Source organism: Tamandua tetradactyla, chromosome X (genome assembly GCF_023851605.1).
Source record: "Tamandua tetradactyla isolate mTamTet1 chromosome X, mTamTet1.pri, whole genome shotgun sequence".
In the NCBI taxonomy this organism is placed as follows: Eukaryota; Metazoa; Chordata; class Mammalia; order Pilosa; family Myrmecophagidae; genus Tamandua; species Tamandua tetradactyla.
The window spans coordinates 99,488,939-99,561,027 of NC_135353.1; the positions used below are offsets into that span (position 1 = coordinate 99,488,939).

Here is a 72,089-nt window from a genome sequence, read left to right on the forward strand (position 1 = left end):
CAGCCAATTAACTTAAACATCATTCACTGCAGTAGGCACGCCTCCTAGCTGACTGCAGATGTGATCAGGAACAGATGAGGTTCACATGCCATTGGCTCATGTACACAGCAATGTAACTAGGCATCTTCACCTGGCCAAGTTGACAACTGAATCTAACTACCACACCAGATCATATGATAATTCTATACTTAGCTTTCTGAGGAACCACCAAACTGTCTTCCACAGTGTTTGCGTCCTTTTACATTGCCACCAGCAAAGAATGAGTATTCCTATTTCTTCACATCATCTCTAACACTTGTTATTTTCTGCTTTTTTTAGTAACAACTATTCTTATGAATGTGAAATAGTATCTCATTGTGGTTTTAACTTGCATTTACCTCATGGTTAATGACATTGAGCATCTTTTCATGTTCTTATTGATCATTTGTTTATCTTTGGAGATTGTCTATTCAGATCCTTTGCCCATTTTTTAATTGGGTTATTCAACTTTTTATTGAGTTGTAAGATTTCTTTATATATTCTAGATACAAGTTTCTTATTAGATATATAATTTATTAAATTTTTCTCCCATTCTATGGGTTGTCATTTCTCTTTCTTGATGATGTCCTTTAAAGCACAAAACCTTTTTACTTTTGATAAAGCTCAATTTATTTATTATTATTTTTGTTTGTGCTTTTAGTATCATAACTAAGAAACCACTGTCTAATCCTAGGTCATGAGATTTAAACCTATGCTTTTTTCTAAGAGTTTTATGGTTTTAGCTTTTACATTTAGGCCTTTTATCTATTTTGAGTTAATTTTTGGATATGGTGTGACTTTGGGGTCCAACTCCATTTTTTTTATACATGGATACTCCCTGCTTCTATTTCAAAGAGTGACACCCTAGTTGAGAACTTGGTCAAGGTAAAACTGTTACTCATATATAATTACAGATACCATAGATTAGATACTCACTAGCTACTTCTTTATTTTTTAAAACATTTTTTCTTGTGAAATATAATATACATGTATATATATATATAATGTATATATATATATACAAAAAGCAATTAATTTCAAAATACACTGTAACAAGTAGTTATAGAGCAGATTTCAAAGTTTGGTATGGGTTACTGTTCCATAATTTTAGGTTTTCCTTCTAGCTGTGCCAAGACACTGGAGACTTAAAGAAATATCAATATAATGATTCACAGAGAAAGGTTAGGGGTTCTCAAATTTTGCTGTATATTAAAGTCACCTGGGGAAGATTTACACCTTCCCATGCTCAGAGTGCAGCCTCTAACAATTAAATCAGAACCATTGCATGTAGACCCAGGTCAAAAGTTCCTCAGGGATTCAAATGTGAAGCCAAGGTTGATAACCAGTGCTCTAGATGGATATTTCTTAAATGCAAATATGTTCATGAATTACCTGAGGCTTTTGCTGAATGCAGATTCTCAAACACTAAGTCTGCAGAGGGGAACCTGTGATTCTGCATTTCTAACAAGCTCTCAAATGATGACACTGAAACATTTTGAGTAGTGAGAGTGGTGGAGAGAGTCAGGCATCACACACACTGGGGAAAAGTTGTGTTTGGGTGGAGAGGAAGGGTGAATGTGATAAATATTAAGGGTCTTTTCAACTCTAAAGATTCTGGGATTTTTTTTTCAACTACAAAATATGTCTTCTTCAAAGACGGTTTGAAATATAATTTTTTCTTTGAAGCTGAAACAAAATAAAATCTAAAACTCTTCGAAAAAAGTGGTTCAGCAGTCATATTCATTTGTTAAATCCTATCTTCTCTGTTATAACTCCTCCTTCTCTTTGGATTCTTCTCCCAATCTTTAGGGGTATTTGGGCTATGCCCATTCTAACTTTTTTATGTTTAAAAAGTGTGTCAATAGTATGGGGTGGGGGATAGAACTAGTTGATGTTCTTGGAGAGGCTGGCCTATCCAGGTTTCAGGACTTATCTGGCCTAATAACCCATCTGCAGGGTGTAGGTTTCTGGAAAGTAATAGTAGTATGTGAAAATTTTGTATAATCTCAGCTAGAGCTCTAGGTGTTCTTTAGGGTTGACAGGAATGGTTTGGTTGGGGGTTGGCAGACTGTAGCAATTAGCAATATCTAGCTGAAGTTTGCATACGAGTTGCCTCCAGAATAGCCCCTCGACTCTATTTGAATTCTTTTAGTCACTGATACGTTATTTTGTTCCATTTCTTTTTCCTCTTTTGGTCAGGAAGGCGTTGTTGATTCCACAGTGCCAGGGCCAGGCTCAACCTTGGGAATCATGCCCCACATTGCCAGGAAGATTCGCTACTTCTTTTTTTTTTAAGCATGGGCAGGCACTGGGAATCGAACCTGGGTCTCCAGCATGGCAGGCGAGAACTCTGCCTGCTGAGCCACTGTGACCCACCCTACTTCTTATTTTTACAGCAACTTTTCAGGCTAGTCTTTTGTACTATCCTCACTTTACAGATGTTCCTAGTGAGGCAGGTTAACTTCTTTCAATTTGTACAAAATGAGAGGCTGAGCTGGTTTGAAAGGATTTATGTACCCTAGAAAAGACATGTTTTAATCCTAATCCTACTTTGTAAAGATAGCTGTCTCTTCTAATTCCTATTCAGTACTGTATGTTGGAAACTTTAATTAGATTATCTCTATGGAGATGTGGCTCAAACAAATGTGGATGTTAAAGTTGATTAGGTGGAGACGTGTCTCAACCCATTCCAGGTGGGTCTTGATTACTTTACTGAAATCCTTGAAAAGAGGAAGCATTTTTGGAAAAGCCTGCAGATTCTGAGAGAGCAGAGAACCCCACAGAACCAGGAAGCAGAGAGTTCACCAACCAGCGATCTTCTGAGAACGAGGGTCAAGCTGCAGAACCACGACAGAAGGACGAGAGAACCACAGAGCCCACCAGTCAGAAAACTTTGGAAATGAAGAAGGAAAATGCCTCATGAGGAGCTTCATGAAGCAAGAGGCCTGGAGAGAAAGCTGCAGACGCTGCCACATTCACCATGTGACCTTCCAGCTGAGAGAGAAATGCTGAACGTCATCGGTCTTCTTGAATCAAGGAATCTTTCCTTGGATGCCTTAGATTGGACATTTCTTTAGACTTGTTTTAATCTGGACAATTTCACAGCCTTAGAACTGTAAACTAGCAATTTATTAAATTCCCCTTTTAAAAAGCCATTCCATTTCTGATATATTGCATTACAGCAGCTAGCAAACTAGAACAAATGCCAAGCCAGGATTTACACAAGACCCATCTGTTTCCAAGTCTAGAATCACAGTGCTGCACCAGGCTGCAGAAGTGGGCGTCATTTCTGTTCATTGCCTCCTTCCTTTCCCTTTGTCTCCCCTCCCCCCCATTGTCTGGCACATAATAAGTGCTTGAGACATATTTGCTGAATGACTAGATAAGCATAGGTTGTTGTTAACAATAGATGGTTTTATTGCATAAGATGTGATCCTAGGGTAGACTAAATGATGCCACGGCCAGGAGCAGCTTAACAGAAATGTGAACAGTAATGTTAACATCGAGTACTGAATGCACTAACAGCTTCTGCTCTGAGACTGAATAAAGTGTCTAGCCTGGAAACCTCTGTCTTTTAACTCCACTAGAGTGGGGTTAAGGACCTATGGTGGTTGATTGGGCCAAGGCATCTTTGTGGGCTTCATTAGGGTTCTCTAGAGAAACAGAACTGACAGGAGATATCTATAAATATTATGAGATTTTTATAAGAAATGTCTCACAAAGCTGTGGGATGGGCAAGTCCAAATTCCTTAGGGCAGGCTACAAGTTGGGGACTCCTTTGAAGGTTTTTGATGAATTCCCTAGGAGGGGCTGGCTGGTAGAAGTAGAGATGGAAATTCTTCCTTCTGACTGCTGAAATCATCCCTTCTTCTATTTTTTAATTTTTACATGGGTAGGCACCAGGAATCGAACCCGGGTCCTCTGGCATGGCAGGTGAGCATTCTTGCCTGCTGAGCCACTGTGGCCCGCCCCCTTCTCCTTTTAAAGCCTTCAACTGATTGAATGAGACTTCTCTCATTGCTGAAATCAATCTCCTCAGTTGATTGTAGATGTAATTGGCCATAGGTGCAACCAACTTACTAATGATTTACATCCACAAAATATCCTCATAGTAATAATCAGGCCAGTGCTTGTTTGCCAAACAACTGGGCACCATTATCTGGCCAAGTTGACACATGAACTTAACCATCACAGAGGCTTACCAAAGCACATGGTTCTGAGCAGAGTTCTGGCTTCAGATGAAGGCCCTGTGGCTAGCGTTAAGTATAAACCACCCAAAGGCAAGGCCTAGCATGGCAAAGAGGGATCTCACACCAGTTCAAGAGTCTCTTATAAAGGAGAACACTCTAATCAAAGCCTGAGAATGCATGGGTACTTGAGAATTGGCTATAAAGGAAAACCTAAAAGAAAAGTTTAAGAGATTTCTAAGTTTATTTTTTATTAATAATAATAGCTATCCAAATTTGGGCTTTTTATGTTCCAGGTACTCTTCTTAACATTTTTACATGTATTAACTCATTTAGTTCTCATAACAACTCCATGATGTAGATATTATCTGTATTCTACACGTGGTCATTTGCCCATGGTCACACAGAGAGTAAATGGCAAAGCTGGAATCTGAACCCAGGCCACCTGGCTCCAGAGTAGGATGTAAATAAGGTTGATGGGACAAATGAGTGTGGTCATCACCTTGAAAGTTATACAAAGATTTCAGAAATTTTCCACTATCCTCTTAGTGAGATGCCTAGAATACTTTGAAAAGTTTTTAAAGGTCTACAAATAAAAGGTGTTGCTGTGATTAGGACTGTGGTTTTAGTTACTGAAACAGTGAAGAGGGATCAGTTAGCCACCAAGTTTCCAATGTCACTTCATATAGACACATATTCTGGAAGGACAAATATTAGATAACATTTATAAAAGAAATCACTGTGTGCAAGGCATTGTTTTGAGCTTTCATGCAGACTTTGTATGTAATCATCACAACAAACAACCCTCAAGTAGGTGCTATTATTATCCCCTTTTTATGGATGACAAAAGTGAGGCATAACTTCTTCAAAGCCACACAGATTGTAAGTGGCAAACCGAGATTTGGACCTGGGCAGTCCTTCTCTTATCTGGGAAGCTATGCTAAATTGATCTTGCCAAAGACTATAAGGGAGGGTTTAACCACACCTGCTTCAAAAAGGAGCCAGACAATAACATTACCCCATTATCCTCAAACAGTGGACTAATGCCTTTCTTGTTTTTCATCTTGTTTTTAACCTAGTCTAACAAGACCTTTGTGCTGACATCAGCAGTTTTCACAAGCTCCAGCATATCTTGGTCCCAAGCCACCCCAACATCTTTCTCACACAGTTGTACCACTCTTTTCAACTGGTTTATCATACAGAATAAAAGAATTCCCTATGATTTTCCATGGGGAGAAGTTAATCTCCCCCTTTGTTTTCCTGTTCCTAGGTGTGTCTTTCACTCTCTATTGTACAGTGAAAAGACACAGGCTTTAGGATCTGACAGATCTGGACTCAAATCCTACTTCTCCCACTTCCAGGCTGTGAGGCCTTGGACAAGTCATCACCTCAGTTTGCTCATCAGTAAAGTGAGGATAATCATTTATCCTTCTGCCCAGCAGATTGCTAGGAGAAAAAAGTGATGATGTAATGAGAACTCACAGGATGTTAATTCCTTACCCTTCTCCCATCCTCTGCCTCCTCCAACGTCACACACATACTTGTATCCCAGGGAGAAAACAAAATGAATAAGAAGTCTCATGAGGCTGAAGCATCATGTAGGAGAAGAAGGTAAGGAGGGCTGAGAACAGAGCAAGAAGGTTTTGAATTCCTAGATAAAAGGGCTAAACTACAGCCTAGAGGCAAAGGGGAAACCTTTGAATGTCTTTGAACAAGGAAATGACACAATTGTGATGAAAATTTTTGAGACTTACTTCAGGTTAGGTACAGATCCTTACTAAATCCTTGCATCATGTCTATGAGATAGTCATACTTTTTTTCCTATTTTGCAGATTGGGACACAGAGACTCAGAAAAATTAGCTCACTTGCCCAGGATCACACACTTTATAAATTGCAGACCTGGAACTAAATTTATACAGCCAGACCCACCCCCTTAATCACAAGCGGGTGATTAAAACAGATTAAAATAATCTGTTATTTTTAGGCAAGTAAATCAAGCAGGGTTGCACCCAGCAGCCTGGAGAGGGAAAGCATAAAGCAGAGAGACCACGTAAGGAGGCCATTACAGTCATCTAAGCGACAAGGCTTAAAGGCAATGCACATAGTGGGACCAGGGAAACAGAGACAGGCGGTACAGACCCTGAGCAGGCAACCTTCCCAGAACTGGACATATGAGTTAATGTAGGATGTAGCCCCAAGATAAGGGGTTTTATTGACCGACCTATGTTCTTAAAATTAAAAAGAATTAGTTTCCAACATTAAAAAAAAATGGGAGAATTTACATCAATATCTGGGTTTCTGTGTTCTCTTTAAAAATCAGAAGATCTGTCGGCTTTGGGCCCACATTCCCATAGGGCACCAGTGGGCTGGGGCCCAGCAGCAGCTTCCCCACTGAGGTATGTTCCCAGCCCTCGGAAGCCTGCTCCTCTCCTTTACTTTACCTGGCAGACCAACAGCGTCCCTTGAGCCCTGCATTTTGTCAAGTTGCAAACCCAGATGTTAGAAGGAATGGTGATGTCATTAACCTTGGAAAGGAATTTCAGGGGGGAGGAGCTAGTTTGGTAGAGCTGAGAAGTGCTTTCTTTATAAATAAATAAATATCAAGGCTAAGAGAAGGAGGAGAGAAAGTAGCTAAGGGAGGGGGTTGAGATGGCAATTGGCATAACAAGAAGGGCTAAAGTTCAAGGGGGTAAAGGCATCTTGGAGTCCAAGCTTTATAGAGAAACAATTGAGGGCATTTACTGGGGGGAGGGGGGGAGAGAGAGAGAGAGAGAGAGAGAGAGAGAGAGAGAGAGAGGGTGGGGGTATTGGGGTGGGAGGAGGGCTAATGCAATGCCTAACATCCAAAGGTCCTGGCAAAGACTAAGAAGAAATATTATGGATATGCTGGGAAGCTGCAGGAGGAGAGAGGCTGTGCTCAGAACAGATAATTTAAGAGCCAGATAGCTTAACAAAATGTGTCCATAAGTGACAGGGAGAGTAAATAAAAGGAGTTCAGAAGGATAGGGAACTGAGTGGTCAGGGGGCTGCAGGCAGGTAGCTGGTCATGGTCTCAAAGTGGCCATTTCTCAATAATAATACTTGGTTATTAGTCCTGAATCTTCCTTGGAAAGACAAATGAGGGAGTGTCCTCTGGGCACAGATAGGCTGGTATCTGCCCCTCTAACCTTGGCAGCCAGGGAATGAGGCTGTCAGCTTTGGGCACAAAGGCACAGTGATTGTCCAGAATCTGGACACACAGAGATTGGACAATGGGGAAGAGAAGCTGGAGCTACTTTGGCTACCTCTTCTCTTTGGGGTCCTGCACATCTTTAAAACTGGCCAGTCCCTTGAGAAAATGGTTGATATTAGAAAGCCAAAAAGAGACAATTTTATGGGGGAGGCTTAAATCAGAAAAAGCCCTCATTCTCAATGGCACAATCTCATTACAATTTCAATTGAGGCCAGAGTTTCCCAGCCTGGCTAGTGTTCAGAATTCCACATGAAAGAAGGAGAAAGCAAGGCAGAGAGAGAAGGGAAGGGAAATGATCTTTCCCCAACAGTCATCACTTAGAAGGGGTCACTAATGTAGTTAAAAGACAACAATGTCACAATCTGCTTTTCTGCATTTTTGAACCCAACCTCTATGTTTCTAGAGACCAGATGAGGAGTTATTTTGTGCTCCTGACAATTTCTGGCAGAAGATCAGTTTTTATTTTTTTCCTATAAAAATTAAAATGAAATTAAAAAACTGTAGCTGTCTCAGTAGCAGAACAGGCCTTACATTCCCCCACAATCAGTTCCCAGGGATGAGATTATTTCTGCTGCTCCAAGGATCAGAATGTTTTACATGTAATTACTCCTATTTTCCCCTTCTGATTAATGCTTAGTTCTGGAGAACAGCTACTCTGCAAAACATCACCACTTATGTGACAAAGCCTCAAATTGCTTATTGGATTTATTTTTTAAATAAGTCTTGCATGGTAACCTCATTTTACTGTTTGGTATGCTTTCTTTCTCCATGAGCAAAATCTTGGGTTGTGGCCTAATTGAGTTATAGTAGTAGAGGTAATATGTGGGGAAGAATCCTCCTCAAAGAAAAATTTTCCCCACTGGACAAGTAAGAAAAGTAAAGAAGTGGACCGACAAGACTGGCTATGCGGGAAGCTTGGTAGATACTCTCCCAAGTGAAACAACGATATAATTTGTGAAAATTATTTAAAAAAAAACATTTAAAGTCTCTGGAAATTGTTCTAAGGGTACACAGGAAATGGAGAAACATTTATTCAAGAAAAATTATTAAATCTTGGTAAGAACACTAAAACAATGGCATTAGAAGCGTGACTACTGCAATTATCCCTCCCTCAGCTCCTCTCAGCTCCAAGGTATAGAAGCACTGCTCCAGGCAGGCAGGTGCAGCATAAAAAAAAAATGGAAGAATGAGTTCAGCTATGTACAGTTTCTGTATCCCAGTGAAATTAACTCTGTATTAACCTGAAGTAAATTCTCACAAGGTAAGATGCATAAGATAAGACCAAGGAAACACCTAACAAAACAATTAAAAATATATAGTTCAGGGTGGGCCACATGGCTTAGGAGGCAGAGTTCTCACCTGCCATGCCGGAGACCTGGTTCGATTCCCAGTGACTGCTCATGCAAAAAAAATATATATATAGTTTAAAAATCTATATTTTAAATTTATATTTAATTTAAATTAAATATTTAAATTAAGTTTAAATAAAAATTAAATATAAATTTATAAATTAAATTTATATTTATATTTAAAAGGGACTCCCAGTCAACAAAGATGGCAGCTTAAGGTGCTCCAGGATGCCATTGCCCCATAGAATCTTTGATGAACCAGCAACAACTGGAATAACTATCTTCCTCAAAACTCTGGAAAACTGTTAAAGTGTTACAGCAACAGGGTAGGGGCTGAATAAAGAAAATGCAGCTTTAAAAAATGGTCAGAATTTGCACACTGATGTTCAGAGCAACATTTCAAAAGCTGGAAACAATCCAAATGCTCACCAACAGATGAATGGATAAACAAACTGTGGTATATACAAACAATGGAATATTATGCAGCAGTAAGACAAAATGAGGTCCCAAAGCATACGACAACATGGATGAACCTTGAAGACATAATACTGAATGAAATAAGCCAGACACAAAAGAATAGATATTGTACAATTTCACTAATGTGAACTAACTAGAATATGTAGAATATATAAAATGTAGAATACAGGATACCTAGAAATAGACAGAAGTTAGAAAAGGGAGAGTGATAACCCAATATGTTCAGAATATATAATGAGATAGAACTTAAAATCTTTGGAAATAGATATGGGGTGAGTGTAGCTTGTTAGTGGGAATATAATGAATAGTGCTGTATTTTAGGTGATTTTGGTTGAAGGGAGTTGTTTAAAGTCATGTATGTCACTGATTAATACTACAAATTTAAATAAGTACTTGCATGAACTGTTACAAATGTATGACACTGGTACAAAGAGTTAATAATAGATTGGTATGTAGGGGGAAAATATCTATTCCAAACTATGGACTATAGTTAACAGTAATACCTTAAAATTCTTTCATCAACAGTAACTGATGTACCACACCAATACTAGGGGGTCGATAATAGGGGGAGATAAGGGATATGTTCAGGGTTTTCTTTTTCTGTGTCTGTCTGATAATTTTCATTTTGGAGTAATGAAAATGGTCTAAAAGTGAGTGTGATGATGATTGCACAACCAAGTGATGACACTGTGAGATACTGATTATATAAATTGGATGGAATATATGCTAAATGAATATATCTCAATAAAATCTGTAAAAAAAAAAATGGTCCGAGAAGCTCACAGCACATTTTCTGGCCCTTCTTCAACCCTTCCTGAGCAGAGTAGAGCTAGTCTGTTCTCCCATTGTGGATACCTGGTGCAGTTCTGAAGGGAGTGGAATAAGCCCTATGAGCATACTGGGGTGCCTATAGGTCTGAGCCAATCTATCAGGTGGCAGCCTGAAAGACTGAACCAAGAAACTCATCTGAGCTTGCCCTCCCAGAACTTGCCCTGTAGCAGAAGCAGCTTGCCCACAGCTAAAGCAGTATAAGAAAAAAATTCGTCCAAGCAGTTGGAGCAAAAGATTAATGCTTTAAGCATTGGGGACCACCAATTTAACAGGCTAAGCCCTCAATTTTGGGATTGCCCTTATGAAACTTATTCCTGCAAAGGAAAAGCTAAAACTACTAATAATTATGCCTAAGAGTCATGCCAAGAGAGCCTATTTGTTGCTAAGATGGGAGCAACTCTGCAGGTAAACTCACTGCACTGTCCCCAACATGGGGCATGACTCCCAGGGGTGTAAATCTTCCTGACAACATGGGGCATGACTCCTGGGGATGACCCTGGACCTGATATTGTGGGATTGAGACAGCTTTCTTGACCAAAGGGGGAAGAGAAATGAAACAAAGTTTCAGTGGCTGAGAAATATCAAAGTCGAGAGGTCATTCCAAAAGTCATTTTTATGCATCATATAGATATACCTTTTCAATTTTCAGTGTATTCAAATAGCTATAAGGAAATACCTGAAACTGTTGAATGTAATCCAATAGTCTTGATTTTTAAAGATGATTGTATGAATATATAGCTTTTATGGTGTGACCATGTGATTATGAAAACCTTGTAACGGACACTCCCTTTATCCAGATGAGTAAGACAAGATGAGTAGACAGATGAGCAAGAAAACAAAGACAAAAAGTATATAAATAATAGAGGGGATAAGGGGTATGGGTATGGGATGTTTTGAGTGTTTTTATTTTTATTCTCATTTTTATTTTTTTGGAGTAATGAAAATGTTCAAAAATTGATTGCGGTGATGAATGCACGACTGCAAGCCATTGATTGTATACTTTGGATCATTATATGGTGTGTGAATATATATTGATAAAATTGCATTTAAAAAGATTACCTGTTTTAAGTAGAACACCTGAGAGGAGAAAAAGTTTATTTCATGGGGAGTACAGGGAGTATTCGAATTCCTGTAAGGTGGGGGGGGCAGTTTTTAAGGTCACAAGCAAGCATGAGGCCAGGACAAGATGCAGGCTCAGAAAAGATGAAAAGATGGAGAGGATCCTGCACTGCACATTCACCTCAGGATGAAAAAAATATATATATTAGAGTAAATACAATTTATCTTTTTAAGAATGAAACAGGATGAATTTTATATAAAACACATAGTATTAAAAATCTCAAAACATAAGAATCATTTTTCATGCTGATCGGTGCTGATACTGTAAAAGACGTGCTTTTTAAAAAGCTATTGTTAGAGTAGTCTCTTGGAAAAAAATTAGGAAATGTAGAGTTAGGTGTGGAAATGGGTGAAACTTCCTGCTCTATTGCAGGATGCTGGATCTTGTCAAATGCCTTTTCTGTATCAATTGAGATGATTATGTGGCATTTTCCCTTTGTTTTCTTAATGTGGTGTATTACATTGATTTTCTTAGGTTGAACCACCCTTGAATACCTGGGATAAATCCCACCTAATCATGCTGTATAATTCTTGTAGTGTGCTGTTGGATTCAATTTGCTAGTATTTTGTTGAGGATTTTAGCATCTATATTCATAAGAAAAATTGGTCTGTAATTTTCTTTTCTTGGAGTATCATTATCTGGCTTTGGTATAAGGGTGATGTTGGAATCATAGAATGAGTTAGGGAGTGTTCCCTCCTTGTCAACTTTTTGCAAGAGTTTGAACAGGATTGACATTAATTTTTTTTGGAATGTTTGGTAGAATTTCCCTGTAAAACCATCTGGTCCTGGGCTTTTCTTTGTTGAGAGGTTTTTGAAGACTGATTCAATTTCTTTACTTGTAATTGGTCTGTTGAGGTCTTCTATTTCTTCTAAAGTCAGTGTAGGTTGTTCGTGGGTTTCTAGGAATTTCTCCATTTTATGCAGGTTATCTAATTTGTTGGCATACAACTGTTTATATTATCTCTTATGACCCTATTTATTTTTGTGTGGTCTGTAGTAATGTCCCCCCTCTCATTTCTGATTTTATTTATTTGCATCTTCTCTCTTTTTTTTTTCAGTCTAGATAATGGTTCGCCTATTTTATTGATCTTTTCAAAGAATCAACTTTTGGTTTTGTTAATACCATCCACTGTTTTTAAAAATATTTTTGTTGATAAAACAACATACAAACATACAAACATTCCTAACAAACAAACATTCCATACATGGTATACAATCAATGGCTCACAATATCATCACATAGTTGTGTATTCATCACCATGATCATTTTTTTGAACATTTGCATCTCTCCACAAAAGAGATAAAAAAGTAGAAGCTCATACATACCATGCCCCCATTCCTCCCTCATTGAACTCCAGTATTTCCATATACCCAATTTCTAACCTTTGTTCCCCAATTATTTATTTTTTATCCATATTTTTTACCCATCTGTCTATATCCTGGCTAAAAGGGGCACCAGAAACAAGGTTTTCAAAATCACACACTCACATCGAAAAGCTGTATCATTATACAATCATCTTCGAGAAACAAGGCTACTGGAACACAGCTCTACAGTTTCAGTTGCTTCCCTCCAGCCACTCCAATACACCATAAACTAAAAATGGGATATCTATATAATGCACAAGAATAACCTTCAGGATAACCTCTCAACACTGTCTGAAATCTCTCAGTCACTAAAACTTTGTTTTGTCTCATTTCTCCCTTCCCCCTTTTGGCCAAGAAGGTTTTCTCAAACCCTTGATGCTGAGTCCCGTCTAATCCTGGGATTTCTGTCCTACATTACCAGGGATGTTTACACCCCTGGGAGTCATGGTCCACGTAGACAGAGGGAGGGCAGTGAGTTCGCTAGCCCTGTAGGCTTAGAAAAAGACCACATCTGAGCATCAAACGAGGTTCTCTGGGGGTGACTCTTAGGCTTAATTTTAGGTGGGCTTACCCTATCCTTTGCAGGAATAAGTTTCATAGGGGCAAAATCCAAGATGGAGGGTGTAACCCATGATTTGGTTGTCCCAACTGCTTACTAGAATATCAGAAATTCTCCAAATGGGGATGTTGAAATTTGCTCCCTTTCTCTCCATTCCCCCAAGGGGACTTTGCAAATACTTCTTTATTCACTGTTCAAGTGACTTTGGGATTTACCGGGGCATCACACTGACCTGGGCAAATCAACAAAATCTCATACCTTATTCAAGAGTCCATGTACTTATGGTGTTAACTAAATTGACTATGCAAGTTAAATTATATCCACTTTTTTTTTTTAATTCACTATTTCATTTTTTTCCTGCTCTAATTTTTGTTATTCCTTTTCTTCTGTTTGCTTTGGGTTTAGTTTGCTGTTCTTTTTTGTAGTTCCTCCAGGTGTGCAGTTATGCCTTGGATTTTATCTCTTTCATTTTTTATAATGTAAGCATTTGGGGCTATAAATTTCCCTCCCAGTACTGCCTTCATTGCATGACACAAATTTTCTGGGTTTTTTGTTTTGTTTTGTTCTGTTTGTTTTGCATGGGCAGGCTGTGGGAATCAAACCTGGGTCTCCAGCATGGCCGGTGAGAATTCTGCCACTGAGCCACCGTTGCACTGCCTGCATGACACAAGTTTTGATATGCTGTGTTCTCATTTTCATTCATTTCAATGTATATGCTGTTTTCCTTGTAATTTCTGCTTTGACCCACTGATTGTTTATGAGTGTGTTATTTAACTTTCATATATTTGCTAACTTTCCAGTTCTGAGCCTGTTATTGATTTGCAGCTTCATTCCATTGTGGTCAGAGAAGATGTATAATTTTAATCTCTTTAAATTTATTAAGACTTGTTTTGTGGTCCACCACATAGTCTATCATCTAAAAAGGTCCATGTGTACTTGGGAAGAATGTATATCCTGCTCTTTTGGTGTGCAACATGCTGTATATGTTTGTTAGATCTAGTTCATTTACCATATTGCTCAAGTTCTCTGTTTGCTTGTTGAGTTTCTGTCTACATGTTCTTTCAACTGATGATAGTGATGTCCTAAGGTTTCCAGCTACTATTGTGGACATGTCTATTTCTTCCTTCAGTTGTGCCAGTGTTTACCTAATATATTTTGGAGCATTGTGATTAGTGCATAAATATTTATGATTGCTATTTCTTCTTGGTGGAGAGACCCTTTTATTAACATATAGTGTCTTCTTTGTCTCTTGAAATAGTTTTTTACTTAAAGACTATTGTTCTAGTTGCTAGCTGCCGGAATGCAATATACCAGAAATGGAATGAGTTTTAAAAAGGGGAAATTAATAAGTTGCTAGTTTACAGTTCTAAGGCTGAGAAAATGTCCCAATTAAACAAGTCTATAGAAATGTTTGATCTAAGGCATTCAGGGAAAGATACCTTGGTTCAAGAAGGCTGATGAAGTTCAGCGTTTCTCTCTCAAGTGAGAAGGCACATGGCGAACACAGTCACAGTTTCTCATCTGGAAAGGCACATGGTGAACACGGTCAGGGTTTCTCTCTCATCTAGAAGGGCACATGGCCAACAGGGCATCATCTGCTAGCTTCTTCTCTTGGCTTCCGGTTTCACGAAGCTCCCCAGGAGGCATTTTCTTTCTTCATCTCCAAAGGTCGCTGGCTCATGGACTCTGCTTCATGGTGCTGCAGCATTCTCTGCATCTACTCCTTTCTCCAAAATGTTTCCTCTTTTTATAGGACTCCAGAAACTTATGAAGACACACTCAAATGGGTGGAGACACGTCGTTACTTAATCCAGTTTAACAACCACTCTTGACTAAATCACATCATCCAGGGAAATGATCTGATTACAGTTGCAAATATACAGTATTGAATAGAGATTATTCTACCTTTATGAAATGGGATTTTGATTAAAACATGCTTTTCTAGAGTCCATACATCCTTTCAAAGCAGCACAACTATTTTGTCTGATATTAGAATAGCTACTCCAGCTCTTTTTTGTTACTATTTGCAAGGATCATCTATTTCTGTCCTTTCACTTTCAACCTATCTAGGTCTTTAGATCCAAGGGGAGTCTCTTGTAAACAACTTATAGTGGGATCGTGCTTTTTCAAAACCAATTCTGCCAATCTATGCCTTTTTTTTTTTTTAAGTACATGGTCTGGGAATCAAAGCTGGGTCTCCTGCATGGAAGGCGAGAATTCTACGACTGAACCACCTGCTTACTTTATGTCTTTTTTAAAATTTATTTATTTTATTTTGTTTGTTTATTTGTTTCTTATTTTGTTATATATGTCTTTTGAGTGGGGGATTAATTCATTAACAGTCAATGTTATTACTGTAAAAGCAGTACTTAATTCAGCCATTTTGTCCTTTGATTTTTTTGTATGTAATTTTTTTATGGTATAACATTTTAATGCATTCTTATTGGAAAATATAACATATATACAAAGCATAGAAGTAAAAAAGCAGTAATTTTCAAAGCACACTTCAACAAGCAGCTATAGAACAAGAGGCGGCCAACTCAACAGGAGTGTCCTTTGGTTTTTATGTCATTTTTTTTTTCTCTTTTCCCTTATTGCTACCTCTTTTTCTGTATAGTTGATCTTTTGTGATGTATCTGACTGACTCCTTTCTTGTTTCTGTATATTTTAAAAATACTTTCTTTGTGGTTTCCCTAGGATTTATATTACACAAACTACATCTATAACGTACTAGTTTGAAAAGACCCCAACTTAGCTTCAACAGCATACACATTCTCTGCTCCCATATCCATCCATTTATCCTCTTTATGTTGTTTTCTCCCAAATTATCTTTCGATTTTTTGTGTGGCCATTATTGGAAAATATGCCTTTTTCTGTTCAATTGCATCTTATAGGAATTAAAGATTAGAGTTATATATTGAGGATACAGTACTACTGGATTTTGCATTTACCCTTTGAGTTGCCTTTACTGAAGAGATTCACTTCTTCACACTACCCCAATCCACTCTCTCCTCTCTTTTCCTTTGAACCTGAAAAACTCCCTTTAGTAATTCTTATAGGGCAGGACATTTGCTGACAAACTCTCTCAGTTTCTGTTTATTTGTGAATATTTTAAATTCTCCCTCATTTGTTTTTTTGGGGGGCGTGTGTGTGCATGGTCTAGGAATTGAACCCGGGTCTCCCACATGGAAGGCAAGCATTCTACCACTGAACTACCCGTGCACTTTTTCTCCTTTATTTTTGAAGGATAGTATTGCTGGATAAAGGATGGGGCTGGCAGCTTTTCTATTTTAGTATCTTAAATATATCATACCATTTCTTTCTCATCTTCATGGTTTCTGATGATAAATCAGCACTTAGTCTTATTAAGACTCCCCTGTATGTCAGGAATTGTTTTAAAAAAATGAAAAAGTAAAAAAAAAAAAAAAAAAAAGAAGTTGGAAAAAGTGATCAGACTTCGAGCGGAGATATGAATGAAGCTGATCTGGATAGGACTAAGGTATATCAGAATACAGGGCAAAGGATGATATCGTCCATATTTTAAAACTTCAACTTCTGTGTGAGACTAAGGAGAGAGATGTTTATTGGGTACAAAATTTATATTTTGGGTAGTGCATTTCCTAATTTAACCTGTATGGTCAGTTTAGTTGAACACCATAAGTACATGGAATCTTGAATAGGGCATGAGATTTTGTTGATTTGGCAGGTTAGTGTGATGCCCCAATAAATCCCAGAGTAATTTGGGCAGTGAATAAAGAAGTATTTGCAAAGTCCCCTTAGGGGAATGGGGAGAAAGGAGAAAATATTCAACATCCGCATTTGGAGAATTCCTGATATTCTCACAAGCAGTAGAGACAACCAAACCAATAGGTTGAGCCTTTGATCTTGGGGTTTGCCCCTATGAAACTTATTCTTGCAAAGGATAGGCTAAGCCAATTTAAAATTAGGCCCAAAAGTCACCCCCAGAAAACCTCTTTTGTTACTCAGATGTGGCCTCTCTCTCTAAGCAACTTGGCACTGCCCTCCTTCCTATGTGGCACATGACTTCCAAGGGTATAAATCTCCCTGACACTGTGGGATAGAAATCCTGAGATGTGTCAAGGCCCGGCATCAGGGGATTGAGAAAGTCTAGTGGGGAAGAGAGAAATGAGACAAAATAAAGTTTCAGTGGCTGAGAGACTTCAAACAAAGTAGAGAGGTTATCCTGGAGGTTATTCTTATGCATTATGTAAATATTACTTTTTTTTAGTTTATGGTGTATTGGAGTGGGTAGAGGAAAGTGCCTGAAACACTTCAGCGTTCCAGTAGCCTTGATTCTTGAACATGATTGTATAAAGATATAACGTTTACAATGTAACTATGATCATGGTCTTGGATTCACAACTATGTGATGATATTGTGAGCCAGTGATTGCACACCATGTATGGAATGTATACTTGTGAAGATTTCTCAATAAAAATATTTTTAAAAATCCCTGTATGTAATGAATCCCTTTTCTCTTTGGCATTTGACAGTCTGATTAGTTTGTGTCTCAGAGTAGATATATTAGGATTTATTCTGTTTGGAGTACATTGCACTTCTTGGACATGCTGTGCTGTATGCATTGAGTGTTTTTTTGGGGAGGAGGGGTGCATGGTCCGAAAATTGAACCCAAGTCTCCTGCATGGAAGGTGAAAATCTACCACTGAACCACCCATGCACCCCCCCCGGGAATCGAACCCGGGTCCTCTGGCATGGCAGGCAATCATTCTTGCCTGCTGAGCCACCGTGGCCTGCCCTCTTCTTGTTTCTTAGTATGGCTTGTAACCTTTTGCTGATGTCATGGCATCTGATTATTTTGATGTGCTAATTCTGAAGATCAGTTTATCATTCTTGCCTAAGGTCTTATTATTTATTAGCTTTTTTATTATTATTTATTCTCTTCTTTGATGCTTGGTCTAACATATTCTGGATCTTTAGAGTAGCCTGTGTTTAACTGTTCAGATTTTCTCAGCTTATCTTCACATGATTCTTTCCCTGTATGTGTGCTACTGTTTCAGTTTGTCAAAGCTGTTGGAATGTAAAATACCAGAAATAGGTTGGCTTTTTCAAAGGGAATTTATTAGTTGCAAATTTATAGTTCTAAGGCCATAAAAATTCCCAATTAAGGCATCAAGAAGAAGATACCATCTCTGAGGAAAGAGATGGGAAGGCACATGATGATGTCCGCTGGTTCTTCTCTCCAAAATGGCTCTGGGCTTCTGTGGGTCTTGCTTATTTCTCCTGGGGCATTTCTGTCTAAGCTCTCTCTCTCCATGAGCTCTTTTAAAGTACTCCAGTAAAGGATTATGACCCGTCTTGAATTGGGTGGGTCGCATCTCCATGGAAACAACCTAATCAAAAGGTCCCACCTACAACAGGTGTGCCTCCACAAGAATGGATTAAAAGAACATGGTCTTTTCTGGGGTACCTAACAGATTCAAAGCAACTCAGGTACAATATTTGAGATTGCCATTCTTTGTGCAATTGTTTCACATCCAGGAGAAAGCCTCCTTTCCTCTATTTCTTCTCCAAGAATCTTGATCTGTTCTGTTTGTTTTGTGCAGACTGCATTGAGAGTGTACATTTCTTCCCAACATTTCTGCTGCTGGGGACACTTTTGTATGTGGCACTCAGCTGTTTGGTTTCTTCCCTGGTTCTCTGTGGACTTGGGTCCCTGTGCCTGAATATGTGTGAGTTTCTAAGTCCCTGCTGTGAGCTGCTCAATGGTTTTCATTCATGGCATTAGAGACCCAAGCCATGCTGCCTCTGTGTGACTCTTTTGTATGCAGTACAGTGTAACAGGGAGGGGGCCTAGATTGGAGGTACCAGGATATAAATCTCCTACTTGATTTGGTGATTCCTTTCTTTCCCTTCTTTCCATTCTTTTTTCCTTCCTTCCTTTCTTCCTTTCTTTCTCCCTCCCTCCCTCTTCCTTCCTTCCTTTCTTTCTTTCTTAGTCCTTCTCCAGTCTCCATCGTCTATTATTAATTGATTCTGAGGGAGACATTTCCAGGGGATGTCTTACATATCACCATGTTAAAAACATAACTCCAGGATGACCTTCTTGAGAAAAGGGCTAAGATCTGAAGGAGACCACCAGCCAAAGCAAGCCAATTTGCAAAGTCTGTCTAAGAAATTTTTTGCATTGGTTTTTTTTTTAATATAAACCACTTCACGAATTTGCATGTCATCCTTGCACAGGGGCCATTCTAATATTCTTTGCATCATTCCAATTTTAGTATATGTGCTGCCACAGCAAGCAAGATTTGTTTGGGTTTGTTAGCTCCTGGGATGCAAAGAAATCTGAGTCCTTTCACTAGTTGTATATAAGCTTAAGGAACAGACAGCTCTGGGACTAAATCCTAGAGTTAACACTTTAAAATATTAAAATGTACGGTGAGCAACAAAAGAATACAAGAAAACAAACAAAGGAAATGATGGCTCATTCAAAGGAGCTGGATAAATATCCTGATACTGCCAATGAAGATAACCAGGCTTTGGCCATATCAGACAAAATCTGTTTTTCTTTTTTTGCATGGTCAGGCACCCAGAATCAAACCCAGGTTCTGGCATGGCAGGTGAGCCACTGCGGCCTGCCCCAGACAAAAACTTTTAAAAAGCAATCCTCAGTACACTCAAAGAGATAAAGGAAAACACACAGAACTAAAGGACACCAGGAAAACAATGAATGAACAATATGAGAATCTCAAAAATAAAAAATAAACATTTTTAAACAGAAATACTGGAATTGATGACAAAAATGGGTGCAAAGGAAAATACCCTGGAGGGTTGCAAAGGCAGATTGGATATGGCAGAAAAAATAATTAGTGAACTCCAAGACAATTGAAATGATTCAGGCACAGAAGCAAAAAGAAGAAAGAATTTAAAAAACAAACAGAGACTAAAAGACTTGTGAGACACTGCAGAATACAAAGGACAAGAAGAAAGTTCTGAAAATTACAAGAGAAAGGCATCATGTTATGTTCAGGGGTGTCCCAATAAGATTAAATACATATTTCACATCAGAAACTATGGAGACAAGAAAACAGTGGGATGAAATATTTAAGGTGCTGAAAAAAAAACAGTAGCAACCCAAGAATTTTATATCAGCTAGACTGTGTTTCAGTAAATGAGGGAGAGATTAAGACATTCTAGATAAACACAAGCTGAGGGACACCATCACCACCTGGACAGCTCTACAAGCAATGCTAAAGGGAATACTTTAGGCTGAAAAGAAAGATTACTACACAATGTGCTGAAGTGGCATAAAGAAACAAAGACCTTTGGTAAAGCTAACTATGTAGGTAAATATAAATGACTGTAGTATTGCACTATATGTTTTGGTATATAATGCCACTTTATACATCTTACCAGGTTCTAAAATGAAAATACATAAAAAGAAATTATAAATCTATGCTATGGGATATAAAACGTAAAAGATATCGTTTTTAACAGGTTAAAAAAAATGGGGTTAAGTTCTGGGAAGATGGTGGAATAGGATAGGTCAAGTTCACCTCTGCTCCAGGGAACAGCTGGAGAAGTGGGGAAGGCAACTAAGGCAGCGAATCCATGGTGTAAGTGACCTGGGAGGGTATTCTACACCACAAAAGTAAGCCCTAGTTGCAAAAGTTGAAGAATTGAGATGCAGAGAACCAGAGACCATCCAGTTAGTGCAAACAACCTAACGTGTCCCTTTCCAAATGAAAGCCTGGTGTCTTCAGGAGTGCATGGACAGAAAGATGGGGACAAGGAAGTAAGCCAAACTGCCTTTCATGAACCCACTACCCTCACACGAAGCCCCAAAACCCGCAACTGCCCCCTCACATCATGCACCTGAGCCCACCTCACTGTGCTCCAAACACCCCCACCCCGATCAAATCACACATCCTTGCCCCACACATGTGCACACGCCTGACCCACTTCATGCACGCAAGCTCACAGTCTCGGCCCACTCCTCCTGAGACTCATGGACTGGCACCCAGCCCCTTGACCCCCACCTCCCCTTACCTGCTCCCTGCAGGCGGTCCCTGTGCATCCCGGCTGCAAGCACTCACCTTCACCCCCAACCATACCCACCCCAGCTCAGACAGTCACACAACACAGCCCCGCCCCTCCTGAGCTCTACGCATGCACAGATCAGCCTGCTGCCCTCCCAGATTAGTGTATGTGTGCACCCCTGCCACATCTCCCCAGTTCTGGGTAAGTGCTGACATGCATACCTTTCCCCAGTCCACACAAATACAACCCCGTTCTGCTGCCCATAAGCTCTGTGCAAGGGCTACACCAGGGACCCGCCCAGCAAAAGCCCCCCTTGGGGCCCCGCCCCATGCAACACACCAGGGCCTCGCCCCACAGACCTGCGCACTCATAAAGCCACATCCTACATCCTCCCTGCTGGACACACACTCAGCCGTTCACCGACCTCTTGACCCCTGCATCCCACCCTCCCACCCCACACACGTGCACACTCTTGCTCCATTCCTTGGCACAAGCGCCTTGCTCCCACACTTAGCAAGTGCTCACCTATGCATCTGTGCTACATAGACCCCAACTTGCATACACATGCACCCCTGTCCCAAACCCCCATACCTGAGCACCTGCACCAAGGCACCACCCACCTGACATCACCTGCCCCTGCCCCACATCCCCCAACTGCTGCAACTTGTGCCCCGTCCCTACCTACACACTCGCAAATCCACCTCCCAGCCCCCTTGGACTCCTACGACTGTGCGAGAACACACCTGCAACCTGCAGTCCCAGTGCCCCAACCTCTCTGCCTGTACCGCACACCCTGATACCCACCATCCACATGCTCCACGCACCCACCCACACCCTGCCTGTGTACCAGCCTCCATGTATCCATACAGCCGGCCCCATCTGCCTCCCACCATGCCCTACTTTTGTATCCTTGACACCACACTCTGCTTCTGCACTCCAAGGCCTGCCTGAGCCACATCCCGCTTCCACAGCCGCCACATAGCACCTCTTTAAACATACACTCCACACCCCATGCTCACAGACACAAGCCTAGCATCCAAGACTCATGTCTATACCCACCACTGCACTGTTATGTGACGCCCAGTGCTTGGCATCCTGTTCCACATCCATCCTGAAAATACAAAGCTTTAGACAACCAAAGAAAATGAACTTTCAAAGTAACCCTATCAAGATATTTACATGCCAGGAAGGCAACAGAAGACTAAGCATATGAAGATGCAGACAGCTATAGTCCAGCCTAAAAATGACCAAATTAAAACACCAGGGGAGACACAGACTTTGGAACAACTAATCAAAGATGTTCATATAACTCTACTAAAAAAATCGGTGGGTTGGCCAATGACATAAAGGAGATCAAGAAGACACTAGAAGAGCATAAAGAGGAATCTGAAAGAACAACTAGAAAAAAAGCACATATAACAGAGATTAAAGCTGCTGCAAACCAAATAAAAAATACACCAGACACAAACAACTGACTGAGAAGCAGATTGGTGAAGGATAGTGTAAGCATGTGATTGAACACGGTGTTGCTGCAAAATGAACGAAGTTGTGAGGCATGCAACGATGTGAGTGAACCTGTGGGACATTTGGTGAGGCAACATAAGCCAAAAACAAAAGAGAAAATATTGTATCATCTCATTAAGAAAACATAAGAAAACTGGGGCCTAGATTGTAGGCTCTTATAGCAGTTATATTTAGTCCAGAGTAGTAATTGTTACTTCTGGATTGTGAGGGGCTGTTTTATATATGTATAACCTGGTATTTAGAGATAAGAATGAAGCTGATCAGGTCAGGATTAAGATAATTCAGAATACAGGGGTAAGGAAGACATTGCATGTATTTTAGAACTTCACCTATTCGTTGAGACAAAGAAAGAAAGTTTTACTATATCCAGAACCCAGGGTTTCTGTAGCACATAATTTAACTCAACCATGCTAGATAGATCATTTAAGCAATCCGAACACAGGGAGCCCAGAATAAGAATGAGAGCCTTTAATCCTATATAGTTTAATGCCTAGATACATCCCAGAGTATATTAAGCAGATAATCAAAAAGTATTGGCAAAGACCCTTGAGAGATGGGAGAAAAATTATAGGACTATTGAATTTTACCATCAGAGAATCCCCTGATACTGTGTCAAACATTAAGGACAGCCAAATCAATAGGCCAAGCTGTTGATCTTGAGATTTACTCTAGTGATGCTTATGTAGGTAGGGGAGAAGTTTAGCCTACCCATCAGTATACCTAAGAGTTGCTTCTGGGTGACCTCTTTTGTTGCTCAGATGTGGTTTCACTCTCTCTAAGCCCAACTCTGTAAGTGAAATAATTGACTTCCCCACTACATAGGACATGACATCCCACACCCTGATAGCGTGGGAAATGACTCCCAGGGATGAGTCCAGCCCTAGCACCATGAGATCAACAATTCCATCCTGACCAAAAGGGAGAAAAGAAGTGTAACTAACAAAGTATCAGTGGCTGATAGAGTTCAAATACAGTTGAGAAGCTACAGAGGAGGTCACTGTTATGCATGCTTCAGTTAGACATTGCTACCTATCATAACTTGCCAACCCCCTACCAAAATCATTCCTGTCAATCATAAAGAATACCTAAGGCATTATATAATATTCTACAGAGGTTCCATGCACTAGGGTAACTCTCCAAAACCTACAACCTCCAGATCCCTGGACCAGATAAGTCCTGAAATGCAGAGGGGAGAGCCCTTCTAGAACATCAACTACTTTCATCCCCTTACCCCTTATTATGACAGCCCCTTCCAACATGAAAAAGTTAGAATGAGCATATCCCAAACACTCCTAAAGAGTGTGAGAAATAGCAAAGTGATGGTGGAGTTATAAAGAGAAGGTTGGGTCTAACAAATGAGTATGAGTGCTGAATCCATACACTGATATTTCTTTTAGCCTCCAGTACCTTAGAACAGATAGAAATGAAAACCTAAAATTGTGGTATTGTAACCCATACCAAACTCTGAAATCTGCTCTACAACTAATTGTTCTGATGTATCTTGAAATTTATTGCTTTTATGTATATATATATATATATGTTATTTAAAGAGAAGGAGGAGTATAACAGAGAAAATAGGATTTAACAAATGAGTATGATTCCTGAGTCATTATGTTGATATTTCTGTTGGTCTCCAGTGTCCTGGAGTAGTTAGAAAAAAAATGAAAAATCATGAAACTGTAACCCATACCAAACTTTAAAATCTGTTCTATAACTACTTGTTAAAATGTACTTGGAAATTTAATGCTTTTTTGTATATATGTTATATTTCACAATAAAAACATTTTCTAATTTATATGGAAATATAAGGATCCCTAAATAGCCAAAACCATCTTGAAAAAGAATGAAATTGCAGGACTCACATTTCCCAATTTTAAAACTTATTACCAAGCTATAATCATCAAAACTGAATGGTATTGGAATCAAGGACAGGCATATAGACCAATGGAATTGAATTGAGAGTTTAAAAATAGACCTTCTCATATATGTGAAATTGATTGTTCACAAAGGTGCCAAGTCCATTCAATGGGGAAAGAACGCTCTCTTCAACAAATTGTGCTGGAAAAACTGGACAATCGAATACAAAAGAAGGAAAATGTACCCCTACCTCATATCATATTAAAAAATTGCAAAGAGATGGAAACAGCAAAAATGTCCATCAACAGACAAGTGGCTAAACAAACTGTGGTATATACATACGATGGAATACTATGCAGCTTTAAGACAGGATAAACTTATGAAGCATGTAATAACGTGGATGGACCTAGAGAACATTATGCTGAGTGAGTCTAGCCAAAAACTAAAGGACAAATACTGATGTGAACCGACATTCGAGAATAAATTTGGAATATGTCATTGATAACAGAGACCAACAGGACTTAGAAACAGGGTAAGATAATGGGTAATTGGAGCTGAAGGGATACAGACTGTGCAACAGGACTAGATACAAAAACTCAAAAATGGACAGCACAATAATACCTAATTGTAAAGTAATCATGTTAAAACACTGAATGAAGCTGCATCTGAGCTATAGGTTTTTTTTGTTTGTCTGTTTGTTTGTTTGTGTCTTTTTTTTTACTATTATTATTATTTTTATTTTTTCTCTATATTATCATTCTATATCTTTTTATGTTGTTTTGCTAGTTCTTTTTATAAATCGATGCAAATGTACTAAGAAATGATGATCATGCATCTATGTTATGATGTTGAGAATTACTGATTGCATATGTAGAATGGAATGATTTCTAAATGTTGTGTTAATTTCTTTTTTTTCTTTAATTAATAAAAAAAATTAACTCAAAATGGATCACAGATCTAAATATAGAACCAAAACTATAAAACTTCTAGAATAAAATTTAGGGAAGCATCTTCAGGACACTATATGACGTCATGATTTCTTGGATTTTAACCACAAGCATGAACAACAAAAGAAGAAACAGCTTAATGGGAATTCATCTAAATTTAAGGCTTTTGTGCATGAAAGGAATTTCATGTAAATAAAAAGACAATCTATGGAATGGGAGAAAATATTTGGCAATTGCATATCTGATAAAAGTTTAATATTCAGAATGTAAAAAGAAATCCTACCACTCACCACAAAAAGACCAACAACCCAATCAAAAATGGGTAAAAGACTTGAATAGACATTTCTGCAAAGACAATATATTAATGGCCGAAAAGCACATGAAAAGATGCTCAACATCATTAGCCATTAGGGAAATTCAAATCAAAACCACAATAATATAAGTATGTTTGTTGAATGATTAATGAGTATGATTGCTGAATCTTTATATTGATATTTCTTCTAGTCTCCAGTAACTTAGAGCAGCTAGAAGTAAAAACCTAAAATTGTGGAGTTGTAACCCATACCAAACTCTGAAATCTGTTCTACAACTAATGGTTGTGCTGTACTTTGAAATTCACTGCTTTTTTTGTATATATGTTATTTTTCACAAAAAAGAAATAAAAGATGTAACCATTAGGGAAAATTTGGTGAAGGTATCTGAGACCTCTCTGCGCTATGATTGCAACTTCTTATGAATTTATAAATATTTCAAAATGAAAAAATTAGAAAATAATATTAAAAACCACAATGATATACCATTTCACACCCACTAGAAGGGCTACTATTAAAAAAATGGAAAATAACAAGTACTAGAAGAGATGTGGAGAAATAGGAACATTTGTTTATGGTTGATGGGAATGTAAAAGGGTCAGTCACTGTAAAAAACAGTTTGGTGGTTCCTCAGAAAGTTTTGTATAGAAGTATCACATGACCTAGAAATCCCACTTCTATGAATATGTACAAATGAACTGAAAGCAGGGACTCAGGCAGATATTGGCACACCAATGTTCATAGTGGCATTATTCACAACCAGCAAATGACAGAAGTAATCCAAGTGTACATTGACTAATGAATAGATCAACAAAATGTTGTATAGACATACATATATACATACAATGTTATTCATAATATTCAGCCAAGAAAAGAGAACAACGTTCTGATTCATGAGACAATGTGGATGAATCTTGAAGACATAATGTTCATTGAAATGAGTCAGACAAAAAAGGATAAATATTGTATGATCTCACTAATATGAAATAATTAGTATAAACAAATTCAGAGTCAGAAACTTGATTACAGGTTACCAGAGAATGGTTTGGAGGTAGGGAATAGGTAGTTAATGCTTAATTGGTGCAGATTTTCTGTTTGGGTCGATGGAAGTTTTGTTAATCTATGATGGTGATGGTAGCACAACACTGTAAATGTAATTAGCAGCACAGAATTATATATTTTAATGTGGTTAAAGGGAAATTTTAGTTTGTATATGTGTTGTTAGAATGAAAAAAATTAAAAACCATAGGACTGTACAACACAAAGAGTGAATCCTAATGTAAACTACGGACTATAGTTAATAGTACCATTATAATAATATCTTTTCATCCATTGTAAGAAAGGTACTCACTAATACAAAGTATTAATCATAGTGGGAGTATATGGGGACTCTATTTTTTTGCATGATTTTTCTCTAAACTTACAACTTCTGCAATTGAAAATGTATTTTAAAATAGTAAAATTTTACATTAGGAGATATTTCTTTAATGCTAAAGAAGGCAGTACAAGAAGAACAAATAAAACATGAGCTATATAGAAAACAAAAAGTAAAAAAAGGCTTAAGAAACTAGAAGACGAAAAGCAAACTAAACCCAAAGGAAGTAGAAGAAAAAAAAATAGAGAATAGAAAAATGATAGAGAAAATCACCAAACCAAAAGCTCGTTCTTTGAAGAAAATCAATAAAATTGATGAACCTTTAGCCAGAATGACCAAGAGAAAAAAAGAGAGAGGACTCATCACTACTAAGGAATATAAGAGAATACTATGAATAACTGTATGGCAACAAATTTCATAACTTAGGAGAAATAGGCAAATTCTTAGAGAGGACAACTACCAAAAGTGGCTGAGGAAGAAATAGAAAATCTCAATATATCTATAACAAATGAAGAGAATTAATTAGTAATTTTTAAACTTTTCATAAAGAAAAATCCAGACCCAGATCGTTTCACTGTTAAATTCTGCAACACAGATAAAGATAAATTAACACAAATCCTTCAAAGATTCTCTTAGATAACACAAGAGGAACAAACACTTCCTGTCTCATTCTGTGCGACCACAAATACTGACAAGGATAGACAAGAATATCACAAGATAAGAAAACTACATATCAGTATCCCTTATAAATATAGATGCAAAAATCCTCAAAAAATACTAGCAAACAGGATACAGGAAGACATAAAAAGGATTATATATCATGACCAAGTGAGATTTACCCCAGGAATGGCCAGGTTGCTTTAATATCTGAATATATATATCGATAAAAATATATTGTATTTTATTGATAAGACACACTATATATAATATCATGTCTTACCAATAAAATAATTATAATATAATACATTTATGTAAATAAATTTATATAATATATCTTATCAATAAAATAAAGGACAAACTTTTAATGTGGCTAAAGGGAAATTTTAGTTTGTATATGTGTTGTTAGAATGAAAAAAACTAAAAACCATAGGACTGTACAACACAAAGAGTGAACCCTAATGTAAACTATGGACTATAGTTAATAGTACCATTATAATAATATCTTTTCATCCATTGTAAGAAAGGTACTCACTAATACAAAGTATTAATCATAGTGGGAGTATATGGGGACTCTACTTTTTTGCATGATATGATATGCAAACTTCAGTAGGCACACAAAAAGGATTTGACAAAATCCAACCTTTTTCATGATGAAAACACTTAAACTAGGATTAGAAGGGAACCTCCACAACCTGAAAAAGATCATCTACGAAAAGCACACAACTAGGATCATACTTAATGGTGAAGATTGAAAGGTTTTAATCTAATACCAGGTTCAAGACAAGGATATTTGCTCTCACCACTTCAATTCAACATTGCATTGGGCATTCTAGGCAGGGCAATTAAGCAAGAAAAAGAAATAAAAGACATCAAGATTGTAAAGGAAGAAGTAAAACCATCTTTATTTGTAGATGACATGATCTTGTATTACAGAAAATTTCAAGGAATCCACAAAAAATACTAGAACTAATAAACTAGTCCAGCAAGGTCACAGGATACAAGTTCAATATACAAAAATCAATATGTTTCTATATAGTAGCAATGAACAACCCAAAAATTAAATTAAGAAAAACATTTATAATAACATTAAGAAGAGTAAATATTTAGGAATAAATTTAACAAAAAAAGTACTAAACTTTTACTCTGAACACCAGAAACCATTGTTTGAAAGAAATTAAAGATCTAAGTAAATGGAAAGACATCCAGTTCTCATGAATCAGAAGACTTAATTATTGTTTACATGACAGTACTCCCCAAACTTATCTATAGGTTCAATGAAATCTCTATCAGAATCCCAGCTTTCTTCTTTGTATAAATTGATAAGCTGGTTCTAAAATTAAAATGATGAAATGATGGCAGATACAGCAAAAATCTTGGCAAAACCCCTGTCATAATCAACCTTATCACAACTCTGAAAGATAGCCAAAGGTTTACAGCAACCAAGTGAACACTTAACCAGAGAAAAAGGCCATTGAAACACGGTAGGAGATCTTTCCGGTGTTTTCACTTTCCTAACTAACCCCTTTCTAGAAGTGGCAGTCTCCGAAACAACAGCCTGCATTCCTATGTTAGCTGCCTGGTTTTGGAGGGATCAGACTGGACTTAAGATATTTTCTGTTTTGACCTGACTAGGTTTTTCTTAAAGGACTGATGCAAGGGGCTTTCCTTTATTTGCCAATTCTGAAATGCTATCAGGGTGGAGAGGCTGTGGGGAGAATATTGCCCCAAAACTTGAAAGACAAATGAACAAGCAGGCAGTGGAGATCTCGGAAGGAAAGAACGAAGGCTTGGAATGTGGGGATTCCCAGAGAGGTGGGGTGGCAGGCTTTGGTGGCAGTTGCAGACAGATTGGAATGAACCATGGCTGATAGGACTTGCCCCCTTCCATGTCCTCTGCATATTGCTCACTTGTTTCTCATTCTTAACTTATAAAGCACAGATTGGACATTTTCTACGCCTAGTAATTTTAGTCTATTGTGCTGAATGTATCAATGAAGCAGCGGCAATGAAGTGGAGCTTTTCAAAACACCAGTATCTTAAAGAGGGACGTTCATAGCTATAGTATTTTCAACTCCACAGCACTTTAATTCCATGATTATGTGGGTATGTAAGAATTTGAATGTAACGATTGACCTGAGGAATTTACAAGAGAAAAGAAAAAGAAAGAAGAGGAGAAGAACAAAAATAGCATAAAAATTACTTTGGGTTTTTACGTTAGATTTTTTTCCCCACCATTGTTTCCAATGTTAAAGTGCACATATTATAGACAGCCTTCTTTAGCAACTGATTCATGGTTTGAAAAGGTGATGGATTATTTTATTGTGAAATCCACAGTGATAGAACACATGCTAAAGTTGGTTTTTAAAACAAACACTAATATCAAACAGGAGACTTGTTAAACATAGATCTATACTTAGAATGTTTGTAGTGTTTATAGTCAAACTATATAAATAGTGTCTAATCAGAGCCTTAAGTAATTTGCTAATTAGTTCACAACATTTATGTAGTTACTATTAATTATAAAATGTTAAAGCAATATAGAAATGTTAAACTTAAATAATAAATATTTAGTGATATTCTACTCGTGGGCACCATTACCTATTTATCATGTTATATTTTCTAGTCCACAGCAGGAGTTCTCAACTAAGGGTGATTTTGTCCCCCGGGAATGTTTGGCAATGTCCGAAGACATTTTTGATTAGCATGATTGGTGGATGTTACTGAACATACTATAATGCACAGGACAGTCCCCCACAACAAAGGATTATCTAGCCCAATATGTCAGCAGTGCCAAGGTTGAGAAACCCCAGACTACAGAAACCTTTTTAAAAAAAGACTTTTGAAGCAAGATCTTGAAAAAATATATATTTCAGTTTAATAAACCAATTCTGATGACATAAGTTTTCTGTAAACATCCATATAGGCCAGATCCTGTCAAAACAAAATAAAATTAGAGCCTACTTCAGCTTTTTATAATGGTTAAAAATGTTAAGATATATGGAAGCTGAATGAGAAATTGATGGGGTGCTAGAATGTCTTTAAGCTTAGTTTTGTCTTTGCTGTGAACTCCCAAAACTAGGCAAATCTGCATGGAAGTAGGCCCAGAATAGCAGTTCAGAACAGAATAAGTGGCTCTATTTAAGAAATCAGGGGGGAGAGGCAGGGCAAGATGGTAGCATAGTGAGATGTGGAATTTAGTTCATCCTCCAAACCACCTAGTAAATAGCCAGGAACTGTACAGAACAACTGCTGGGGGGACATCAGTGACCGGACACACATTGTACACCAGCGTGGACCAGGTGGAACAGCTGAGATACCACACAGAACTGTAAGTCTCAAAAGTTGCAGAGGCAGGCACCCTTCCCCCACAGGCACAGCATACTGGTTCCCTGAGTGGAAAGGAAACAGACTTTACTAGAAGCAAGACAGTAGCTCAACCAAAATCCAATTGTGGAATTAATTAACAAATTCAGACTGCTTAAAACAGGCCCTGAGCCCAGGTAAATCTGGAGTATAAGCACTAAAGGAACCCGAAATTTACACCTTGGCAGAGAGTGGGCAGGGATGGTGGGAACAAAAGACTCTTTGAGTTGAACAGCAAAAAACACTGGAAAAGGATGGCACCCCAAGAAAAGGAGTCATATAGAGCCTGGGGAAACACAGAGCCACATACCAATTCCAGTTCTTGATGATAAACCTGGGGAGCTGGGGTTTGGCTCTGAAAAGGCTTTTTTTTTTTTTTACTTCTTAAGGGCTCATTTGATAGAACTGTGAGCACTCTCACACTTCAGCACTGCTCCAGGCAAGGGTGGAATTAAGGCATGTCTGACAGACAAAGTAAATAGTCAGATGAATGGGGACAATTCCCTACTCTTCCTCATGCAAAAGCATTTTTTAATTTGCACATTTAGTCATTATCCTTATACACTCTAGACATTTCTAAATTATATCATCTCAGTCTTTATTGTCTATCTTTCCTTCTGGTTTTTGTATGAGTATTGCAGGGTGTTGAAAATAGATGGTCATTCATATTTTAAAACTTCATACTCTGTGTGAGACAAAATGGAGAAATGTTTATCTGGTGCAAAATTTATATTTTCCTAATTTAACTTGTATAGTCAATTTAATTGAACACCATAAGTATATGGAACCTTGGATAAGGCATGGGATTTTGTTGGTTTGTCCAGGTTAGTGTGATGCCCCAATAAATCCCAGAGTAATATGAACAGTGAATAAAGAAGTATTTGCAAAGTCTTCTTAGGGGAATGGGGAGAAAGGGGTAAAACTTCAACTTCCCCATTTGGAGACTTCCTGATATTTTCGCAAGCAATGGGGACAACCAAATCATTAGGCCGAGCCTGCAATCTTGGTATTTTTTTATATGAAATTTATCCCCGCATAGGACAGACTAAGCCTATTTAAAATTAGGCCTAAGAGTCACCCCCCAGAGAGCCTCTTTTGTTGCTCAGATGTGGCCTTTCTCTCAAAGCTATCTTGGCAGGTGAACTCACTGTCCCACTCCCCACTATGTGGAACATTACTCCCAGGGTTGTAAACCTCCCTGGCATTGTGGAACAGAAATCCTGGGATGAGCTGGGACTTGGCACCAACGGATTTAGAAAACCTTCTTGATCAAAAGGGGGAAGAGAGAAATGAGACAAAATAGAGTGTCAGTGGCTGAGAGATTTCAAACAGACTCAAAAGGTTATCCTGGAAGTTATTCTTACACATTATATAGATATCCCTTTTTAGTTTATGGTGTATTAGAGTGGCTAGAGGGAAGTGCCTGAAACTGTAGAACTGTGTTCCAGTAGCCATGTTTCTTGAAAATGATTGTTTAATGATATAGCTTTGGCAATGTGACTGTGTGATTGTGAAAACCTTGTGTCTGATGCTCCTTTTATCTACGGTATGGACAGATGAGTAAAAAATATGGATAAAAAATAAACAAATAGGGTGCATGGGTGGTTCAGTTGTAGAATGCTCGCCTTTCAGGTGGGAGACCCAGATTCGATTCCCAGACCACACCCCCCCAAAAAAAAATAAAATTAAAAAAAAAACAAATAATAGGGGGAAAAAGGTTCAAATAAATTGAGTAGCTTGAAATACTAGAGGTCAATGAAAGGGAGGGGTAAGGGGTGTAGTATGTATGTTTTTTTCTTTTGTCTTTTTTATCTCTTTTGTGGAGAGATGAAAATGTCAAAAAATGATCATGGTGATGAATACACAACTGTGTGATGATATTGTGAGACACTGATTGTACATCATGTGTAGAATGTTTGTATATCAAGAATGTTTGTTTGTTGTTTACAATTAAAATATTTTTAAAAATTTATGGAATGTAGCAAAGACAGTGCTGAGAGAGAAATTTATTGCCTTAAATGCCTATATTAAAAAAGAAGAAAGAGTCAGTCTCACATGCCCAGGTAACAAATGTGGGAAGCTGCTAGAGACTGGTCAGCTAGAACAAGCAAACCCTACGTGAAGGCATTCCAATTCAAAAGTTTAGAAAGCCTTCTGCCTGCCAAACAAACTATATTCAGAATGCTTCCAGTTTTGTAATTATTAATTTGAGTACGTTTGGGATCTGAAATTATAAAAGGATGAAATTGTAAAATACTAAATGCCTTTGTTTTATTTTGAAATAATGTTACTTTAAAATATAAGCATAAAGAAGTAATATAAACAGCTTGTCATAAAACCTAGTTATTATGAAATCCATTTACATCTAAAATACTCTAAAATAATTTATTGGAAGCTATGCTTTTTTATTACAAATGGAGTATAATTTACTTGGCTATGGGTTTTTTATTTTTATTATTTTTTAATTTTTAAATAAAATGACTGATATGGTTATAAACAAAATTTGTATGGTTGGCTTCTGTTATTTCATAAAACTTCAGATAAACATAATTTTAACTATAACTTAAAACTGAAGTCTTTTAAAAATGGCAGATGTTAATTTAAAAGCAGCATATACTAATTTAGTTTGCTGTATGATGATCTAATGGAAATTTCATAAGCTTTCTTTTGTCCTAAGTTTTAAAAAACTATATGTCAGATTTGTGGAAAATGTCTTTAGACAGGAATTTTATCCACTTTAATATGTTTACAACTTGTATAAAGCAAAAGAGTGTGTGTAATTATGGTGAGTAATATAATTTTGCTCACACCTGATGTTTGCCAAAAGATGAATGAATTAAATCAAAAAAAAAAAAAAACGAAGAAAGAGCAAAAATTGAGGAATTAATTGTTCACTTAGAAGAACTAGAAGAAGAACAGTGAACTAACCTCAAAGCAAACAAAAGGAAAGAAATAACAAAAATTAGAGCAGGCATAAATGAAATTGCACATATGAACACAATCAAGAAAATCAATAAAAGCAGAAGTTCGTTCTTTGAGAAAATTGATAAAATTGATGGACCCTTAGCTAAGTTGATAAAAAGAGGATGCAAATAAATAAAATCAGAAATGGAAAAGGAGACATAACCACTGACCTCACAGAATTAAAGGAGGTAATGAGAGGATATGATGAGCAGCTATATGCTAATAAACTGGACAACATGGATGAATTGGAGAACTTCCAAGAAAGGCATGAACAACAAATATTGACTACAACAGAAATAGATGACCTCAACAAACCAATCACAAATAAAGAGACTGAATCGGTATTCAAGAAGCTCCCCCCCTAAAAAAGTCCAGGACAAGATGGCTTCATACGTTAATTCTACCAAACACTCAAGAAAGAATTACTACCAATCCTTCTCAAACTCTTAAAAAAAAATTGAAGAAGAGGGAAGGCTACCTAACTCATTCTATGAAGCCAACATCATCCTAATGCCAAAGCCAGACAAAGATACTACAAGAAAAGAAAATTACAGACCAATATCTTTAATGAATATAGATACAAAAATCCTCAATAAAATACTTGCAAATCGAATCCAGCAGCACATTAAAAGAATTATACACCATGACTAAGTGGGATTTATTCAAAATACTCAAGGTTGATTCAACACAAGAAAATCAATTAATGTAATACACCATTTCAATAAATCAAAGCAGATGATCATATTGGTTGAGGCAGAAAAAGCATATGACAATATTTAACATTCTTTCTTGATAAAAACACCTCAAACAATAAGAATAGAAGGGAACTTCCTCAACATGATGAAGGGAATATATGAAAAACCCACAGCTATTATCATCCTCAACGGGGAAAGGCTGAAAGCTTTCCCTCTAAGATCAGGAACAAAACAAGGATGCCCACTGCCACCACTGTTATTCAACATTGTGCTGGAAGTTGTAGCCAGAGCAATCAGTCAAGAAAAAGAAACAAAAGGCACCCAAATTGGAAAGGAAGAAGTAAAACTCACTATTTGCAGATGGCATGATACTATATATCAAAAATCTGAAACATCTATAGCAAAGCTACTAGAGATAATAAATGATTACAGCAAAGCAGCAGGGTACAAGAGCAACACTCAAACATCAATAGTGTTTCTATACACTTGTGGTGAGCTATCAGGAAATTAAGGAAAAAAACTCCATTTACAATAGCAACCAAAAGAATCAAATATTTAGGAATAAAGTTACCTCAGGACACAAAAGACCTATACAGAGAAAACTATAAGAAATTGCTAAAAGAAATCATGGAAGACCTAAATAAATGGAAGGGCATACTGTGTTCATATATTGGAAGATATAATGTAATTAAAATGTCAATTCTACCCAAACTGATTTACAGATTCATGCAATACCAATTAAAATCCCATCAACTTCCTTTGCAGAAATAGAAAAAACAATAACTAAATTTATTTGGAAGGGCAGGATGCCCCAAATATCTAAAAATATCTTGAGAAAGAAAAATGAAGTGGGAGGTCTACACTACCTGACTTTGAAGCTTATTACAAAGCCTCCGAGGTTAAAACAGCATGGTACTGGCATAAAGATAGATATACTGACGTATGGAATCAAATTCAGTGTTCAGAAATAGACCCACTCATCTACAGACAATCGATCTTTGATAAGGCGGTCAAGTCAACCCAACAGAATAGAGCAGCCTATTCAATAAACGGTATTTGGAGACTGGATAGCCATATGAAAAAGAACGAAATAGGATCCATATCTCACACCCTATACCAAAATTAACTGAAAATGGATCAAAGACCTAAACATTAGAGCTAAGACCATAAAAGTGTTAGGAGAAAATGTAGGAAAATACCTTATAAACCTTGTGATGGGAGGTGCTTCCTACAACTTACCCCTAAAGCACGTGCAATGAAAAAAAAATAGATAAATGGGATGTCCTCAAAAGTAAACACTTTTGTGCATCAAAGAACTTAGTTAGGAAAGTAAAAAGGCAGCCTACGAAATGGGAGTCAATATTTGGAAACCACATTTCAGATAAAGATTTAATATCCAGAATATACAAAGAGATTCTACAACCCAACAACAAAAATACAAACAGCCCAATTTAAAACTGGGAAAAAGACATAAACAGACACTTTTCAGAAGAAGACATACAAATGGCTAAAAGGAATATGAAAAGATGCTCAACTTCAATGGCTACTAGGGAAATGCAAATCAAGACAACAGTGAGATATCATCTCGCACACACTAATATTGGCCACTGTAAAAACAGAAAACAGCAAGTGCTGCCAAAGATGTGGATATAAAGTACACCTACCCACTGTTAGTGGGAATGTAAAATGGTGCAACCACTCTGGAAGATATTTTGGTGGTTCCTCTGGAAGCTAAGGATAGAATTGCCATATGATCCAGCAACCCCATTACTAGGCATATATTCAGAGGAACTGAATGCAAGGACACAGATATTTGCACACCAATGCTTTTAGCAGAATTATTTACAATTGCTGAGAGATGGAAACAGCCTAAATGTCCACCAATGGATGAGTAGCTAAACAAGCTGTGGTACATACATATGATGGAAAGTTACACAGCTATAAGGCAGAATAAAGTCGTGAAGCATGTAACAACATGGATGGACCTTGAGGACATTAATCTGAGTGAAATTAGCCAGAAACCAAAGGACACATACTGTATGGCCTCACTAATATGAACTAACATTAATGAGTGAACTTTGAGAGTTAAAGTTAAGAACACAGGTTACAGGAAATAGAAAAAGGATAGAGATTGGATATTTGGTACTGACGGAGTACAGAATTGCAACAGGACTGATAGTAAAACTTCAGGAATGGATAGCACAATATTATCTGATGGTAGCACAATACTATAAGTACACTAAATGAAGTTGAATGTGTGTATGGTTGAGGGGAAGGGCTGGGGGTATGTATGACACCAGAAGTTAAGACAGAAGATAAAGAATGAGACAGTATAACTTAGGAATGTCTAGAGTAGACAATGACGGTGATCAAATGTACAAATATAAGAATGCTTTTGTATAAGGGAGAGCAAATGAATACCAGCATTGCAAGATGCTAAAAATGGGATGGTATACAGGAAAAATACAATCAATGCAAGCTAGGGTCTATAGTCAAATGTAACATTATATGCTTCCACTGAATGTAACAAAAGCATTACACCAAAACTAAGTGTCAGCAAGAGGGGGATATGCTGAAGGAGTATTGGATTTTTTGTGGAAGAAAAGGAAATGTCTTCATATAGATTGTAGTGGTGAAGGCATGGCTATGTGATTACAGCAGCAACCATTGATTTATTACTTAGGTTGGATTGTATGATGTGGAATAAAACTGTTCAGAAATGAGCAGAAAGAAATAAGTGCTGGAGAAAATGTGGAGAAAGAGATGCACCTATTTACTGTTGGTAGGGAAGTTGAGATATGCAGCCACTCTGGAGGGCAGTGTGGTGGTTCCACAGCAGACTAGGGGTGGGTTTGCTGTATGATCCTGAAACCCTGTTGCTCAGTATATACCTGGAGGAACTGAGAATGGGGACAAGAATGGACTTTTGCACACTGGTGTATATGGCAGCAGTGTTTGTGATTCGCAGTAGAAGAAGATGGCCTCAGGGTACAATGACTGAGGAATGGATGGGGGGACTGTGGTGAATACCTACAACAGACAACTGAGCGGCCCCAAGAAGGAATGAAGTGGTGAGGCATACAACTCGATGAATGAACCTTAAGAGCTGTATTTGAATGAAATGTCAGGAACAAAAAGACAAATGTTATCATGCCTCAATCATATGGACTAACTATAATATAAAAATTCGTTGAAAAAAAGTGAAAAGCATGGGTTATTAAGTTGAGGCTAATTGTAAATGTTCCTAGATTGTAAGCTCTTACAGTAGTCACATATATTCAGGAGGTGTAACTGCTATTTCTAAATTCTGAGATACTGAGCTATTTTGTATATAACCTGGTTGTTCCCAGAAACTTCAGGTATTTAAGTGAGAGATGTGATTCTCTAGAGTTAGAGCTCTGAAGCTATGAAAATCTGCATTACCTCATAAAGCAACTGTTTAAAAAGTTGAAAAAGTGATCAGCCTTCAACTAGAGATATGAATGAAGCTGATCTGGGTAGAATTAAGGTGAATCAGAATATAGGGTAAAGGATGATGTGGTCTATATTTTAAAACCTCAACTTCCACATGAGTCCAAAGGAAGAGATGCAAAGTTTATATTTTGGGGCGCTCACTATCTAATTAACGTGTATTATCAGTTTACTCAAACACCCTAATTCCATAATCTTGAATAGAGCAAGAGATCTTATTGGTTTATACAAGTTAGTGTGATGCCCCAATAAATCCCAGAGTAATTTGGGCAGAGAATAAGAGAGTATTTGCAAAGTCCCCTTGGGGGACCAAGGAGAAAGGAGGAAATATTAAACTTCCTCATCTGGGGAATTCCTGATATTTTCGCAAGCAGTGGGGACAACCAATTAAATAGGCTGAGCCTTCGATCTTGGGACTTGCCCCTAAGAAACTTATTCCTACGAAGGAAAAACTAAGCCCACTTATAATTATGCCTAAGAGTTACCTCCAGAGAACCCCTTTTGTGGCTTAGATATGGCCTCTCTCTCTAAGCCAACTCGGCAGGTGAACTCACCACCTTACCCCTTACGTGGTACATGACCCTCAGGTGTGTAAATCTCCCTGGCAAAGTGGGACCTGACTTCCAGGGATGAGTTAGGACCCAGCATCATTGGAATGAGAAAGACTTCTTGACCAAAAGGGGGAAGAGAGAAATGAGACAAAATAAAGTTCCAGTGGTTGAGAGATTTCAAACAGTTCAGAGGCTAACTTGGAGGTTATTCTTATGTGTTAAGATAGATATCCCTTTTGGTGTATTGGAGTGACTAGATCGGGAAGTACTTGAAACTATTGAACTGTATTCCAGTAGCTTTGATTCTTGAAGATGAGTGTATAACAATATAGCTTTTATAATGTGACCATGTGATTGTGAAAACTTTGTGGCTGATGCTCCCTTTATCCAGAGTATGGACAGATGAGTAAAAAAGTAAAGGATAAAATAAATAAATAATAGGGGGGATAACCGTTAAAAACATTGGGTAGATTGAAATGCTAGTGGTCAATGAGAGGGATGGGTAAGAGGTATGGGATGTATGAGTTTTTTCTTTTTACTTCTTTTTCTGTAGTGATGTAAATTTTCTAAAAATGATCATGAACACAACTATGTGATGATATTATGAGCCATTGATTGCACACTGTGGATGGACTGTATATGCATGAAGATATCTCAATAAAAATATTTTTTTCAAAAGATATAATGGAAGCCATGAAATTAAATCAAGATTCCACGTAAAAGAATATGTTGAATGAGCCCTTTGTTTTTGTTTTTATTTTACAGGATGCAAAATTTGAAATGCAGAAATTTTGAAAGAATATTTTAGCTTTTTCAACTAAAAGAACTTTATGAGAAATAGAGTGATTATATTCCTTCTTAAGTTTCACATTTTGTTTTCCTATGCTTTGGGTGCTGGAGAACACAATGCTATTAATTTCATTAAAACAGGTATAATATGACTTTGTAATATTTACTTTATCAAATAGTTCATATTCAGTAAGCTGATTGTTCCTTTCATATCTGGAACCATAACTACAGAATGACAGGTGGTGAAGAGAAATCCAAATTTTTAAAAATATAGTGTTCAATAAAGGGAATGATATTGGCTCTTGATTTTGGTTTAAAAATGGTGCAGGAATAGTTGTTTTAATTTTAGCAGGATTTTCCCCTCCAAATGAAATATACTCAGATTTCAAAAGGAAAAAAAAAGTCTAAATGAAAGGATTTATACTCAACAGTTTAAAAGTTGACACTTTCTTAGATTATAAAATTAAACTTCAAAATTCAGATATATAACATTTTATAGACAATTTAAGTGTTCTTAGTGCAAAAACAGTTTCTTGAATTTTGACTTCAGCTTTAGAAGCGAGCTGATAATTTTCTTGATGAATCTACTGGAAATTTTATCCTGAAATTTTTGCCAGTTCTTGATATGTTCACTTTTATACTGAACATTAAACAGTGACTTAAAAAATAACATTTCGTTGTTAAGTCAAATTTTAAACTTAAAATTGCCCTATATATCAAGTATTGTGTACCTGGTGTCCTGATAACATGCCTAATTTTACATTTCTGATTATAAACAATTCAGCACGTTTAATGGCATTATGGGTTCAGAAGAGTTCATTATATCACAATTTGAATTCACAGAATATAAAATCAAATTGGATCAGTTATATTAAAATTGTAATATGAATATACAAGAATAGTAGAAGAAAATGTTGACTTAGTGTGGATCTCTGCCACTGTAGGTTTGTGCCACACCACTCAGGCCTTTGTGACAGAGCCTGATAATAGAAAAGGGAATAAGAAATTGTTTTAGATAATGGATTCTAGTCTTGGTATTGTCAAAGTCAGCAATGATATATTTGACTTAGCCAATTTAGAAGAAACTTATACAAATTGTACGTTTTCACTATTCATAAATTATTTTGGCTGTATAAATATGGGGCCATCTGACTAAATCTGTTTTACTGTGAAAAGTAGTGTAACAGTATTGTTAACTTTGCCTTAACTTTGTTTACAATGTTAATGGCTTATATAAATGTACAAACATGGCTTGGGGTTTTTTTGATATGTTTCCTTTTTATGTTTTGGAGTTGAGGGATGGAGGGCACCTATAATGTCAGGTCTATAGCTTCACTCATTTTTGAACTGTTTAATAAATTCGTATTCAGTGGCTTAAATTGTAATAATAATTTTTAAAAAGACAAATGAACAAGACACTGCCACCTAGGGCAAAAAAATAACAGTTGGGGCAAGCAATAGACATTCCAAAAACCTGTGAGGAAAAGATGGAAGTTGAGATTTGGGGATGCCATAAAGGTTTTGAAAAGTTTCTACACATACCAGGGAATATAGAAAGCCATGTGCATTCCCAGGGCAGAACACATGTTCAGAAAAGAAACAGCACAGATATTGGACCATAATCTTTCACTTCTAGCTAATCTTCAGATTCAGCACAGCAGAATTATAAATGGCCTAGCTAAGTGATCCAACACAGACCCAGTCTGCAAAGACCTGGGAAATTTTAAAAACTTTTAGTCTTTTCTTGTCTTTCTTTTCTTTCTTTCTTTTTTTTTTTTGGAGTTGTACAGATGTTTAAATAAATCTCTGTCAAATCACTAGGCGAGTACAACACAAAAAGGACAGAAACTTTCAGAGACCACATGACAAAGAACCCAGTCTTTTGAAAATAGTTTAGAAGAGTCATTAAAAAAACAAGAAACTGCAACCCACAGCAAGCAACAATTCAAAAAATCCTGGGGGAAACAAAAATCTGATTTCCAAAGTTAATATATAATAATACTCAAAATGGGCATTTTTTTCAACAAAAAATTATGACATATGCAAAGGACAAATAAATTATGGCCCACTCACAAGAAAAGAAGTTAACAGAAACTGTTCCCGAGACAGCACAGATATTGGGCTTAATAGACAGAGTTTAAATAAATTGTTCTAAATATGCCTAAAGAGCTCAAGGAAACCATGGACAAAAAATTTAAAGAAACCAGAATAATGATATCTTAACAAAGGAGAATATCAATAAAGAGACAGAAATTATAAAAAGGAATTGAATAAGGGGGTGCAAGGGTAGTTCAGTGGTAGAATTCTCGCCTGCCATGCAGGAGACCCGAGTTCGATTCCCAGTTCGTGCACTTCCCCCAAAACAAATAAACAAAAATTCAACAACTGGTGCTGCAGTAACGGGTTAATATCATGGAAAAATAATGAAAGTGACCCCGCCATATAGCATACAACAACAACAAAAAGAGTCAAATAGAAATTCTGGGGTTGAAAAGTAAAATAGCCAAAATGAAAACTTTGCTAGAGGAGTTCAACAACAGACTTGAGCAGACAAAAGATAGAATCAGCAAGTGTGAAGATACATAAAGAGAAATTATCCAGTCTGAGAAAAAGAAAGGAAAAAGAATGAAGAAAAATACAGTCTAAGACCTATGGTACACTATCAAACAAATCAACATATGCATTATGGGAATTCAAGAGGACCAAGAGAGAAAGGAGCAGAAAGAATACTTGAAGAAATAATGGTCAAACACTTCCTATATTTTGACCTAGAGATACACGGAAGCATGAAATGGGTGAGAAGTTAGGTAATGAAACTGAACTTAATTGTAAGGAATAGATAGAAGTGAAGGCAGCTCACTAGCGGGTCTATAAGTAATACTACCATATTGAAGGTGAGCATGATTGAAAAGGGTTGTCCCACTGATTAATGCTACAAATATAAATAAGTTCTTGAATGAACTACTGCAAATGTATGAATCTTGTACAAAGAATGTATAAGTTCAGAGTATAGGGAGAAAACTACTATTGCATGCTATGGGCTATGTTTAACAGGAAAACATCCACAGTACCACAGCCACAGTTCTAAAATACAGACATTATCTTCTTTTCCCCTGTATTCTGATTTACCTTAGTCCTGATATTTGGATGCATTTTATTTCTTTTTCTTGCCGAATTGCTCTGGCTAAAACTTCCAGTTCAAAGTCGAATAGAAGTGGTGAGAGTAGGAATCCTTGTCATGTGTTTGATCTGAGGAGGAAAACTTTCAACTTTTCACCATTGAGTATTATGTTAGTTGTGGATTTTTCATACATGGTCTTTATAATGTTGAGGAAGTTCCCTTCATTTCCTAGTTTATTGAATGTTTTTCATCATGAAAGGGTGTTGGATTTTGTCAAATGCTCTTTCTTCATCAATTGAGATGGTCATGTTGATTTTGTTCCTGTTGAACCACCCTTGCATTCCTGGGATAAATCCCACTTAGTTATCATGTGTAATCCTTAATATGCTGCTGGATGTGGTTTCCTAGTACTTTGCTGAGAATTTCTGCATCTATATTTGTAAATGATATTTACCTGTAGTTTTCTTTTCTTGTGATACATTTGCCTGGCCTTGGTATTAGGGTAATTCTGGTTTCATGTAATGAATTAGGAAGTGTTCCTCGTTTTCTAACTTTTGGGCAGGTTCTTGGTGGAGAAAGTTTTCTCAATCCCTTGATGCTGAGTCCCAGCTTCTTCTAGGATTTCTGTCCCACGTTGCCAGGAAGGTCCACACCCCTGGGAGTCATGTCCCACGTAGAGAGGGGGGAGGGCAGTGAGTTTGCTTGTCATGTTGGCTGAGAGAAACCACATCTGAGCCACAAAAGAGGTTCTCTTGGGGGTGACTCTTAGGTCTAATTTTAAGTAGTCTTAGCCTATCCTTTGCGGGGTTAAGTTTCATATGAACAAACCCCAAGATTGGGGGCTCAGCCTATTGGTTTGGTTGTCCCCACTGCTTGTGAGAATATCAAGAATTCTCCACTTAGGGAAGTTGAATTTTCCCCTTTTCTCACCATTCCCCCAAGGAGACTTTGCAAATACTTTTTATTCACTGTTCAAATCACTCTGGGATTTATCGGGGCATTGCTCTGGACAAACCTACAAAATCTCATGCCCTACTCAAGGTTCCTGTACTATGGTATTCAATTAAGCTGTCCACATAAGTTATATTAAGGAATACACTAGTCAAAATATAAATTTTGTACCAAATAAACATTTTTTGCTTTAGTCTCACACATAAGTTAAAGTTTTAAAATATTAATTACCATCTATTTTCAACACCCTGCATTATTGACATTCCTTTTTCTTTCTCATGCAAAAACATTTTAAAATTTGTGCATTTAGTCACCATCATTATACACTCTAAGCATCTTTAGATTATACCATCTCAGTCTTTATCGTCTATCTTTCCTTCTAGGAGGACCTCTTTTGTTGTTCAGATGTGGCCTCTCTCTCTCTAAGCCTAACTCTATAGGTAAAATCATTGCCCTCCTTCCCTCAACATGGGACATGCCATCCAGGGGTGAAAGTCCCTGATAACATGGGATATGAATCCCAGGGATGAGCCTGGCCCTAACACCGTGGGACTGACACTGCTTGCCTGACCAAATGGGGGAAAAGAATTGTAACAAAATAAGGTATTAGGGTTCTGAGGGAGTTCATATAGAGTTGAGAGGCTATTCTGGAGGCAACTATTACCCAAACTTCAGCTAGATATTGCTATTTACCATGGTTTTCCAAACCTCCACCAGAAACATTCCTACCAATCCTAAAGAACACCTAGAGCTCTATCTGAGATTCCATAAAAGTTCTGTGGACTACGATGAGTTTCCAGAAACCTGCATGGTTCCTAGACCAGTATGTCCTGAAAGCCTGAGTGACCACCCCTCCAGAACATCAATTAGTTCCCTGTCCCATATTATTGGCAACCCTTTCCAACGTGAAAAAGTTAGAATGGGCATAGTCCAAATACCCCTAAGATTGGGAGAACGATCAAAGGAAGAGGAGGAGTTATAACAGAGAAGATAGAATTTAACAAATGAGTATGACTGCTGAATCATTAAATCTATATTTCTTTTAGTCTCCAGTGTCTTGGAGCAGCTAGAAGGAAAAACCTAAAATTGTGGAAGTGTAATTTGTTGTATAACTACTTGTTATAATGTACTTTGAAATACGTATTTTTGTTTATATATTTTACAACCAAAAAATTTTTTTCTCTTTAGAATGATTTTATTGTTTTTGTTAAAATAGTACATGCTTGTTACAAATTTCACATAATACAAAAAAGAACAAAGAAGAGAGTTAACATCACTCCAAGTCCCACTTCTCAGTAATAATCATCATTAGTATTTGGTGACCATTCTATTCATACATGCACATATACAGGAAGAAAGAAAAATAAAAAAATAAGTTTTGAATAATGGGATCATATTATATTTGTCAATTTTACTTAAAAGCACTACATTTAATTTTGCTTGAAATTAGCCTAAGGAAAGGTAATAGTGAAAAATGAAGAAATGGCTGTGCTTCACATAATCACTACCAGATAGCTGTTTCTAAAAAAAGTTATAAAAAACTTAATAGACTGTACTCTTTATCCTTCTCACAACTACTGTTTCAACTTTAGACATTATTTACAACAAAAATTTTCAATGCATCCAAATAGGAAAAGAAAAACCTATCTCTATTCACTAGTCATATGATCTTATTTATAGAAAATCCTAAATAGTGCACAAAATAGTTTAAAAATAAGTGAATTTAGTAAAGCTTCAGGAAACAAGATAAACATGCAAAAATCAATTGTATATCTACATACTAACAATGAATAATACAAAAATGAAATTACAAAAAAATTCGTTTATAATAGCTTCAAAAAGAATAAAATATCTAGGAATAACTTAAGCAAAGAGTGCAAGACATATATTGAGAACAACAAAATATTGATGAAATATTTTAAGAAGATGCAAATAAATGGAAAAACATTCCATGTTCATAGATTAGAAGACAATATTGCTTAGATGGCTCTACTCCCTGAGGGAATGAAGTACTAATACATGCTATAGCATGAATCAGCCTTAAAAATATTATATCATTTATATGCAATGTCAAGAATAAGCAAATCCATAGAGACAAAAAAGTAGATCAATGGTTGCTTAGGGCCTGGGAGACTTGGGAAATAGAGCGATAATAGCTAAAGAATATGGGGTTGCTTCATGGGGTGATCAAAATATTTTAAAATTGACTGTGGTGATAGTCGCAGATATCTGTGAATATACTAAAAAAAACATTGAATTGAGCACATTAAATGGCTGAATTGCATGGTATGTGAATTTAAATCTCAATAAAACTATTATACTAGGGTTCTTTAGAGAAACAGAACCAACAGGAGATATCTGTAAATATGAGATTTATAAAGGTGTCTCAGGTAAACGTGGGAATGCCAGGGTCCAAAATCCATAGGGCAGGCTGTGAAGCTGGCAACTCTGATGAAGGGTCTAGATGAACTTCACAAGACAGACTCGCTGGTTGAAGAAGCAGTGAAAATTCTCTCTTCTCCCTTAAAAGTTTTCAACTGATTGGATCAAATCCAACTGATTGGTAATGGGTAAAAGATTCAATAGACATCTCCTCAAAGAAGATATACAAATGGCCACTAAGCATATAAGAAATGCTCAACACTTTTTTTTTTTTTGATTAGGGCAGTGCAAATCAAAACCACAGTGAGATACCACTTAACACCCACTGGCATTGCTATAATCAAAATGGTACGTAGAAAAATCAAGCAGGAGGACTTCGGGGAAGATGGCCAAATAGACTAGTTCGAGCTTAGCCCTGCTCCATGGAAAAGTTAGAGAAGAGACTGAGGTGCTGATTCGGGAGTGTGGCTGACCTGGGAGAGCCTTCTGCAGACATGTGCAGCAGCCTGGTTGCAGAGGCCAAGGAACTGAGAGGCAGAAACTTGGAGGCTCACACAGAGGCACGGAGCTGCGGAGTCCGCGGGACTGCACGGAAGGGAGCCCAAATCTAGGAAGTAAGCCAGGCCACATTCCTTGGGGCACGCTACCCTCACCAGTGGAGCCTCGTGACCCACAACTCACCCCACACCCCACGCCCCATGCACCCGAACCCCATCACGCTCTCCCATTCCCCGCGCTCCAAGCACCCCGACCTTACCAGCCCCCAGTACACGTACCTGCCCCACACCCCCAACCCAAATGCAGCCCAAACCACCTCTCCTACACCCCTCACAAGCACTACCTCCCCCTCCCTATTCCCTGCAGGCTGTTGCCAGGACATAAAGGCTGCGGGCACCAACCTCCATATCTAGGCTACCCCTGCCCCCCAGCACATAGTGTTGCACAGCCTCACTCTACCCTGTCTGAGCTCTGTGCATCCATTTAAGGCGCTCCCAGGCCCATGCATGCACATGGGCCCACAATCATGTCATTCAGGTTTACAGCTGAATGCACTACAGCTGCACTTTACAGTTGTCCTAGAACCACGCATGCACACGGCCCTTAGCCACACTTCCCAGCTCTGAGAAAGTGTTCAACAGCGCAACCAGGTCACATCTACCCCCAATCCATGAAGGTATAACGCTGAACTGCTGCCATAGTTCTACGCATGTGCACAAAGGGCCCTGTGCCTTAGACCAGCACACACCAGGTTTACTCCCCTAGACAGGTGCACCTGCACAGCTACGTTCTTCCTGGCCGCTAGGTGTCCACATTCACAAGCATCCCCAACGTGCGCCTATACCTGCTCTGAAACAAATCACTGTACTGAGTCCTCCATCCCAGGTCCTGCTCCCGGCTGTACAAGCATCCACAAAGCCTTAGACTACTGAAAGAAATCAACTCCAAAGTAAGTCAATCAAAATATTTACATGTCACGAAGACAGCAGAAGATCACTAAGCATATCACAATGCAGACAGAAATATCCCTGCCTAATGACCAAATTAAAACAGCAGAGGAGACACAGATGCTGGAACAACTAATCAGAGATGTGCATACAACTCTACTTAATAAAATAAGTGGGATAGCAAATGACATAAAGGAGACCAAGAAGACAGTAGAAGAGCATAAAGGGAATTTGAAAGAATAAATAGAAAAATAGCGGATATCACAGAGATTAAAAACTCTGTTGCCTAAATAAAAACATGCTAAAGGCACACAACACCAGATTTGAAGAGACAGAAGAAAGAATACGTGATATACAGGACAGGATAAATGACTTCGAAGACTCAAAACGGTGAATGGCAAAAACAATAGAAAAAATTGAATGGGAACTCAGGGAAATGATAGACAAAACAAAGCACACAAATATAAGAATCATTGTCTAAGAAATGATGAATATGCAACTATGTGATGATATTGAGAATTATTGAATATATATGTAGAACGGAATTATATGTTAATGTTTTTTGTTTGTTCTTAATAATTAAAAAAAAAAAAGAATCATTGGTGTCCCAGAAGGAGAAGAGAGGATTAAAGGGCTAGGAAGAGTAGTTGAGGAAATAATGGGGGAAAACTTCCCAACTCTCATAAAGGACTAATATAAATATAAAAGTCAAAGAAGCCCAAAGAACTACAAACACAATAAACCCAAATAGGTCTTCCCAAGGCACATACTAATCAGTCTGGCAAATGTTGAAGAGAACCAGAAAATCCTGAAAGCAGCAAGAGAAAAACAATCTACTACATACAAGGGAAACCACATAAGACTGAGTACAGACTACTCAACTGGCACTATGGAGACGAGAAGGCAGTGGTATGATATATTCAAGATTCTGAAAGAGAAAGACTATCAGCCAAGAATTCTGTACTCAGCCAAATTGTCCTTCAAAATTGAGGAAGATATTAAAGTTTTCACAGACAAAGAAGTCCTGAAAGAAGTTGTCAACAAGAAACCGGCCCTACAAGAAATACTAAAAGGAGTTCTGCCAGCTGAAAAAAAAAACAGGAGAGTGAGGTCTGGAAGAAGGCACAGAATTGAAGAGTACCACTAAGGGTAATTTAAAGAACATAAAGTGAAAGAGGGAAAAGAATATATAGATCTGACAAATGAAATAAAAAAATAAGATGGTGAAATCAAGAAACGCATTTTCAGTAAAACCTTGAGTGCTAATGAACTAAACTTACCAATTAAAAGATGCAGATTGGCAGAATGGATTAAGAAACATAATCCAAGTACATGCTGCTTACAAGAGACTCATCTTAGACACAAGGATACAAATAGATTGAAAGTGAAAGGATGGAAAAAGATTTTCCACACAAGTTGTAACCAAAAGAAAGTAGGAGCAACTGTACTAAAATCAGACAAAATAGACTTTAAATGTAAAGACATCATAAGAGGCAAAGAAGGACACTATATACTAATTAAAGGGTCAATTTACCAAGAAGATACAACAACCATAAATGTTTATGCTCCCAATCAAGGAGCTCCAAAGGATTTGAGACAGACATTGACAAAACTGAAGTGAGTGATAGATGTTTCAACAATAATAGTAGAAGACTTCAATACACCTCTCCTCTCCACAGATAGAGGAATGAGACAGAAGATCAACAAGGAAATAGAGAAGTTAAATAACTTGACAGAATATAGGGGATACATAGAAACTAGAGATGGATGAAGTGTTAGCTAATGAGGTTGAACTCCAATGTAAGGGAATACACAGGAGCAAATGTGATTCTCTAGTGAGTCTAGAAGTAATATTACCATATTGAAGATGAACCAGATTGAAAGTGGTTGTATAGACCTACATGTCCCACTGATTCACACTAGAAATACAAATGTGTTCTAGTAAGAATTACTTCAAAGATATGATTCTTGTACAAAGAGTGTTTAAGTCCAGGGTACAGGGGGAAGACTGTAGATACATACTATGAGCTATGTTCAAAAGGAAACCATCAGCACTACCACAGCAACAGCAGTGGTAAATAATGGGGTGAGGGACAAGAGTTAAGAGGAGGTTTAGATTTCCTACTTGACAAGGGTGTGTTTATTGGTTTTCTTTCTCTTAGGAACAATGAAATTATCTAAAATTGAGAATGCTGATGGACTGTGGACTTTGGGCCTTCTACATGATGCCCGATTAATGCAGGCGCCTGAAGGATGCACTGATAGAGAAACAGATTGGTGAACAAGGGTGTATATTTATGAAGGTCGTGCTTCTACAAAAAGGAACAATGTCGTGAGGCATGCAACGATGTGAATGAACATGTGGGACATTTTGTGAGAAAAAACAAGCCAGAAACAAAATAACAACAATGGTATGGTCACCTTTAGAAAATGCTTATAAGAAAACAGGCTCTTAGATTGTAATCTTTTAGGGCAGACACATTAAGTCTGGAGTGGTGATTAATACTTCTGGATTTTGAGAGGCTGGTTTATATACGTAACCTGATATTTAAAGACAAGAACAAAGCCGAATAGGTTGGGGTTAAAGTAATTCAGAACACAGGGGTAAGGAAGACGGTGTCTATATTTTAGAACCACACATACTCTTGGAGACCAATGGAAGAAAGGTTTATTTGATATGGAACTGAAATTTTCTGTAATGCATAATCTAATTCAACCTATCTGTATAGCTCATTTGAACAATTGAAACACAGGGAGCACAGAAAGAAGTCCTTTTAATCCTGTATAGATTATTGTAATGCCTGGAAACATCCTAGAGTATATTAAGCAGATAATCAAAAAGTATTTCCAAGGTCCCCTGAGAGAGGGGACGAAGTATATGGAACTATTAAAACATACCATCAGGGAATCCCCTGTGGGATACTGTGTCAAACTTTAGGAATACCCAAATCAATAGGCCATGCCCTTGATCATGAGGCTTACTCTTGTGAAGCTTAGGTAGGTAGTGGAGAAGCTTAGACTACCTATAGGCATGCCTAAGAGTTACTTCTGGAAATCCTCTCTTGTTGTTCAGATGCGGCCTCACTCTCTCTAAGCCCAACTCTGCAAGTGAAATCATCCCCTATGTAGGACATGACATTCAGGGGTGAAAGTCTCCCTGGCGATGTGGGAGATGACTACCAGGGATGAATCCAGACCTGGCACCACAGGATCAACAATTACATCCTGACCAAAAGGGAGGAAAAAAATGTAATTAATAAAGTATCAGTGGCAGAGAGAGTTCAAATAGAGTCAAGAGGCTATTCTGGTGGTTGCTCTTACGCAAGCTTCAGGTAGACCTTGCTACCTAGCACAACCTGCCAACCCCCAACCACGACCATTCCAGCCAGTCCTAATCCTAAAGAACACCTGGGGAGTATATAAGATTCCACAAGGGTTCCATGCACTAGACTAACTTTCCAGAAATCTACAACCTCCAGATGGGTCCCTGGTCCATATGAGTCCTGAAACCTAGCCAGCCTAGAAAGCTCCATCTCCCTGCCCCATATTAGTGGCAGACCCTTCCAATATCAAAAATTTAGAATTGCCATAGCCCAAACAACCCCAAAGAGAAGTATGGAAAGATCAACGGTGACGGTGGAGTTATACATAGAAGATAGGATTTAACAAATGAATATGAATGCTGAGTCATTACATTGATATCTCTTTTGGTCTCCAGTATTTTAGAGCAGCTAGAAGTAAAAACCTAAAATTGTGAAACTAACCCATGTCAAAGTCTGAAATATGTTCTGCAACTAATTGTGGTGCTGTGCTTTGAAATTTATAGCTTTTTTGTATATATGTTGTTTTTCACAGAAAATGAAGGAAAAAGAAGTCGATTGTGACGATAAAAAATATTTAAGCCCTTTAGCCTCCTATATTCTGGAGCAACTAGAAGGAAAAACATGAGAGGATTATGTGGTAGCCCATGAAAAACACTGGGATCTGTCCTGTAACCACTTGTTGAAAAGTGCTGTGAAAACTATTGCTTTTTTATTTCTTTGCTTTGTATATATGCTATGCTATGCAATAAAAAAGAAAAAATGGCACATACTAACAAGTGTTGGGGAGAATATGGAGAAATGGATTTTTTAAATGTGGTATATCCATACACTTGACTATCACTCGCCATTAAACAAGAGCAAACTACTGATTTTACAACGTGTATGACTCTCAAAAACTTTATTCTAAGTGAATGTAGCCATTTACAAAAAGAACACATATTGTATGATACTATTTATAAGAAATGTCCAGAATAGGCAAATCCATAGAGACAAGAAGTAGATTAGTATATGTCTAGTACTGCGGAGTGGGGGAGTGAGGGGAGAGGACAAGGAATTGAGCCTGATACCTAAAGAGTATAGGGTTTCTTTAGGGAGTGATGAAAATGTTCTAAAATTGATTGTAATGATGGTTGTACAACTTTGTAAATATACTGAAATCCATTGACTAGTCCACTTTAAATTGGTGAATGCTGTGTTATATAAATTATGTCTCAATAAAACTCTTAAAACTATTTTCATTAAAACCAGGCTGTATTTTTGGTACAATTCTATTTCAGCAGTTAACATAAATATGCTAATCCTGACTCTTACACTTGTATAGGTAACATATACTTTTGGATCAAATTTCTTCAGGGTAAGTGGAACCCCTGGCAGCCTCGCTGGGGCTGCCCTCAACTGACTTACCCATTAAAGGTAAACAGAGCTTTCCTGGAGGCATGGCTCAATGGCTGTGGCTGCATGGCTGTAGCTGGATGGGTAAGTGAGAGTCCAACTGGGTAGGGACTCCATCTCCACACTCTCCCAGCCCTCTGGAGCCCTCTAGACCTATCCACATTCTGGAATTGGAGCCTGGGTTTTCTCTTTTTGCATTCTTGATCAGCTTATTCCTTATAATGGTACACCTTGGTGGAAACTAACCTCTTGCATTTCCCCTTTTTTCTTCTTTCTCCTGTCCCTGAATGTGAACAGTTTGTAACTAATTTATAACTCATTCCCAGCCTTTAGATTTTCTGCAGGCAAGGTCTCTTGAGGTTAGGAAACATGGTTTCAAATTTCACCTCCTTAGTTGTGTGTCCTTGACAAGTCACTTAGCTTCTCTGAGCCTCAGTTTCCTCATTTGTAAAGTGAAAATAACAGTTCCTATTTATAAAGTTGTTCTGAAGATTCAACGTGATAATATATTTGAAAGTACCTGCTGAATTGAATCCAATGTCTGTGCCAATGTCAAGTGAAACTGTTGAGTTTACAGTTAATAGCAACTAACTTCTTTTAGTCAGAAACTTGGAAACAAAGAGGTATAAATCTGAGACAGAGCTGGATTTTATTCCTAGGCTCATGCCTACATATGGTAGGACCAGAAATGTTGCTACCTAATTCCCCACTGTTGTAGTTTGGGGACAGCCTAGTGAACAATCTCATTCAAAACGATATGTACTTCCCTCATTTGGCCCCATCACTGCCCAGCAATGGCTCATGTCAGCCACATGAACAATGGATGAAGAGAGCCAGCAACTGATGTTCTCTGTGTGATCCTCTCCCAGAGTCAAGGACCTTTGTTGTTCCCAGCAGCGTGATGAGCTGGGAAGGAAGGCTTCCATGAGAAGACTACTGCTAAGCCGCCAGGATTGGCCACTAAAGGTCCCAGCTAGGTTTGTTTGGCTACTTGGTGGCATATTTGACTCTGATCAAGACGTGGTGGGAAGGACGTTGAAAACTCAGCTAGACTGAGGTTGTGGGATTATCAACAATTTGCAGTTCGCTGTGCTCTCTGGGGACTTTCTCAGGAAGCCTTCTGCCCTAAGACTGCTGCTGGGGCCTGGAATGTAGCCTGCCCTCACGTCCCACTCTACCACACAGTCACACTCCAGTGTAGAAACCCTAATTCCTATTCAAGCTCAGCTCGAAAGTCGCCTTGAGCATGAAATTTTCTCTGAAGCTTGTTTCCCCACCAGAGCCAGATGTGCGACCACCCTCCTTCCGACCTCATTTTTGTTCCTCTCCTCAGGCATTTATCACATTCTGTCATGTGAAATGGCTATTTATATGTTTGTCTTATCCCTCCTTCTATACTGTGGGCAGGGATTTGGACAAATTCATTTTTGTAATCCCCACAGTGCTTCCAGAGTAAGAGTTCATTCAGTCAGTCAACAAACATTTAAGGAGCACTTATTCTGGGTACTTGCTTAGTAGTCAGAATGTAAATAGCGTGGGTCTGCTCAGAACCCTGCTGCCACCTTAAATTCTCCTTAAGTGAGAGTTGTCTCCAGGGCACTCCTTTCCCAAGTTACCCTGGGGCATAGCAGGCAGGCAGGGGGCCTCTTAAATGTGGGATGGAGAGATTAACTGGCCCTCTTCCTTTCCTCTGGGAAGATATAAAAGATTCAGCTATTGGGAGCACATGTTTGCTCCAAAATGACTGTGCAGCTCAGCCCAGTGCCATCCGCCCCCCTCCTGATCTCTTTTTTGTTCCTCTCCTCAGGCATTTATCACATTCTGTCGTGTGAAATGGTTATTTATATGTTTGTCTTATCCCTCCTTCTATACTGTGGGCAAGGATTTGGACAAATTCATTTTTGTAACCCCCACAGTGCTTCCCAGAGTAAGAGGTCAATCAGTCAGTCAACAAACATTTAAGGAGCACTTATTCTGGGTACTTGCTTAGTAGCCCTGGGACAACCCACAAGGCAAAGAATGCCCTCCTACTCTCAAGCTTTCTCTCTTTTGCCCACTGACCTTGGGCTCTCACCCACTGCGGGTTATAAAACATTTGTCTAGCATATGGTACCAGGATACTGTACTAAGTCAATATCAATATACAATGAATTACATGCCCAGAGAGTTTCTGCCTTCTGGAAACTTCCAATCTATGAAACATAAGGCTCCTGTACTGTGTTCTGATTTGGTAGTTTAGGAGGGCAGGAAAGCCCAATATTTTGCTCCCTTATCCCCACCTAAGGAGGTGAGTTATGGCCTCCAGATTGGAGCCAGGGAATGGGGAAACAGAACTATTTCTTAGATACAAGAATCCTTACTCATCTCAACAACATGGAGAGAACTAAATCAGCATTCTTGGGAATACTGTTTCTAAAGGGAGTGTGGGGCAGTGCCTAGAATACAAGATTAGGGATCAGGGCTGGATTTGCATCCCAGCTCAGCTACTTATTGGCTGTGTAATTTTGGGCAGATTACCTGTCCTTTCTGAGCCTCAATTTTCTCATCTGTACAATGGGCTTAGTAATTTATTCAAAACCCTTAGAACCCTGCAGTACTCTGATCATCAGCCAGGACTCTGCCCAAATGTGACTTAGGCATGAGAAAGCAAAGAAGATAGATTATACTTCTTTTATGCTTTAAAAAAAAAAAAAAAAGACATGCTTTTTACAAAACTCAAGGCATAGAAAGGCTCTGCAGCCTAGATGACCAGAACCTTAGAGATCAGCATTTCCAATACTCTTATTTTGTTGATGGAAAAACTGAGGCCCAGAGAGGGAACAGCCCACCTCAGGTCACTCAAACGATACTGTGACAGAGGAATGTCCCTGCAGCAAGCATTGCAAAGATCGGCTGTCACAGAGAATTGACTTATGAGTCTCTTCTGGCCCCAGTATCAAAACTCGAAGACCACTGACCTAAGAGTTTTCTAATCTAAGAAGAATCACAAATAAACCCATGCTTTTTTTCCCCCCCTAAACTCAGGCTATGAAGAAGGATTAAAGGTAATCAACAAGAGGAAACCTCAGGAGGTGATGGACATGTTTATTTTCTTCATTGGGGTGATGGTTTCATGGTTGTATACATATTCAAAACTCACCAACTTGTACACTTTAAATATGTATAATTTGCTGGATGTCAATTTTACCTCTAGAACGTTGCTGCTGTTTAAAAAAAAAGGACAGGGGAGGACCCAAATTTTGAACTGAGGAAGAGCTTAGCAGGGCCTGAGGATCACTAACATGGCCTTGAAGTAGCTTTGTTGATCAAAACCAGCAGTCCTTCCACCTCATTTCTTGGATACACCACAGGCAAGCTTTGCTTTTTTAAGAGAAGTTGTAGGTTTACAAAATAATCATGCATAAAATACAGGATTCCCATACACCATCTTCCTTGAATACCTTGCATTGGTGTGGAAGATATGTTACAATGGATGATAGCATTTTAAAAATAATTGTACATTTTTGGGGGTTGCAAGGCTAGTTCAGTGGTAGAATTCTTGCCTGCCACGCGGGAGACCTGGGTTCAGTTCCCGGCCCATGCACTTCCCAAACAAACAAACAAAACAAACAAGCAAAAATACCCAAACAAACAAACAAAACTCAATTTAAAAAAACTGTCCTTTTTTTTAACAGTAGTTACCTTTATTACAACTGATGAAAGGTTATTAAAATCGTACTATCATGTATAATTTATATTAGGTGTATTTTTCTCATATACTACCCTATTATTAACATCTTGTATTAGTATCATTCATTTGTTGTAATTCATAAAAGAACATTCTTATACTTGTACTAATAACCCCAGTCCATCGTCCACTACAGGGTTCACTGTGTTATACAGTCCTGTTTCAGCTTTTAATTTTTATTCTAGTAATGTTTACACTCTAAAATTTCCCCTTGAACCACCTCTATAGTTCAGTGCTGTTGATTACACTCACGATAATGTGCTACCATTATACTTCCACACCTTTACTGTCAACCCAAACAGAAATTCTGTACAAGTTAAGTGTTTACTCACCATTCTCTAATCCTAATCTATCTCCTGGTAACCTACATTCTAGATTCTAATTCTTCGAATTTATTTATTATAATTAGCTCATAGCTGTGAGATCATACAATATTTGGCCTTTTATGTCTGGTTTATTTCATGCAACATAATGACTTCAAGGTTCATCCATGTTGTCACATGCATCAGAACTTCATTCCTTTTTATGGCTAAATAATATTCCATTGTATGCATGTACTACATTTCGTTTATCCACTCATTGGCTGATGGACACTTGGGTTGCTTACATCTTTTGGCAATTGTCAATAAAGCTGCTATGAACATCAGTGTGCACATATCTGTTCAAGTCCCTATTTTCAATCCTTTTGGGTATATACCTAATAGTGGGATTGCCAGATCATATGGTAATTCCATATTTAGCTTTCTGAGGAGCTGTCAAACTGTCTTCCACAACAGCTGCACCATTCTATATTCCCACAAGCAATGAATGAGTGCCCCTATTTCTCCACATTCTCTCTAACATTTGTAGTTTTTATTAGTGGCTATCCTAGTGGGTGTGAAATGATAGCTCACTGTAGTTTTGATTTGCACTTCCCTAATCGCTAGCGACGTTGAGCATCTTTTCATGTGCTTTTTAGTCATTTCTATTTCCTCCTTGGAGAAATGTCTATTCAAGCTTTTGGACTGGCAGGTTTTTTTTGTCCATAAACAAATATTGGAACACAGACACACTCTTTTGTTTAGATATTGTCTATGGCTCCTTTCACACTCCAATGGCAGAGTTGAGTAGTTCTGACAAAACATATGGCCCACAAAGTCTAAAATATTTACTGTCTGGCTCTTTATAGAAATAGTTTGCCAATTCCGGACTTAGATAATGCATTGGAGATTCACCCAAGTTGTTTGTATCACTGGTTTTCTCTTTATTGTTGAGTGGTATTTCACTGTTTGGATGTACCACTGTTTGTTCATCCATTGGCCAAGCTGAAGGATATTAGGATAGTTTCTGTTTTAGATGAGCAGGAATAAATCTGCTTTAAACACTTGTGTGCAGGTTCTTGTGAACATAGGTTTTAATTTATCTTGGGTAGATATTTAGGAGAAGGATTCCTAAATAAGTGCCTGTTTATAAGAAATTCCCAAACTATTTTCCAAAGTAGTCAGACCATTTCTATATTCCATTCAATAATGTCAAAGAGTTCTGGTTACTCCCATCTTTGCCAGGACTTGGTATTATCAGGTTTTATTTATTTTTAAGCCATTCTTATACTACAACACATTAAGAAGTGTTGGGATATATTACTGCACTTTTAGTTGGCATGTCCCTAAAGACTAATCATATTGAGCATCTTTGTTTTTATACTTTTATTGACAAAACAAAACAATATACAAACATGAACAATCTTAACATATGAACATTCCATATTTGGTGTACAATCAATGGCGCACAATATTATCACATAGCTGTATTTTCATCACCATGATCATTTCTTAGAACATTTGCATCACTCTAGCAAAATAAATAAAAAGAAAAAACTCATACATACCATACCCCTTACCCCTGCCTCTTATTGACCACTAGTATTTCCATCTACCCAATACATTTTAACCTTTGTTCCCTCTATTTTTTTCTATACTTCTTACCACTCCCTTTCATTGATTACTCATATTTCAATCTGCTCATTTTAACATTTGTTCCCCCTATTATTTATTTATTTTTAATCCATATTTTTACTCATTTGTCAATATCGTAGATAGAAGGAACATCAGCCACCAGGTTTTCACAATCACACAGTCACACTGCAAAGCTATATCATTATACGTTCATCTCCAAGAAACATGGCTACTGGAACACAGCTCTACAGTTTCAGGCACTTCCTTTTAGCCTCTCCAACACACCTTAAATGAAAAAGGGGATACATATAAAATGCATAAGAATAACCTCCAGGATAACCTCTTGACTCTGAAATCTCTCTGCCACTGACACTTTATTTTGTCTCATTTCTCTCTTCCCCTTTTGGTTGAGAAGGTTTTCTCAATCCCTTGATGCTGAGTCCCAGCTTTGAGCATCTTTTTAAGTGCTCATTTGCCATTCTTATATCTTTGGTGATGCGTCTTTTCAAACCCTTCCTCCTTTTTTATTCATGAATAATCATTTAATCTAACCTTTTGCTTTTGACTGGCAGCTTTAAAAAAATTAAATTCATTTTATTAACATGCTCCACAGCCATCAAGTATACACTCCTCCTTCCACCCTAACCCATCTCCTGGTAACCTCTAATCTACTTTCTGTCTCTGCAGATTTGTTATTTCTAGACATCTCTTTTAAGTGACATCATACAAAATTTGTCTTTATGTGCTTTGCTTATTTCACTGAGCATAAAGTTTTCAAGGTTTACCCATGTTGCAGTAGGACTCAGAACTTCATTCTTTATGGCCTAAATAACATTTCATTTTTTTGCATGTACTGTATTTTTTTATCCGTTTATCTGTGGATGCACACTTGGGCTGTTTCCACCTCTTGGCTATGGTGAATAACGCTGCTAGAATCATTGGTATACAAGCATCTCTTGAGATCCTATTTTTACTTTCTGTGGGTATAGCACAGGCAGCTTTTTAGAAGCTGTCATATCTGGAAGCTCCAGAGTTCCTGGGCTCCTCCCTGATGCTCAGTTGCTGCAGAGCATGGGGCCCAGTGGGTAAGGTCCTCAGGTTGCACCCTGCTTTTTGGCTCACCCATAGGAACCATATAGTGAATCCTTAGACTTCAGGGCATGCCTGAGAAGCACGGGACTAAATTTTTTTTACTTTCTTTTCCCTGGGGAGACATGGGAATACTGCAGACTGAATTGATTGAAGTTTTTAAAAACAGAGTCATTTAAGTCATTTGAAAGATTCCCATCATTTCCCTCCCTTTGCAGCCATCCATCCCCACCCCCATCATTTTCCCTCACCTCACAGCTCCCAGAGGGGACACAGTTGTGGTACCTAAGATGAGCATCAAAGTCACAGAAGTGGCTTTTTTTTGCTTTTCCAGTTCAATAAATCCTTTGTGGGAATTTGCTATGGGCAAGACTGGGCCCTGTGGGGAACAAAAGATGTCTAATCCACGTCTTTGACCTCCACATAACTCTCAGCCTTGGAGAGGGGATATGCAGATTTGGACACAAATAAACCCCGCTGGGCAAAAAGTGATGCATAACATAAATAATCTCCAAGTGCTGTGACATTGCAAAATGACAGAGTGCTCACTTGTGCCCAGCGCATCAAGTGGGCCTTCAAGGGGAGAACACCATTGACCTTAGCTTTAAAGGATGGACAATTTTTCCTTAACAACAATACATGACATTTGGATGGTGTTTTAAGATTTTACAAAGTGTTTTCCAAACCATTTTGCAAGGTAGGTGGGCTATGTATCATCAGCCCCATTGCAGAAAGAAGAAAACTGAAGCTCACTGAGGATGATTAACAAACAGTCTGTGCCTGGTAGGTGTGCCATTCAAATCCAGGGCTTCAGAGTTTAACCCCTGTTAGTATCCTATAGGGCCATCCAAAAGGCACAGGTGGGAGGAATAAGAAAGCCAGAAATCCAGGGGTGTTTGGATAATGGTGGGTGTTTTGATCAGCAGGAAAATGAGAATTGTAGAAGTAAATGGTAGATCATAAGACTGGAAAGGCTGCTCGGGATCAACTTGTTAGTAGCTTTAAATGTCAGGCCAGCCCAGGGTCACATAGGAGATTGGTAACTGCTTAAGTTTTCTAGGCTGCTCAAGCAAATAGTGTGCAATGGTTCAGCTTAAACAATGGGAATTTAGTTTCTCACGGTCTTGAGAATAAGAGAACATCTTTCCCTGAAGACTGTGGCCTTCTGGGGCTGGCTGCCAGCAAATGCTTGGTCCTTAGCGTGTCACATGGCAGCATCTCCTGGCCTCTCCCTTCTCTTCCGGGTTCTGCTGATGTTCAGCCTCTGGCTGCTCCCTCTGTGGCTTTCTCTCTCTCTCTGGCTGAATTTCATTTCACTTAAAAAGGACTCCAGGAATAGGATTAAGACCCATTCCGATTGGACTGGGCCAAGTTTAACTGAAGTAACCTCATCATAAGGTCCTACACGCACACCCACAGGAGTGGATTAAATTTAGGAACATGCTTTTCTGGGGTACAAGCAATTTCAAACCACCATAGTGACTGAGCCCTGGCTGGGATCTGGACCGAACACTGTCCTGCAGCAAGAAGGACATGCCACCTGGCACTGCAGACCGTGGCTAACTCTGCGGACCAGCAGGAGTTTTATCACTTCCTCCTTTATGATTATTTCATTATTCTATCACATCACTTATGTTGCACTATTGTAGACATCTTTATCTCTTCTTCTGAAACAAGTGTTATGTATTGGTTAGCCTAGGATAGGCTTAGTCTGTGGTAACAAGCAGCCCCCAAATTCTCAGTGCCTTAACACCTACAAGTTTATTTCTCCCTCCTAAAAAACCATTCAGGCTAAGGGTCTCTATTTTATCAACTAAATTTTATAGACATAGGGTTAGAATCAATGATCGGAAAGGGAGTGGGGTCAAAACTGGTGATGTATGTAAGGAGCTAACTATACTTTGCCTTTAGGTCCCCAAAAGAGAAAACAAAATTAGGGTTACCCCATCCCCTCCTTCAGCCAGGAATAGATTTCCAGAGAAGGCACATGAAGATGCTTATTCAGGTTAAATAACAAAAACCATCTCCTTCCGAGTAGCTTACTTTTCAGCTCCCAAAGAGAGGGCAGCAGGGTCAGGGAGCAGAAGGCAATGTGAGAGGGTAGGAAGACAAAGAGGTCCAGGAAGAGAACTGAGGCTCCAGGCCACATCCTGACATCCGGACTGAGCCTGAGGCTCTCCAGAGATGCTGTGGCCAGTTTTCCACTAAGATAAATTCATCTTTAATCAATCTGTTTTCTCCATAAACTCATTGTTGTTGCAGGCAAAGGAGAAAGCCCTTGTGCTGAGACCTTTTGCTAACCATCCAAGCAACAGCAGCACACTCCAGGCAGGAAGGGGCAAGCCCTGACAGGGGCAGTGAGAAAGAGTATGTGAGTCAGGAAATCTGGGGCAAGGCCTCTTGGCTTTTGCCTTTGCCTCGCTGGGTGAGCCTGGGCAGGTTACTGAACTGATTTGAGACTCAGTTTCCTCAAGTGTCAAATGATACTTCCTGGGCTGCTGTGAGAATTCAAACAGCTCAATCATTTAGAAGGCCTAGTGCAGTGCCTGGCTCACAGTAGGGACTCAATAAATGTTAGCTTCCTTATTTCCTTCCCACTGTGCCAAGAACGGCCCACCAGGGAATTTTCACAGTGCAATGGAGCAATGAGTAATCTTAGAGGCAGAAGTAGACTGGCCTAGTGTGCATTTCTTTAGGCCAAAAAAAACATTTATGAATGCTTCCCGTGAAATGCTTCAGGAGGATATGGAGTAGGATAGTGTGGAGTAAAGGGAGAAAACATTTTTGTTAAATCCCTCTTTCTGGAGGTTTCAGGCTGGGGTTGGGTGTGTGTGTGTGCGTGGGGGGGGGGGGTGAGTGGTGAACTACTGAGCTGAAGAAATGTCTGCCAAAGAAGAGTAACCTGAGGTTTAGTTACTATTATTTCTGCCTTGAATTTTTGGGAAGGAAAGCATGAGAGGAAGCTAATGAAAATTTTTTAAAATGGCTCAGTAAACTGTGCTCATGTAGGAAACTATTAGTAGAAGGGAGAGAAAAATCTATTTAGGCTTTTCTTGCACTCAACAGAGCCTCAGAGATCCAGAAACACAGTGAAAGGATGATCCCTGGAACTGAATGCTAGTAATTCCTGTCATACAGCCCTCCTGCAAGCTGTCTGCTTATAGGGTTCTTCTTAAAGAAGCATGTCACTCTAAGGCAGTGTGTGTCCCAATCTTCAGTCACTTGCAGGCTACCCTCCCACTTTTTGTCATGCCCACGTTCCACCTGAACTGCTATTTAATTGATCTGTTCTTTAAATTTCTTATTCTTTACTTAAAGAAAGTCTGTAATATTCATATAAATGGACAACCACCACCATATGATCTTAATCAAAGGAAATCATAAAAACAAATGCATTTGTTATTAAAATAAAAATATTCATTTGCAACCCATTTACAAGCATGTCATGTACCCCAAGGGGCACATACTGTATGAAGCAAAAATCTAGAGAGCAAGACCACTTGCCTTGAGGACAAAGCCTGCCTTGAGACAGGCCCAGCAGCACAGTCAGGTAGCTGGGGTTCGAGCAGTACCCCAGACAGGAAACTCACGTAGAAGTGGGAGGGCCCCAATGAGCAGCTGCTTTGGAACATGGTCTCTTTCAGTCCTGCTCTGGAAGCCTCCCTGGATTGCAGAAAGTTAGATGACATCCACCACTTAGAGAGAAGCAGGTTGCTGAGCCAAAAGGACGTCAGGTGTTTCAGACTGCATTCATGTTGGATCTAAAACCTGCACCTGGGAAATTTGTCCATTTAATGTGTTGCCAGTATTATTTTTTATTTTTATTTTATTTTTTTTGCAGTTGTTTCCTCCTTGCTCTCCTATAGTATTTTATAAATTTCCTGTTGAGAATGCTAGATGTCTCAGGTGCCTGAACAATAAGGTTCTTGGTCTGGGCCCTAGGTAGTTAGCAAGCAGAAGCCCCCAAGCCACCCGGTGCAATGGGGACAGTGGGAGTAAGAGGACTGCAAGAGGAAGGTGAGGGTCACCAGCAATTTACATTTATTCAGAGATGAAACAACAAAGGAAGTTCTCGATGACATTTTCATTGACAAACTCAGATATTTTGATTCTCGCCCTTTCATAAATTCATATTCTATTCTTCTAGTGGAGAATGGGGAAGTTTCAAAGAAGGCATAGAACTGTTTGATAGACAAACAAAAATATTTTGTTTGCATGGAGGGAAGGGCAGCTGTATCTACCTTTTTACCAGAAAATGGGTTCAAAGCTGCCACTTCCTGCCTTTTTTCCCCCTCTTCTCCATTTCTTGAATCATTTCCCTTCCAGGATGGCTGGTTGGCTGTCACATTAGGCCAGGACTCTCTGGGTCAAAAACACCAGAAAACAGAGAATCAAAGAAATTCAAGGATTTACAGAAGACCAGGTCTAAGAACATGGGCAGACAGTACAGAGAAGTTGCAGGACTGACTGGGCTGTGGGGTACAGCCTTTGACATGTGTGAGCAATCCAGAGGAATTGTCTCTGTACAACAGAGCCCTCTTTAAGTAAAAAATCTACCTACTCAGCACTGAAGGGGGAGAACACGAGTGATCTCAGCCCCCTATGCCTCTCACCACTGCTTATAACCTAGAGCCCCATCTGTGGGGAGCGGTGTGCCACTCCAGTTGCTCACAGGAAAGAGGGCTTGAAGCAAGGAAGAAAGCGAGAGACTCCTCTGGACACTGAACTCTGCAGGACTAGATCAGCGTTGCCCTAGACAGGGAAGGAGGTAAAGACAGGAAAAACAAGCAAACAGAGTCAGAAAGACTGTCCATGAGGAGAGGAGAGACAGGGCTCCTGGGAGACAAGTTAGATGCTTCTTAGAGAGAAGTATTTGTTCTCCCCAGTGAGAAATTCTGGGGCTTTTGCCAACTCTCCTCAGTCAAAGCAAAACCCAAAAGGATGGAAGCCATCTATCCTCATCAGCTATTCCCTGTTTTGCTCTTATGTATGGGCTCTGTGCTAAAGGCTTGTGGTATTCAGAAGGAGCCAGAGTTTTCAGGGAATTCATGGACTTGTTAGAAAAACATCTGTATAGACTAATAACTGTAATCCAAGGGAGACAGTGCTCTAGAATAACTCATATTAAGCACTGCAGAACAGATAAGGGGGGGAAATGCTGTCCAGATGGAAGACGCTGAGGGGACCTCGTGGAGGAGGTAGCCACGAGGAGGAAGGATTCAGGTCTGGGATTTTTGTTTTGTTTGTTTATTTGTTTTGAGAAATAAGGTCCTCTTCTTAGGATAAAACAGGGGACTGTATAACACTTTGAACACTGGTGGACGATGAGTGTGATTAATAGTACAAATATAAGAATGTGTTTTCATGAACTAGAACAAATGTACATCACTATTACAAGGAGTTAATAATAGAGTGGTATATGGGGAAAATGCAGCTATGCAAACTATGGACTATAGTTAAGAGCAATATTTTAATATTCTTTCATCAATATTAACAACTGTACCACACCAATGCTAAGTAAGGGTCAACAATGAGGGGTGCAGATAAGGGGTATGGGATATGCTGGGGGGGGTTCTGGAGTAATAAAAATGTTCTAAAATTGATTGTGGTAATGAATGCACAACTATGTGATTATACTGTGAACCACTGAATATACATGGATTGTATGATATATGACTATATAACTCAGTAACACTGCTTTATGCAAAAGCTCATCTTATACTCATAATTTACAATATTTCAGATTGACATTTCTCAATAGATTTCTCAATCTATTTCCTACAGCAGAGCTTTATTTTAGCTGTACACTGGATTTCTCTAAAATCTGAGTGAGAACAAACTTGTTTACATGACCTGTCAGAGAAGGTAAGACTTGTGACCCAAGAAATACCAACTACTATGCCAAATATTGAGTATCCAAATATATTTAGATACACAGAATTGGCAACTGTCAACTCATAAATGAAATCTGACATCATATCTGTGTCTGACATGCCAAATACACAAAAGAAAAACTGAGAACATTTTATTCACTATCATATTTTTTTGCAACATGATGCCAAGTGTACAGGTATTTGGATATGTACATATATATGTTATATGTATATATTCCATATATATATATATATATTCCAAATATTTTGAGTATTGTAAAAGATTCATTGTTGACATCTTTGAATGCCAAACTCAGGAGTTTGGACTTAACTTTAATGATTCCATCAAAATGAGTTTTAACTCTTCTTCCCATCACAGCTGTGGTCTGCTGCTCAATGTCAGGATATACCCATTCCCCCATAAATGGCCAGTTGGCTCAGCATGGGAATGATAAACAACTGTGTGAATCAAGCCACAGGGCTTGGGAGAGCTTACAACCCACAAGTAAGACCCACCTACGTCCTAAGTGGGATGTGTCCTGTGAGTGGGTAGAGTCAAGGTACAGATGCTTAGCCAGGCCCTGGGGAAGCTTTCAAGGTCTGTGCCAGCAGGAATTCTAGGGGCATAAAGGAACAGGGGCTTCTTTCTCCCTGTAGTAGCATTCCCAGGGGAAAATAGAGCAAAAAGTCCAGCTCTCTTCCGGTTACTAATCACCCCAAACGTCCACCCTCAGGCTCACTAACTTTTCTCCTTTCTTTCAGTCCCACTGCACCAGCAGGCAAAATACCATGGCAGCCTGTCCTAAACAGGGAGTGGGGAATGCCAAGCATTACTGGCCTAGATTGGGTTGGGTAGGGTATTGGGGATGCTGCCACAGTCCCTTAGCTTCACTTGCTTCCCCTGGCCCAGTGGTGTCCCCTTCCTCTGAAAATTATCCATTGCTTCTTTGCCTGGGCCAGATGGGCTGCCAGTGGGCACCTGGCATGTGCCTCTGACTGAACAGGCTAGTGGATGCACCCACTGGCCAAAGGATTCTGGGTGGAAAAAAAATACTCTAATGGATGGAACAGAGGTCTAGAGAAATGCAAGAAATGGATAATCCAGACCCACCACTTGGAATGCAAAAACGCATGCTCAGGTGGCTTCCCAGCAACCTGGGGCCTCTTGCTGACCAAGGCTGATGGCCGCCTAGGCAGTGGTGTGGCTTAGGGAGGAAGAGAGGTGAGAAGTTACACAGCAGGCGCTGGGGAAGTGCATTCCCCACCCCCATCCCCAGGCCTGCCATGTAGTATCCTGGGGAAAAGAACCAGCCTCCTACCTCACCATCTCCACCCCCACTCCCTGTGTGTGGCTTGGGGTATGGAAGGAGGAGGGGACTAGTATGACTTTCAGATGAGCCTATGCACTCAGGCTGTGGGGTTCTTTGCCTTCCCACACAGAGAGCTGCGTGATCTCTGCTTTACTGAGGCTGCTGGAGCAGGAAAGGGTAGGTGGAAAACAGACAAACTAAAAAGAGGGATCTGATACAGAGTGTGGCAGGAATTGCCTGGGCAGATTGCAACAAACTGCTACCTTTGGGTTAGGGTCCGGGAGCTCAGTTATTGCCAGAGGGACCTGCTTAATACAGTGGCTTAGAGTTTTTCATCCCCATCTGTAATAAGCCAGGCTAGTCTAGGACAAAGCAACCCAGCCCTTCAACCCCCAAAACTACCCCCACCACCATCACCACCTCAGGTCTAGGGAAGCCCAAGGGTGCTAACCTGCTGGGTGGCACCCAGACTATACCGGCTCCTAGAACTCATCTGGACCCGGCCTGGCCCAGATATCCCATCTATGTCTTTCTCACTCTTCAATGCCTAACTTACTCCCATTGATTCTTCCCAGGACTTCTCAGACATCCTCAACTCCAGGAAGCCTACCCCAAGGCCTCTCTCGCCCATGCCTAGACTAGGTTTCCCTCTCTTAGCACCCTTTACTACCTCTGTCACTGAGGCAGTCTGACATAGTGGTGCCAACATTTTATCTGGCCAAATAAAGATAAATATATATATAGGTATGCTGTATGGCGGGGTCACATTCCATTATTTTTCCATGCAAATCCCGTTACTGCGGCACGATTTGTTGAATTTTTATTTGTTTGTTTATTTTGCTTGTCTGTTTGTTTTTTGGGAAGTGCATGGACTGGGAATTGAATCCAGGTCTCTCGCATAGCAGGCAAGAATTCTACCACTAAACTACCCTTGCACCCCCAAATAAGGATATTTTTAACTATCATCTCTTACAACCACTATTACATAAACAAAAGGACATTTTAACACCAAAATGTTGGAATGACAACCTCGGAAATTTTTAAACAGAACAAATTTGGCTTTATGAAAAATTGCATTGTCTCTTTCCTCATGTTTTGCACTCAGAAGGGTGAAAACTTCATGAAATATGAGCACCAATTTGCATTTGGTAACTACAGGCCCAGACAACAATTAGACAAATAAAAGCCCATCTTAGAGTAAATGTGATGCATCCCCCATATTTGGACAATACTTTAGAGTTTACCAAAGCACTTGCTAATGATCACAACACCCTGGGATGTAGGTATCATTATCTCCATTTTTCACATGAGGAAACCATGGCTCAGAGAAATGAAATAGCTTTCCCAAAGCCATGCAGGTGGTAAAGATCTCAAATCCTGGGCTTGTTCTCCTATGCCATGTTGCCTCTCCTCAATGGTGTCAGCAACTCAATTCAAAACAAGTATTTATTGAGTACTGACTCTGTATTCTATCAGATGCAAAGTTGGAGATTGTCCCTCATCCTCACACAGCTCACAGGAAACAGGTGCTATAGAGAGTTTGAAAACATCACCTCATAAAGTTGTTGTGATACTGAATGACACAGCATGTGAAAGTCCCTAAAGCGGGGCCAGGCACTCAGTAGGCATTCAACAGATTTTATTTTCCTAACCTCCTTTCTTTCCTCCTTCAGAGCATCAGGGAGTAATTTAGTAAACAGTCCTGCTGCCAATAAGCATCCATGTCTTCCACCCTCAGTGTGACCTACTTTGTAGCACATTTGATGCTCTTCATCCAGTCCTTTTGGTCAGTTTTGGGGACCTAAAGGTATGTGAGATGGGAATAGGAAAGTGGACCATGCTTAGGTGGAGAGGGGTTGGAAGAAACCATCACATTTTTGAAGTTAGCCCTAGAAACTTTCTTGGATGAGCCAAGAGTCAAGGATGAGCTCGAGTGAGGAGAAGCAAAGGCTAGGTGGGCTGATGAGGGGCAAGAATTCTCCCTACTCCCAGTGTGTGAGAAGGCTAAGCATTGGAAGATAGGAGAGGGCAGATGAAGGGGCCACTGCCCAATGTTTAACCAGAAAGGAAGTGAGGGGAGGGGCAGGAGCAGGAGACAAAGGAAATGGGGGAGTCTGGAGTGTCTGGGTAGAGGCTCTGATGCCAACAATGGAGGTTTGCTGAGTTCTCAAGTCCCCAATGAGCATTCCTGTGGAGACCAGCAATATATGGGCACACATTTGGCAAGCTCTCAATTGACAAGGCAATAAACACGGAAAAGAAAGGCCAAAAATGAGACAGGCCCTTGGTGCTGGGCTTCTTATTACATGTGCCATCTCCATGAAATCTCACAACCCTGGCAGCAGCAGGTAGTAATAACCCTCTTTTACAGATATGAAGAAGCTTGTCCAAGGACATACAGCCAGCTCTTGGTAGAACAAGAGAAACACTCTAAAATCCATGCTCTTCTACATAAGTTCTCTGCTCCACTCAGATTATTTCATTTACCCAGTTAACAGAAAAGCCATAAGAAATGAAAGATAAGTTGGGAAGACTATTTGAACACTCGAGATGAAAAACTGATATGAGTTTAAATTAAGGCAGTGGTAATAGAGTTGGAAAAGAAGAGAGAGATATGAAAGTGGAGCCAGATGACTGCTCCTTTTCAGACTTCTTTGTGAGCTCCTCTTCCTCTACATGACTCTTGGCATTCACCAAAGTTTGGTCCTAAACCTTTCACCCTGGTTACAGCCTCCCTCAATGATCCCATTCACAACCACAGCTGAGCATTCTCCAATGTGCTCCTCAGCCAGTGGTGTACTGATAAATTGTTTGTCAACTTGCTTCCTTGATATAAATACTTCCACCATGGTCAACTTAAAGTGGTCAATGATTTGATAACCAGCTTGCAAAGTCCCTGAATATTTAAACAATAAGCTTTCACAAGCTAATGTGAGCCAGCTCTAGAACACCACTGAATCAGCCCAACCCTCTCCTCTAAATTCTAGGTTCACATATTTGCTTACTTGACCTCTACTCTTGGATGTTTCATAACGACCTCAAAATTTATGTGCCCAAAACTGAATGCATGCTTTTCCCCTACAAAACCTACTCCTACTAGGTTCTCAAGAATATAACCACAATCTACTTGGATGTGCAAGACAGTACCCAAAAAGCCTTTCTTGACATTTCCTTCCCTGTCTCTTTAACCCCTATGCTCAAACCATCACCAGATTCTACTGATTTTCCTTCCTTACTATTTCTTGAGTCCTTCCACAGCCCCAAAGTTACAACTCAAGACCAAGCCATATTATCTTTCCCTGAACTATGGCAATGGTCTACTAACTGGTTTCCTGACTTTCATCCTGGCCTCCCCCAAACCAATCTCCACACTCGAGCCAGAATGGCCAGAGGGATCTGTTCAAAATGCAAATATGAACACGTCAGCTCTTTCTTTTTAAATATTTTTATTGACAAATCCTCACACACATACAGTCCATACATGGCATACAATCAGTGCCTCACAATATCCTCACATGGTTGTGTATTCATCACTATGATTATTTTTAGAACATTTGCATCACTCCAGAAAATAAAATAAAAAGAAAAAAGAAGAAACTCGTACATCCCATACCCTTACCCCTCCCTCTCATTGACCACTAGTACTTCAATCTACCCAATTTTTTTTTACCCTTTATTCCCCCTATTATTTATTTATTTTTATCCACATCTTTTTATGCATCTGTCCATACCCTGGATAAAAGGAGCATCAGACACAAGGTTTTCACAATCACACAGTCACATTTTAAAAGCTATATCATTATACAATCATCTTCAAGAATCAAGGTTACCGGAATATAGCTCAACAGTTTCAGGTGCTTTCTTCCAGCCACTCCAACACACCACGAACTAAAAAGGGAAATCTATATAATGCATACGAATAACCTTCAGGATAACCACTTGACTGTGTTTGAAATCTCTCAGCCTTTGAAACTTTATTTTGTCTCATTTCTGTCTTCCCCCTTTTGATCAAGGCTTTATCAACCCCATGATGCCAGGTCCCAGCAAATCCCAGGAGTTCTGTCCCACATTTCTAGGGAGATTTATACCCCTGGGAGTCATGTCCCATGCAGCAGAGAGAGGGCAGTGAGTTCACCTGCCAAGTTGGCTTAGAGAGAGAGGTCACATCTGAGCAACAAAAGAGGTTCTCTGGGGGTGACTCTAAGGCATAATTATAAGTAGGCTTAGCCTATCCTTTGCAGGAATAGTTTCATAGGGGCAAACCCCAAGATTATGGGCTCAGCCTATTGATTTGGTTGTCCTCACTGCTTGCGAGAATATCAGGAATTCTCCAAACAGGGACGTTGAATATTTTCTCCTTTCTCCCCAGTATCCCAAAGGGATCTTGCAAATACTCCTTTATTCACTGCCCAAATTACTCTGGGATATAAATTGGGTCATCACACTAACCTGGAAAAACCAACAAGAAACATGTCATCTCTTGCTTAAAAACCTTCAAGGACAAGAACTGTTCTGCATTTTGCCTGCAAGACCTTGCATGTATAAGATCTTCAGGCTCACCTCACACATGCACTCCCTCACTCCTTCAGCCACACTGGCATTCTTTCAGTCCCTTCCACCAGTGGCTTTCCACATGCTATTTCCTCTTTCCAGAACACTATTTCTTCCCTCTTTACCTAATTAACTGCTATTCATCCTTTTTATTTCCTCTTCCCTGCACACCACCACTCCCACCACCACCTCTAATTCATCAGGGAGTACAGTCAGCTTTACTTGAAACACAAATCCCAAATCTCCCTTGGATTTACTGCCTTTGGACTAAGTTACCATTGTGATATACCCACTTGTACTCTAGTTCCTTTACAAACTCATTCTCCACACAGCAGCCAGATTAGGCCAAAGAGAATGCCATTCGGATCACAAAGTTCTCCCATGGCTCCCCATCATACTTAGACTGAAATTCAAACTCCTTCCCATGACTCAGAAGACACTTCAATGACATGGCTCCTGCTTACCTCATCAATTTCATCTCTTACCCTTCTCCAGCCATGCTCGATAGCTCAGTTTCTCAAAGCACTGTGCTCTCTCTTGATTGTAGCCCTTTGCAATGCTATTCCCTCTGCCTGGATCAATTTTGCACCTTCTCCTTCACTTACAAGACTCCTACTCTTCCTTTAGATCCAACCCAGCTATCACTTCCTCTGGAGAGCTTTTCTTGACTCCCCATCTCCTCCTCCTGAACATGAAGGTGCCCTTCTTATGGCATCCGTTTCTTACCCTTCATTTACCATCCTATACTATAACTTCCTGCTTACTTGTCTGTAACATACACCCTCAAGACTGCAAGTTGCTAATGGCAGAGAGTTTGTGCTTATTCGCAGCTGCATGTCCAGCACTCAGCATAAGGCTTGTCACAGAGTAGTTGGTTTAATAAATACTTGTTGAGTGCATCCTGACTTCATCATTTCCTAGGTAAAAGCCTCTGGGTAAGTTAGCTCTGATACTGTCTCCCCAACTGTAAAATGTGGAAATAATACTCACTTTCCCAAGCTCTTTTGAGAATTAAATGAGATTAAAAAAAACGTGTAAAGCACACAACACAGAGTAAGCCCTCATTAAATGGTAGCTATTACTGGGTAGCAACTAGTCAGGAAAAAAGAATAGCAAGTCTCTCCTCTTCCCTATCCCATATACACATCCATCTTGCTTTCCTCATCTTCAGTATCTTGAAGAAAGTTGGAAAACCTGACCCAGCAAAAATAACCCCCTTCAGTAAACTTTTGGGAGAGAACTATCTTCTGTATCAACAACACACCCTTGGCTCAGTCTCCAGCTGACCAGCCCTAAGTTGGAGGTCTGGCTGTTCTTTTCACTCCG

General features: G+C 38.9%; 1 non-coding gene and 1 pseudogene across 1 annotated transcript; one reads left to right on the forward strand and one right to left on the reverse strand.

Moving 5' to 3' along the window:
- Positions 1-19,316: 19,316 nt before the first annotated feature.
- Positions 19,317-19,419, reverse strand: LOC143672308 (U6 spliceosomal RNA). The gene has a single exon (XR_013169773.1). It is a non-coding gene; the product is annotated as a U6 spliceosomal RNA (small nuclear RNA).
- Positions 19,420-29,624: 10,205 nt separating this feature from the next.
- Positions 29,625-30,025, forward strand: LOC143671961 (transmembrane protein 18 pseudogene; annotated as a pseudogene).
- The last annotated feature ends 42,064 nt before the right edge of the window (positions 30,026-72,089 follow it).